This window comes from Cervus elaphus, chromosome 11 (assembly GCF_910594005.1).
Source record: "Cervus elaphus chromosome 11, mCerEla1.1, whole genome shotgun sequence".
Classification (NCBI taxonomy): domain Eukaryota; kingdom Metazoa; phylum Chordata; class Mammalia; order Artiodactyla; family Cervidae; genus Cervus; species Cervus elaphus.
Genome location: NC_057825.1, coordinates 37,127,479 through 37,183,822, shown reverse-complemented (window position 1 = coordinate 37,183,822; position 56,344 = coordinate 37,127,479). Strand labels below are relative to the sequence as shown.

The window sequence follows — 56,344 nt, the reverse complement described above, 5'->3', positions numbered from 1 at the left end:
AGGTTCAATCCCTGGGCGAGAAGATCCCCTGGAGAAGGGAATGGCAACCCACTCCAGTACCCTTGCCTGGAGAATTCCATGGATAGAGGAGCCAGGCAGGCTACAGTCCGTGGGGTCCCAAATAGTCGGACACGACTGAGCGATTCACTTTCACTTTTAATGAGGTGCTGCTCTGGAGCCTGCTGGGGTCATTACAGGGTATACTGTATAGGCACCACATCACCTTCCTGAAATCTGAATAATTCTGAATTCTAAAACACACCTGGTTCCGAGAGTTTAGGATAAGGGGTTGTGAACCTCCATTGCTTTTAAAAGCAGAGTCAGTATGTCCCCTAAATGAATTTCATTAGTGGTGACTGTCAACTCTGGAATTTTGAGAGTCAAAACCCTGTAAAGAATAACTCTCTTTTCTCCTAGAAGAAATGATAGATTGCTACCTAAGGGCAAAAGGCACTAGAGGTAGTGAAGTCAGTTGAAACAATATATTTCATTCTTCATTTGCTCATGTGGTCACTGAGGAGTTTCTAGAGTGGTCTGGTCCTGGGTAAGAACAATCTTTAAGGACCATTTAAATTTTCCAATCCCAGGGCAGAGTGATCATTTCCTACTTATTTAGTATTTTTCTAGGCAGGGCTGGGCAGGGGGGAGCAGAGCAGTTGTCCTCTCAAGGAATCTGTGCTTTTATCAAGGATATAGATACACGTGCTTGAAATAAATACAAAATATAACGTTGTAGGACTACACGGGGTTTGAGAGGCATTGGGTGAGTCCCTGGGATCCAGCTGTCAAGTGGGGGTCCTTAACTTCCTGCAGGAAAGAATTCAAGAAATAGCCAGAGTAAAGTGAAAGCAGGTTTATTGAGGGCAAGATGCAGTCCATAGACAGAGAGTATGGTCTGTCTCAGAAAAAGCAGCCATGAAATACGGGGTGGTTGGTTTCTACGGGCTGGGTAGTTTCAGGGGCTAATGAGTGGAAGGATTATTCCAACAGTTTTGGGGAAGGGGCAGGGATTTACAGGAATTGCATCATGTCTCACTTCTTGGCGTTTTACTTCAGAACTGTCGCAGCACCTGTAGGTATATCATTTAGATGCTAATATATTACAGTGAGCATATACTGAGGTTCAAGATCTACCAGAATTCAAATCTTCTGCCAGCTTGAGGCTGGTTGGTTCTAACCAGTTTCTGTCCTGTCTTCAATGTCTGTGTCATTCTTTTAAAGGTTGTGCCCTGCCCTCTTCCTTTCTGACTCATTAGGAGACTCAGGTGAGAATAGATTAGAAGATTAGAAAATAAATATTCAAGTAAGTAACACAATTCACTTGTACTGTATGTACTCTAGGAGTCCTGAAAAGAGATCCTATGTGTGGGGCAGCTAATCTAAGGCCAGATCATTTTCAGAAGAGCTCCAAGGAATGAATAAGAAAATAAAGAAGTGGGGAACTGATATTAGAGTGGAGGGGAGAGCAGAGACCTCGGGATTCAGTTCATCTTCCACAGGCCCTAGGTATGTGGCTTGGCTAAAATTCTGAGTCTGTTTCCACACCTCTAACGTGGAGAGTTTTATCTCTCTCTAGCTGCACTTATTATCAATACTATACAAGATAGAGAATAGGAAGTGTTCCTGGAATACCCTTTCTTCTTTTGATGGTTGTGTCCCTGAAATTCAGCTCTCAGAATCTTAGTGCTCCTTGATTCCAAGATGCCTGTTGACCCGGGGCTGGGCAGCTCACAGCCTTGTGCAAAGGTGTACATTTGACAGAGGCTATCAATCAGGAGGAAACAGACACACAGATAGCCATTCAACCAGCTAACACCTCAAACAAATAATTACATACCCCCACTGGTGATGCCCACATTGCAACATTTGGGGCTTCCCAGGTGGTGCAGTGGTAAAGAATACACCTGCAAACGCAGGAGATGCAAGAGATGTGGGTTTGATCCCAAGGTTAGGAATATCCCCTGGAATGGCAACCCACTCTAGCATTCTTGCATGAAAAATCCCATGGACAGAGAAGCGTGGTGGGCTACAAGTCCATGGGGTCTCAAAGAGTCGAACATAACTAAGCACCACCACCACCACTGGCTCCATCCAGCCCCTCCCATGATCTAATTCAGCTACATCCTCCAAGCAACAACAGAGAGGGGAAGCCAGCCCATCCATGGCACTTTGCCCACAAATCAAAGATGTTTGTTCTCAGAGATCTTGTTTTATTGTCTTCTTAGGGCCTCTTGGCCTGTTAACACGCTGCACCACCACATAGGAAGATTCTTGATAGATGGTGATTGTCCTGGTATCTTGGCTCCAGTGCCCCATTGTCCAGGCTCAATAAGTCATACAAATACCGAATTTTACATATCAACCAGGGGAGAGGTTAAGGGGAAATGTAAAACAAAAGGGAGTAGAGGTTATCGTGGTAGAAATGCAGAGTGAGAGAAAGCTGCACTATATCTAATGGAGAAGGAAAAAGGCAAGAAATAGTCACCAGAACACTTAACACTAGAGCCCACCCCACACAAAAGCAGCTCAGGAGAAGTGTCTCAATTTGATGGGAAGCATCTTCACCCTGGGCTTCCCTGGTGGCTCAGTAGTAAAGAATCCTTCTGGATGTGGTTTTGACCCCTGGTCCTGGAAGATCCCCTGGAGAAGGAAATGGCAACCCACTCCAGTATTCTTGTCTGGGAATTCCCATGGACAGAGGAGCCTCGCAGGCTGCAGTCTGTGGGGTCATGAAGAGCAGACTTGAGCTACTAAACAACAACAACAACAAATCCAGACTCCACTCTAAAATACCTAGGAGAGCTGGGGCAGATGAGAAGCTATTGTTGATAGCAGCAGCAGTGGTTTAATTACATCATCTTCATTGTCATCATCAAATCATCATCATCACTCACTTTTATAGTGGATGAAGGTTCATAGACATCATCTCTCTTAGGGGAGCTGGGCTCAGGAAGAGCACAGATAACATCAGTGACCAGTGACAGAGGGGAGAACAGTCTGGCTAAAGCCGAGGGGATGCTGGAAGTTTAGATGTCGAGGTTGGAAGACTTTGAACACCCAGCTGAGTTTTCATCTCTAGTCACTGGAGTGTCACTGGGCATTGTTGAGAGAGCAAATGTTGTGAGTAAAACATGGTGTGAGGAATTCCTGTGGTGACAAATGACAGTGAACGCTTGACTGAGGAAGAGAAAGGAGTCAGGGAGATTAATAGGAATTAAAAGGAAAGGATGGCTTCCAATGATATTCTTGTTTTGCTCAAATCTGTTTTATTGTCATTTTATCCACTAAAGTATTTATACGATTTATTGAGGTAAAATTCACATAACATAAACTAACCATTTTAGAGTGAGTAATCCAGGGCATTTAGAACATTCATAATGTTGTGCAACCACAACCTTTATCTATTCCAAAACTTTTCTATCATTTAAGTTAAAACCCTGTACTCATTAAGCAGTTTCTTCCCATCCTTCCCCCTCCTCCAGCACTTGGCAACCATCTTCTCTCTCTATGACTTTGTCTCTTCTGAGTATTACATATATGTGGAATCATATAACACGTGACCATTTGTGCCTGGTTTCTTTCACTTAGTATATTTTCATGGTTCATCCACTAGAGTACATTAGTACTTTATTTTTTTAATGGTAAAATAATGTTCCATTGTATGGATATACCAAAGTGTGTGTATACGTTCATCCATTAATGGGCTTTCCTTGTGGCTCAGCTGATAAAGAATCCACCCGCAACATGGGAGACCTGGGTTCGATCCCTGGGTTTGGAAGATCCCCTGGAGAAGGGAATGGCTACCCACTCCAGTATTTTAGAGTGGAGAATTCCATGGACTGTATAGCTCATGGGGTTGCAAAGAGTCAAACACGACTGAGCAATTTTCACTTTCATCCATTAATGGAAATTTGGACTGTTCCACATTTTGGCTATTGTGAAGAGTCAATAGGAACATGCACATGTGATCCCAATGATGTTTTAAAGATGACTTTGATGATGTGTTTTTATGGGTTCTCTGCTTGGATGCCCATCAGACTTTGGGAAATATATCTCAGGGGTTAGTTTCCCAGTTTTAGTTACAGGTAAGCCAGGACGTTGGCATCAATAGGCAGAAGAGGTTAAAGAGCAGACAGCCCCCAACCTGGGGAAATGGCTCCACTTCATCTCAAGAGGCTGGGGGAGAGTGTGGTCTGGCAGAGAACATCCTAAGTTGGGGGCAGGAGACAGACGAGCGTTTACGTGATGGCTCTGCCATCCCCAGGCTGTGTACCTGCTGGGTGGGTCCCTGAAAACCCGCCTCCTCATTTCTCAAAAGGTGCTGTGATGGCTGCTTGCCTTCGTCGAGGAGTTGTTAAATGGCTGAGGAGCTGTCTGGTGTGGGGGTGCTTCTACGTCAGTCCAGGATCACATACCTGTGCTGTGACTAGTACTTCCCTGTTAGGAGACATGCAAGGTGATAACTCTGACTCACCGTCAGTACACTGGTGTGTTCGTCGCAGCGCTTTACTTATAAGTATCAGAAAATGGGGTCTTCAGAAGGCACCTGGGAAGCCCATAGAATTGTAGGAATGAATGTGTGTGTGCTGTGCTTAGCCACTCAGTTGTGTCCGATTCTTTGTGACCCCGTGAACTGTAGTTCGCCAGGCTCCTCTGTCCATGAAATTCTCCAGGCAAGAATACTGGAGTGTGTTGTCATGCCCTCCTCCAGGGTATCTTCCTGACTCATGGATCAAACCTGCATCACCTTTTACCTCTGTGCCACCTGGGAATCCCAGGAGGAATGAACAATCAGGCTCTAAAGGGCAGGTGCCAGACAGGGGTCCAGGGGTCAGAGGCTGACTGCTGGGGTAAATGGGTAATGGACATTCTTCTGTCTTTGCATCACTCTACTCAAGGTTCCAAACCCCAGGAGAGGGTCTGATTGATGGGCCACTTGTGCAGGGGAGGGCAAGAATCCTTGACTGACAGTTCCATCAAGGCTGCACATTGGGGAGAAGAGGTGATTTTCCAAGTGGAAATGGGTGAGCCATTAACAGAAGGAATGGGAAGTGGATGCTAGAAGACCCCAGAGCCTCAAATGTCCAATAGAGACAAACTCTTTGAACTGTTTATGCAGAAGCAAGTGCAGCGGTGAGATCTGAGTCGTAGGCTCTGGGCTCCCCTAGGAGTAGAGCACAAGTTGGGATGGCTACAGGCTTGGGGCAAAGGCTGGGGCCTGGTACCCGCATCCCCTATGCAGGTTGCCACCCTGATACTCCACATTCCATGTGTGAGATTCAGCATCTCAGCCTGAGAATCTGGACCAAATTACATCTGGCAACTAAAAATACCCAGGCTCCAGGGAACCAGCAGAAAGAACTTTTCCAAAGCCAGCCAAGGTCTTCAATGTATGTAGGAACTCATTAATCATACCCTGTGATTCTTCTTGGTATGAGCTGTCTTTACACTTTAAAAATAAATGTGAACCAGGGCCCACTGGGCCCCTCCTTTCTGTAGTCATCCATCTCGGAAGTAGTTGGTAAACCTTGCTGTCCATGCCCCCGATGTAGTCTGCCCTGCTCCTTGGGAAAACAGGAATTTCTTATCAGATCAACAGGAAATTCTATTTTTACTTGATGTTAGAATTACAAATATAGCAGGGAGAGACAGAGGCACTTCCATATCCAAACTGGGCACGAACTGATGCCCCTACTGAGGTGCTCCTCTCCCAAACATTGGTCCTGGGGTTCCCTCCTGGGGTTGGCTTCCTCTGAAACTGGCCCCCCAGAAGTCACAGATAACAAAGGGCTGTGTCATCCCAGCTTGATTTTCTCTCTAACCCAAGGTGACAATGTTGCCAGGAGGACCACCTGTGACTCTAGGAGGGCAACGCTCCATGCACGTCATGGTTGGACCTAGGATGATGCTCCAGAGACATCTGTTAAGACACAGAGATAGGTCCAGTTAGAAGTACTTTATAGCTGGCTAAGTGACCCCAACCAAGAGGGGCCCTTAAACCAGAGAACCCCTTTCCCAAAAGCAGTTAGCTGAATGGCATTGACTTGCAGTAAGGAACCAGCCTCTGGGCCACCAGGGAAGGAAAGCTAAAGGGTATTGAGGCCTGACTGTGGGCCCAGGGCCTACTAGTGGGGCCAGGCTGTTCAGTTTCCCTAGCAGCCACCCTTTTAAACTATCATCAGTGTTTTCCCCATTATACAGAGAAAAATGCAGAAGCTTGTAGAGGTGGTCAGAGACTGGAATTGGAGTCAACTTGATTCCAGAACAAGTTCTTTTCTCTTTACCACCAATATTTTGTTTAACATCTTGCTGCAGGTGAATGGATTCAGTGGCCACTAGTGTGGGCGCAGCCAGCTGGCTGAGTGGCAGCTCTCCAGGTTTCCTTTTGCCTGAAGCTGTCTGTTTTGCGGGGCAGCTGCCTTCACTTGGCTTTTAATGGTAGCACAAATGTCTACCCCACTCAGAGAGCAGGAAGAAATTCCCTCAATGCCCAGCTTGCTTGAACTTAAAAGCCACATGACTTCTTCTTGTAATCTGCCCGTGTACCCTTAGCCTTTTGTCTGGGGACTGTATAAACCAACCCCTCATTTGCCGCTGAGGGGTATATTTGTTTTATTCTGGTTTGGGATGTTTCCCTGGTGGCTCAGATGGTAAAGCGTCTGTCTACAATGCGGGAGACCCGGGTTCGATCCCTGGGTGGGGAAGATCTCCTGGAGAAGGAAATGGCAACCCACTCCAGTATTCTTGCCTGGAAAATCCCATGGACGGAGGAGCCTGGTGGGCTACAGTCCGTGGGGTCGCAAAGAGTCGGACACGACTGAGCAACTTCACTTCACTTCACTTCAAAAGGGTGTTGCAAACACCAGGGCTTTAATCTGCCTGTTGAGGTCATTCTCTTCTCATCTCAGAGCCTCAGGTTCCTCATCTCTAGTGATAAGAGGGCTTACCTAGACCTGTGCTCTCAATCAGAGGCCACTAGACACAAACAGCTACTAGCACTTAAACTGTGACTGGTCACAAATAGGGTAGACTGTAAGTGTAAAACACACTTGGATTTTGAAGACAGTTCCAAAGAATGTAAACTATCATTAATAATAATTATATTGACTACATGTTGAAATGATAATTTTTGGATACATTGGGATAAATAAAAATGTATTATTAAAATTAGTTTTACCTATCTGTTGCTTTCTACTAATGTGGCTATTAGAATATTTAAAATACAGGTGCAAAAAAAAATAAAACATAGGTGCGATTTGTAGTATGCTTCTCATGGACAGGTTGAACGAGACTTTCTGGGTTCCTTCCCATTTTGGGTCTTGTTTGTTAACTAGCCTGGGGTTAGGTGAAAGGAAGTTTTACTGGAAGACTCCAGGTGGCTGCAGGGTCCCCGCGTCTGGCTGCTCCTTGATCATTTGCCCTAATGTACCTCACAGAGGTGGCCAAGGCAGAAAGAGGAGGCCCAAGACTGCCTGTGTCCTTGTGAACAAATTAACTTCTGTGGTAAAATGTTTGCTCTGGAAGGACTGCACCAGGGCATGTCCTGCCCTTTCTGCCACCAGTATGAGGAAGAGGTCACCCTGCTCTGAGACCCTTCCTGCTCTGGGTTGACCAATCCCATAAGAATGTCAGGCATGTGGCTGATAGCTGCCAGGTTCCCTCAACTTTTGACACCATGTCGAAGAGTACGAGATGGTCTGCCATGTTTGCAAACGTTTGTAACTGTCTTAACTTCCAAAGAATTGGTCGTTTTCATGTTGAGGCAGCTTAAGGAAAGATCAAAAGACAAAAGGAATTAAGAACATGTCCTAGACAGAAACTGATGACCTAGTTAAAAGGCTGACAGTACTCAGTATACACAAGAACTGGGCTGTGCTGAGAAAAAGCAAAAGGAGCAAATAGACATGACTAAACAAGCGCATCTCTTTCATCAACTGTATTGTCAAAGGCCAAGTGCTTAAGTGGGGTTACTTAAGAACAGTGAGGATTATTTGAATGACTTCCAGCTAAAGGCAGGGCCTGGTAGGTGAGAGCCAAGCATAAACTCATACCTGAGGGCAGCTGGATGAGGAACTATGGCAAGCGTAATTCAAGAATGAGTCAGTGCACATAGTCTGCCCTTTGCCCCACCTGGGGAAGGCCTGGTTACTCCCCAGGAGAGGGGATAAGCCCATGACGTGGTTGGGTGATCCTCCACAGATGCAGGGTACCATTGTGAACACAGAGGGGTACATAACAAGACTTCTAGAAGGGACTTCTGGCCCATATTCTCATTCTAGAAGTGGGGAAACAGGTCTGTGACAAGGAGGACTTACCCAGGATTACACAGCTAAGTAGAGGAGGGCAGGGGCTGAGATCCCAAGACTCCTGCTATCAGGTCCTCCGTCTCAAGGATCCTACAGGCTGGGGTCACGGAAACAGCACTGGACTGGATGCTAGGGGAACTTGGCGCTAGACTTGAGTCACTACTTGATGATGTGACCTTGGGCAAGTCCTTCCACTTCCTCAAAGCCTTAGTTTCCTTGTCTATAAAGCAGTCCTTGGACTAGATGGTCTCTTAGACTTCATGTAACAGCAGTCAGGATAAGCCAGATTTTGCTTTGATAACAAACAATCTCCCAATCTCAGTGGCTTAAGAAGCAAGGAACTTTCTCACTCCCACTGCATGATCACAGCAGGTCAGCAAGGCCTCCGGCTGATGGAAGCCTCACCTTGACACTTGTTTCATGGGGAAGAAAATGTGGCAGGTACATACCCGCTTTTCAAGATTTGACCCAAAAGATCATGGATCACTTTCATCTACATTTGTTGGCCAAAGCAAGTCACAAGGTCACCCACCAAATGCCCAGGAAGGGGGAATGGGGATACTTGGCAACAGTCCTACCAGCCATAGAGTCCTTCAGTTCAGTCAGTTCAGTTCAGTTGCTCAGTCGTGTCCGACTCTTTGCGACCCCATGAATCACAGCACACCAGGCCTCCCTGTCCATCACCAATTCCCGGAGTTTACTCAAACTCATGCCCATCGAGTCGGTGATGCCATCTAGCCATCTCATCCTCTGTCGTCCCCTCCTCCTCCTGCCCCCAACCCCTCCCAGCATCAGGGTCTTTTCCAATGAGTCAACTCTTCGCATGAGGTGGCCAAAGTACTGGAGTTTCAGTTTCAGCATCAGTCCTTCCAATGAACACCCAGGACTGATCTTCTTTAGGATGGACTGGTTGGATCTCCTTGCAGTCCAAGGGACTCTCAAGAGCCTTCTCCAATACCACAGTTCAGAAGCATCAATTTTTTGGCGCTCAGCTTTCTTCACAGTCCAACTCTCACATCCATATATGACCACTGGAAAAACCATAGCCTTGACCAGACGGACCTTTGTTGGCAAAGTAATGTCTCTGCTTTTGAATATGCTATCTAGGTCGGTCATAACTTTCCTTCCAAGGAGTAAGCATCTTTTAATTTCATGGCTGCAGTCACCATCCGCAGTGATTTTGGAGCCCCCAAAAATAAAGTCTGACACTGTTTCCACTGTCTCCCCATCTATTTCCCATGTGGTGATGGGACCAGATGCCATGATCTTAGTTTTCTGAATGTTAAGCTTTAAGCCAACTTTTTCACTCTCCTCTTTCACTTTATCAAGAGGCTTTTTAGTTCCTCTTCACTTTCTGCCATAAGGGTGGTGTCATCTGTATATCTGAGGCTATTGATATTTCTCCCGGCAGTCTTGATTCCAGCTTGTGTTTCTTCCAGCCCAGCGTTTCTCATGATGTACTCTGCATAGAAGTTAAAGAAGCAGGGTGACGATATACAGCCTTGACGTACTCCTTTTCCTATTTGGAACCAGTCTGTTGTTCCATGTCCAGTTCTAACTGTTGCTTCCTGACCTGCATACAGGTTTCTCAAGAGGCAGGTCAGGTGGTCTGGTATTCCCATCTTTTTCAGAATTTTCCACAGTTTATTGTGATCCACACAGTTGAAGGCTTGGGCGTAGTCAATAAAGCAGAAATAGATGTTTTTCTGGAACTCTCTTGCTTTTTCGATGATCCAGCGGATATTGGCAATTTGATCTCTGGCTCCTCGGCCTTTTCTAAAACCAGTTTGAACATCTGGAAGTTCTCAGTTCACGTATTGCTGAAGTCTGGCTTGGAGAATTTTGAGCATTACTTTACTAGCGTGTGAGATAAGTGCAATTGTGTGGTAGTTTGAGCATTCTTTGGCATTGCCTTTCTTAGGGATTGGAATGAAAACTGACCTTTTCCAGTCCTATGGCCACTGCTGAGTTTTCCAAACTTGCTGGCATATTGAGTGCAGCACTTTCACAGCATCATCTTTTAGGATTTGAAATAGCTCAACTGGAATTCCATCACATCCACTAGCTTTGTTCGTACTGATGCTTTCTAAGGCCCACTTGACTTCACATTCCAGGATGTCTGGCTCTAGGTGAATGATCACACCATTGTGATTATCTGGCTCATGAAGATCTTTTTTGTACAGTTCTTCTGTGTATTCTTGCCACCTCTTCTTAATATCTTCTGCTTCTGTTAGGTCCCTACCATTTCTGTCCTTTATTGAGCCCATCTTTGCATGAAATGTTCCCTTGGTATCTCTAATTTTCTTGGAGAGATCTCTAGTCTTTCCCATTCTTTTCTTCTATTTCCCATTCTTTTTCTTCTATTTCTTTGCATTGTGACAAAACAATACAGAGAGCTGTGTGGGGCAGAGGGGAGGGAGCACTGGCCCGAGGCGGCCTGGTGGGGAGACCGGTGGAAGAGGCTGCCCTCTGAGAGGAAGGGGTTGGAGCATGCTGGACCTAGAAGGGGTGGTGGGGTCAGAAGCAGGGGTGCAGCAAAGGACAAGAAATGTGAACTTCATGGGGAACTGCCTAGTTTGGCTGAAGTGTAGGTGCATGAAGGGAGGAATAATAAGAGAGAAACCTGAGACCCGATCACGCAGGACTTTGAGTGCCAGGAGAAGGGCCGTGTACCTTGTTTGCTTGGCCTTGACATTTCTGAGCGGGTTTGTGAATGTACTGAGTGTTGCATGGTTGGTACCAGCGGCTCCAGAGAAGCAGAGAAAGGAATAGCATGGGGTGTGGTGGGGGGCCAGGTCAGAGGCCGCTGCTGTCCTTGGGGCTGGAGATGATGAGGCCCTAAGGCCCTGAGGCTTTACTGTAGGGTGGGCACAGCAAGGGGAATGGGACAAATGCAAGCAAGACTACCCGGGAAGGAACCTAGCACAGGTCTCAGCTCCCTAGACCTGGGGCTGTGCAGCCTGTGTTTTCTGGGCCAGGTGTGATAAGTTTTTGAGTTGCCTGGAGGTTTCCCCAGAGGTTCATGCTTTTAAGGACACCTGGGGCCTTCTTGGTAAGGAAAGGTGGTAAATGTGAGGGCTTGTAGGGGCTCCCCCTGAACTTTAAGGGGAGAATCAGGGTGGACCCTCCTGACTGGTCTGCAGTCATGGTCAAAGGCACAAGGAATGACCAGAGCCAAACAAAGGGGACCCCGTGCATCAGCTGTCCTCTCTTATTCAGATTCGTTCATTTTCTCCCGATCTCAGCTTGACATTTCTCAAGTGGCTGCATCCATCCAGAGTTAATCCAGAAAAGATGTTGATGAGGCCCTTCCAGCCCCTGCTGCTTGCAGTCCTCCAAGACTCTGAATATGATTATTTAAAGTAATAATGAAAAGCAAAACAGGAAATTCTTATCCGTTTTGGCAGGAAATTCTTTAGCTGCGTGGAAGGTAGAGCTCTGGGGGTCTGTGCCTTCCAGGAACCATTTGGAAGTGATTTATGGTCCAAGATGGCGCCAGTCCCTCCTCAACACTCCCCCACCTCCCCACCCACTCTGTGTTGGAAGAGGGAGGGATGAGCTGGACCCTGGGAAGCAGAACCTTCATTATCTCGGAATGTGCCTTTCTATTGATAACATGTTCATTGTCTCCACTAATAAGTTATGGTCCTGTTTTCATCTTGCCCTGGGATGGGAAGTACCAAACTTAGGCAAAAACAAAGATGTTCCTTTTCAAGTTTGAAAAATTTAATTCCTCAGTGTGGATTATTTTGTGTAGAAGGCTAAGTAATAGGACTTGAAGTAGAAGGCTTACGTTGATTGAGGACACATGAATTTCACACGTTGCCATAGACCCTCTTTATACCTCATTATCTTCTCTAACTATGGGTATTATTTTCTTTATCTCCCAGATGAGGTAAGTAACTTACCCTCAGTAAGGCTCACTGAGGGTAAGTAACCTGGTCTGAGTAGTAAAGGGTGGAACCAGAGAATTGTTTTCAATAGACTGAGTTATGTGAGAGCCCAGGCCAGGTTGACTTTGCCCATCAAATGTGCCTGAAATACAGTAGGTTCAATTAAAAACAATAATTCTAGAATGAAAAAATTGTGTCTGGGAGTGGGGAGGTTGATTATCAGACCTTTGCAGCAATGTTATATGTCGAGCCCCCTTGTTCGGTTCCCGGAAGCTCTTTTGATTATTTCTAGTGTACACAATGCCAGAGAGGACTGATCTCATTCAAATGTTGAAGGATTATTGATTTCTACCAAAGCCAGTGTTATGGGTTGAACTGCGTCCCCTACCCCCAAATTCAGATGAAGTCCTAACGTCCAGGACCTCAGAGTGTGACTGTACTTGGAGATATGGTTTCAAGGAGGTAATTACCATTAAATAATATCATTAGGATGGGCCCTGATCCAATATGACCAATGTCCTTATAAAAAGAGACAATCAGGACATGGGCACACACTGAGGAAAGACCATGTGAAGACACATGGCGAAGACAAGGGAAGGAGAGGAGCCTCAGAGGAGATGAACATGCCCTTGACCTTAGACTTGTAGCCTCCAGGAGTGTGAGGAGATACATTTCTGTTGGTTAGACCACGCAGTCTGCAGCACTCTATTCTGGCCACCCAAGTGGACTAAGGCAGCTAGTCTCTCCGTGTGTCATTTTCAGTGGACATCACAGCCTCATGTTGGCTCCTGGCATGTTCCTGATTGCACTTTGATCTGGGAATCTGCATCAGGACAAGGCCAGTGCTGGAAGGGATCTGAAGCTCAGCTCAAGCTGAGGGTCACAGGCAGAAGATTTGTGCTTGAACTGGCCTCATCCACAGACCCTCTCCTCCCTCTGTGGTCTGGACGATGTAATGCTTGCATCTGGAAGATCTAGGTCCCAGTTGTTGGGCTATCACAAATAGGCAGACTTTTCCCCTCTCTGAGCTGGTTTCTTTATCTGTATTTGTCAGGCTGGTGAAGGTTTTGTTTTTAACTGATTTTTAAATGGCCTCCAGTGAAAGTGGTGTATTTACCAGTTCACCATCAACCGGCACTCTGTCGTCGTGCACCTGTATGCTTTACTGGTGTACATTTGGGATAAAACCTCTTCTGTCTCCAGCAGCCTCTGTGTATGTGATGCTGGGATAGTGGATCATGCAGCTGAGCCTGTGCTGGGCCCCAAATTAAGGAGGCTTCTCACAGCAAAAGCAGTTCCCTCTGCTGCAAGGCCTCCTCTGTGGCTTGTATTTGCATCTGGTGTCTGGCCAGCTTGTCTGTCTTCATGTCTCTTCAAATTCCACCCCCATGAACTTGGGACTGCCCTCTCCAGTTTCATACTTGGTTAGCACTGACAAATTTTTAGGTTCTCCCCAGGTCTGACCACATCAAAATCCCGTATTCACCCATTCATTTATTTATTCACTCAACAGTTATTTATTGCTGGCTTTCCAGATGTCTTTCCAGCTCATTGTTACCTCTGGAGCTGCTAGCTTATTTACAGTGTGGCTAAGAATTGGCAAACTGTTTTTGTTTATCCCTTCTAAGTGAACTGAGAGTCCCTTAGATTGCAAGGAGATCAAACCAGTTAGTCCTGAAGGAAATCAGTCCTGGATGTTCATTGGAAGGTCTGATGCTGAAGCTGAAACTCCAATACTTTGGCTACCTGAGGCAAAGGACTGACTCATTGGAAAAGACCCTGATGCTAGGAAAGATTGAAGGCAGGAGGAGAAGGGGATGACAGAGGAAGAGATGGTTGGATGGCAGCACTGATTCAATGGACATGAGTTTGAGTAAGCTCTGGGTGTTGGTGATAGACAGGAAAGCCTGGTGTGCTGCAGTCCATGTGATCACAAAGAGTCAGACACAACTGAGCGATTGAACTGAATTGAAGTGAATTAGGCTTCTAAGTTATAGGCATTATAGACCCATTTTACAGATGAAGAAATAGAGGCTTGGAGAGCTGAAATTCCTTACCCAGAATCTTGTGGGTAATAGCAGAGTCAGAAGCTATTCTAGTTCTGGTTTTCTTCAGGATACCCTGTTTGTGTCTACCTCCTGACAAATATAAAGCGGAGAGATTTGTCAGCCTTGGAGAATTCCCTAAATTCTAAGAAAAGATGCACTAATAAGGAATTGTGTGCCTAAATCCTGCTCCTGTGAAACCACTGTTAAAAGAATTGGACCCAGGCTGGGGGAGGCTGGGGGAGGTGAGAATGTGGGCTCTGCAGGATGTGGCCAGATGGGAGTGAGAGAAGGTCGGTGGAAGTTCTAGCAAGTCCACCCCTACCACACGGTACAGGTCTGAGATCTTGCTGCCCAGGCAGCACTTTGTAAAAATGTGATCCAAAGCAGAGGCTGGGCCTGGGACCTCGGCTGTAAGGAGCTTTATGTGTCAGGGGCTGAAGACTAACAGTGAAAGCTTGACCTTGTGTTGAAGGGCAGAAAGCTAAAAGGTCAGTGACCGGAAGGTTCAAGATAGCTGGAACAAGTTAACCGAGAGCTTCAATGGGAATAGCAGAAAACACTAAGCCTTCAGCCCTGAGCCAGGCTAACTGAGAAATTGAGAATGTATGTCTCTAGTTCATGAACCCAAGTGTTCTTTGTGTACCAAGATACTTCCCAGTGGAATAAACATTGATGTAGAGAAAGCCTTCCTCTCCAGGTCAGTCTTTCTACCTCTCCCAGGATCCTGTAATTCTCTCTGTGTCCTCATACTGACCCATTTGAATTATGTAGGATAACCATCTCTTTCCGGTTTGCTTGGGACTTTGCTAGTTTTAATGCTGAAAGTCTCATATCCCAGGAAATTGTCAAGTTAAGGGCAAATCAGGATGGTAGGTCACCCTAAAGATTCCCCCCCCCCCCATTGACTCCTTCCTAACCTGTGCACATGCATCCTCTTTGTGAAACAATTCAACTTCCTTTATATATATATATATATATTTTTTAAGCTTTTATTTTTAAATTTTTGGTTGTACTGGGTCTTCTTTGCTGCATGAGGGCTTTTTCTAGTTGCTGCAAGTGGGGGCTGTTCTTCATTGAGGTGTGCAGGCTTCTCACTACAGTGGCTTCTCTTGTTGCAGAGCACAGGCTCTAGGGCACACGGGCTTCAGTAGTTGTGGTACATGGGCTTAGCTGACCTGCACATGTGGCTAGAACCCCTGTCCCCTGCTTTAGCAGGTAGATCCCTATCCATTGTACCACCAGGGAAGTCCTCTGCCTCCTTTTGAGCTCCTGTTCCACTCTTCTTTGTTTATAGATTGCTAAACCTCCCCAACATGTAGTCCCTCATCTCCCTATGTCCCCGTCCCCTTCTGGGTGACTCCTGAACCTCCCCTATCAAACTTCACCAGCCTTTGTTTTTGGTAGCTTTTCTGTTGCGTTTAGTACCACTGGGTTCTGAGATCCTGCCTTCTCCTTCCAGTTCTGAAGCTGCCTGCTGCCCTGTCTTAGGTCTAGGGAGCAACTGTACCCTCTGCTCCCTCTGCCTGTCCGGGATGCCCCTCCAGGCTCAGGTCTTGGTCCTCTGCTCTCACTGATCTGCAAGATGCCTAAAAGAGTCAGGCAGGTGGCATGATCTATTCGGCTAACTGAGTAGGGATGGTGTGAACCAGACAGTCTGTGCTCCAGATAGAGAGGTATTCTCTTTAGTAGATTTTCATAAGAGCTGGCTACCCTTGGTTTGAGTGTTTTTGGAGTTAGCTGTTATCTGAAGTCCAACGTGGGAATGGGATATTTCTACCCAAAGGCATGGAAGTAAATCTGGATATGCCTTAGGCAAGAATTCAAGCATTTCAGGGAAACATCCCACCCTTGTCTTGGGAGAAGAGTTCTTGTCCTTACATTGGGGGTGAAAAGGCTCTCTCCTCACCTGACTTTGTGCCCTTCTTCCTCTCAAGCAGGGAATCAAGTTCCTCCTAGTCACTAGTCAGGACCGTGATGGGGACATACAAGGACTAGCTTGTCAAGTCCTAGGAGCATTGTTAATGTGGAAAAAAATGCTACTATCTGATGAAAGGCTTTTCACTCATCAGAGACTTATTATTCTTTCCACTGCAATTAAGGTATAGGATGAAGCAATATCATGACAGTACAATGTCAGCAACTATGGATCAGATGGGTCACGAGACATTTCGGACATGAACAAGGTCAACAGCCTGACTAAGCTGTTTTAATGACCAGTGTCACAAGTCCCGAAAGGATTTTGGAAAATAATTTGTCTATTCTTCTGGTCCCTAGTGAGTTGTATGTAAATAATCTCAGATTTTCTATATTCTAAATGTTTCCCTAAGGAGTTTGAGCCCTTGGCTCCTTTCATGAAAAATATTCCTTCATTTCTTTAGAAAGCATTTTATTGGGGATATAAAAAGTAGACAAAGTTGTATCTCTCTTCTTGAAAATTCTCCAGTTAGAGAGGGGAAGAAAACAAGAATATACATAAGAATAGCCACCTTTTCCATGGCTAATCCCAGCCCTGACACTTCATGGATATCAACCTGGGGCAAGTAACAGTCAAGTCTCATCCAAGTCCATGCAAGGCTGGAGGCTTCTCGGATGGCAGCCCTCAAGGGACCCACTCACTGGGCCTGTGCCACTCTGTCCAGCTCCAAATACCACCTTGTTGTCCCTGACTCATCTAGGCAGTTTGGGAGAAAGCAACAAGAATAGGAAATGCAAGCCTGCTCGTGGTAGATTAGAGTCTGCTCAACAGACAAAATAAAGACACCTGAGACCCATAACAAATAGCCAGACTTATGTTATTAGGTGCTGAATTTGTGGGTGCATCAAGTGCAAGAAAGTGTTGACCAAGATGGTCGAGGACTTGTGACCAGGGCTGAAAAGAGAGGAAGGCAGTAACAAACCAGAGTGGACATATTCCCGAGTTGCCTTCTGTGGGAGGGTGTTGGCGGGCGGCACACGGAGGAAAGGGTGCAGAGTTTTACATCTGACGGATGTGGTTCAAAGAAAGGTTCAATGGCCTGCCCAGGTGATGGGCTGCAGAGTTGCTGGTAATGGCCTTGGTGGCTGGGTGAGCTGACTGGTTCGTGATAGGTTCACATTGTCCTGCGTCTTCAAATGGCTCAGCTGGAAGCACTTTTCAGTGGTGCCTTTCCAAAACTGGAATTTCTTAAAAGAAACAGGATAGGAAGGTTCTGTTTTGCAAAGTTGTTCTCAGGTACCCTCCAAAACTGTTGTACAATTGGAGAAACAGGACAAACACAAGCATCAACACACACACACATGCACACACACACACACACACACAAAGGTTCTCAGCTGCTCTCTCTCTCTCTCTCTCTCTCTCACACACACACACACACACACACACACAAATGCTGAAGCCCTGTAGACCCAGTAATACTCCTAACTTTTGGCAAAATTGTTGAATTAGGGCCAAAAGCTACAACAACTGAAATAAGTTTGTATGAAATCTTTTCGGGCAGAGGGAAGAAGTCAGGGGAAGAGCATTGGAAGGATTGCCTTACTCTTCATCCTTGTTTGATTAATGCTCACAGAGAGAGGGCGTGGGTTGAAATCGATCATATTTCCCACCCACCTCAATCTGCCTTTTTTATTTAAAAAAATGACTCTGGTTTGAGATACATGAATGATACATTTAGTTTTCAAGGGACATTTTGCTTTTGTATTAGAAGAAAATGAAAGAGTGCATTTTTAGAAACTTATCTAGAGAGTTGCATTTCCTGAGCTGTAAGGGAAAAAAAAATTCTTTCCCTTCTCGTGACTTATCTCCTTTTCTCTCAACAGTAAGTCAGCTTGGGTCTTTTTTTTCCATGCCTGGATCAAATGAGACCAACACGGAGAGAAATGATGGGACATGATGGTTTCAAAACTTGGTCATGTTGGAAGAGCAGGCCCTGAATTGTAGAACTGAAATGGGAGGGGCTGAGAAGGAGGTATGAAGACCAGGGGACCAAGTGCTCTCAAGATAAGCTGCAGCTTTGCAGACAGCTAACTAAATGAGCACCTATTTTTTTCTTTCTTTTTTTTTAAAACTTCTTATTTTGTATTGGAGTACAGCGGATTAAAAATGTTGTAATAGTTTTAGGTGCACAGCAAAGGTACTCAGCCATACATATACATGTACCCATTCTCCCCTAAACTCCCCTCCTGTCCAGGATTCCACATAACATTAAGCAGAATTCCAAGTGCTTTACAGTAGTTCTTTGATGGTTATCCATTTAAAATATAGCAGTGTGTACATAAAATAAGCATCTATTTAAATCTTTCTTCTCTAGACTCTGGATCCCTCAACTCAAAACTCAGCCCCTCTTAATAGCTAGCAGTCATTGACTGTATTGTCTCAGTGAGATGGGAAGGGAGCCAGAAAAACCAGACCCCAGAGTTCATGCCAGGCAACACTTCCTTCACTGTGACATACAGCTACTGAGTGTCATGTGGGCAGAGAGGGATCTGATTTCTTTCTTTCTTTTTCATTAATAGTCTTTATTTTTAGAGCAGTTTTAGGTTTATGGCAAAACTGAGCAGAAGATATAGAGAGTTTCTGTACACCCCCTGGCCCCACACATGCACAACCTCCCCAACTCTCAACACCCCCACCAGAGTGGTATGCTTGTGACAATGGATGAATATACACTGACGCATCATATCACTCAAAGCCCAGAGTTAACCTTAGTGCTCTTGGTGTTGAGCCTTCTATGGGTTCTGACAAGCATATTTTGCTCCCACATATCCCATAAGCATATTTTGCTCCCACATTATCCCACAGATGCAGTTCCAGGTATCTGTCGATTGGGCAAAGTGTTAAGAAAATGAGATCATGCAAAAGATATCACATCCAGAAAAGATTGGTCCAGACATGCAGGTGTTGATGGACAGTTGTAAAGATCCAGAGCTCCATAGGTGCCTGTCTGAGACTGGTTGGACATGATGATTTCCAAGGTCCCATTCAGCTCCAGGACCCATGCTTTTGTGGCCTAGGCCAGACACAGTCAGGAACTGGCTTTATGAAGGTATGTCCTACAAGGTGTGCTGCTTATCCAACCTGTCCTCTCTGACCAACATGGTCTTCACACAGCAATTCACTGGAGGTCACCCTGTTGCTTGAAAGTACCTGAAGAGGTTCCTTTTTTCTCAAGACTATAAAATGATTGAGACTATGGAATAAGATCAACACAACTCATTAAACTATTAACTATGTCTAGCATATGCATGTGTGCTAAGTTGCTTTGGTCGTGTCTGACTCTGTGTGACTCTATGGACTGTAGCCCACCAGGCTTCTCTGTCCATGGGATTCTCCAGGCAAGAATACTGGAGTGGGTTGCCATGCCCTCCTCCAGGGGAATCTTCCCGACCCAGGGATTGAAGCTGCATCTTTCACATCTCCTACATTGGCAGGCAGGTTCTTTACCACTAGTGCTGCCTGGGAATGTTATTTATTTAAAAAACTACACATAATATATAGTGTGGCTCTGGTGCTAAATTTGATGCCTCTTCATTGAGGCACTGGTGACATTTTAGTTTAGGAGGGATGTCCTACTGTTCTCCCTTTCTGTGACCACAAAGCCGTAGTAGACTGGTCACAGAAGGTACCTTGGGTCCTCCCATCATTGTTCCAGGCAGCTGCTACTTGTCCATGGCTGCTGGGATGTGGAAACCAGTTCTGCAGATGCTGATCCCCATCAGATATTCTTTTTTTGCCCCAGTTCTTTTTCCTCCACTGATCTTCTATGATACCCTACAAGTCTGCAATTAAAAATTGCAATCTCATCCTTATCACTAGGGCTTTCACAGCTAATGCAGAAAAGTTTCTATGCAGTGGTTCTAGACTTCTGCTTAAGGACAGCATCTTCACCAATTCAGCTCCTAAGGAAGTGTCTTTCCCTCTAACGCTTCCTTTTGGAAAGTATGCTCTCTCCATCATCTATGGACCCCCATCTCCCTCTGAGCTGAAGCACATCCAAGAACAGGAGAGACATGCTTTTAGTAAGAAAAGAAGAAATTACAGATTGAGAGTGATTTGGAGAAAATGATTTCATTCTACAAAGGAGAGTCCTATGGCCCTTCTCCTCATCACTAATAAACAACCCTTTGGCTGGAGCTGCCTGAGGTGTAACTCTGGAACCATTTCACTTTTTCCCCTGCATTCCATGGTGCCAGCTTCTCCCAGTAATTCACTGCAGTGTGCCAAGTAGGTCTGGTGCCACATGGCGCTTATTTTCTGGGAAGGCTGCCTCTTCTATTTGCACGGTCAACTCACTAGTCCCCCTGAGACCAAATCTCTGGTTGGATTTATCACTGAACAATTGACTGTTCAATTGTGCCAACCAGTATTTATCGAGCAACTTCTCTCTGCCAGACCCTTTCTTTTATTGCAGGTTGGCTTCCCTGGGAAGCATCCATCCCTGGGATGGAGTTGAGCATTGTTGTTATTGGTTAGTTGCTAAGTTGTGTCTGACTCTGCAACCCCATGGACTGTAGCCCATCAGGCTTCAGATCAGCCCATCAGCCCATCAGAGAAACCCCAGGCTTCTCTGTCCATGAGATTTCCCAGGCAAGAATACTGGAGTGGATTGCCATTTCTTTCTCCAAGGGATCTTCCTGATGCGGGGATCAAACCCCCATCTCCTGCATTGGCAGGCAGATTCTTTACCACTGAGCCACCACGGAAGCTCAAGTTTAGTATGCAGCAGGTTTATTGGAGGATGCTCTTGGAAAGGGGAAGGGAAAGATACAGGAGGAGACTGAGGGAGGTGTTGGGCTGGAATGTAGTCACGAGGGGCGGGCTGAGCCCGTGTGGAGTTCCAAAGCGAGAGGGCCCTTCAGGACTGTTCCAGGTGGGGCCAGGCTGTTATAGTCCCTCACTGACCTTCACTGGTGGAGCTGTCCATGGGAAGAGGGGATGGCATCGTGGGAGGCAGATCACTGCCACCAAGGACAATTTCTGGAGATGTCTTGAAGTTAAGGGCTGGCAGCTGGCAGCTCTGCAGCTGGGGACATAAGCACTTGAGGCAATCCAGGTGACACAGCAAGGCAACCCCTGCCCTGTGCTTAGCTTAAGCCTTCCAGGCCCTGGGGAGGAGTTCATTACCTGGATGGTGAGAATCAACAAGGATGCAAATGACAGTGCTGTGAGGGGGCAGCTGCAGACAGAGAGGCCAAAGCCCTAGGGATCTGCAGGTGGTGGGGCTGCTGGTGGAGGTAGAAGAGTCACTTGCTTGGGGGGAGTGTTTGAACTGGGTCTTAGAAAAGCCTGGCTTGCAGATTTTTGTCCTTATCCAGTCGAGGCAGCCTGATTGAAATCCTTGGTGCATGAAGCGGGCTTGCTTGTATACAGACCATGAGACCTGGATTCCAAACCAGACATTCAGTCAATCCCCAGGGCTGGGGAGTGACGTCTGACCAAGTGCGGCAGCTTGGAGTCAGTTTGCTTGTTTTCTCTTCATCTCAAGAAGTTCCAGGAAATGTCGCTGCAGAGGTCAGGGCTGCTATTATCTCAGGCCTCACTTCCCGCGGCCCCTGGATGTACCAGGAGATCAAGAGGACAAGCTACATCTGCTCTGGGGCCTGGACAGTTATTCTGCTTGGGGCAAGAAGCACCCTCTGACTTCTTTGGAGTTTTGTATTTTCATGCCAGGGCCTATTCCTGAGGGGTAGAATTTTCTGGAATGAGGGGAATTACTGTGCGCTGTTGAGAAAGCTGTAGAGGCATTTAGCAAGCAGAAAAGATCCAGAGGGGAAGCCTCCATAGGAGCAGGTGCCTGTATGGTGGTGTGTCCCAATACCCACCCAACCCTGAATCTTCTGCCCTCTTCTCTGGATTGACAGGACCTCTCCCACTGGGCCATGCTGCTAGATTCGTGCCTGTGACCAGAGTCACAGCCACAGCACCTGGCCCCATGGTCACAGGTGCAGACTCTTGGTTCCTCCAATCAGCCAGTGGTCCCCATGGACTCAGCCCTGGGAGAGGGAACAGACATGGCTGTTGGGAGTGAGGGTGTGTGTGTGTTGGAGAAGGCAGAATGCCCAGCTGGGAAGCAGTGGTCCTCTGGCAACCTGGATGGGGTCGGAAGGAGAGCAGGAGAAAGAGAAGAGAGGAAGTGGGCTGTGAAAAAGGAGCCCTGGACTAAAGTCAGATTTCACCAGCAGCATCATTACACCAGTATGTCTGAGATTCTTTCGAAGGTGAACCAAATCCTGGGCCCATCCCACAGTGGGGTTGGGGAAAAATGAGGGTCATCTCCTCTCTACTCTAACCTGGTATTTCCTTCTCTCTTACCTCCTTGTCTCAAACCAACATTAAGAGATGATATTTAAAAAAACACTGGCTGGCAGGAAAGGAGACTTCACCTTACCCAGTGCTGTGATTCTGGGACTTTGTGAATGAGGATAAACATTTGACATTTGGGTGGTGTGTGCAATACCCTGGAGGATCTGCTCTGAGCTCTCTGACCTATGACATCCATAGGTGGTCTGTGTTGGAGCCAGGCTGTCAGCCTGCCCCTTCAGCCCACCAGTGAGTGCACCTTGGCTGTTCACAGCCCTCTGTTAGCACCAGGTTGTGGTGGCCAGGAGGTCAGGCAGAGATGCAGGGCTCTGCAGGGCCAGTGGCAGGGGCCAGGGTCTAGGGCCTATGGGTCCCTACAGGTAGTCTCCGGGCCCAGGGCACCTTTCAGGTATTCAAGCACTGCAAGCCTTGCACTTGCCAGCTCCTCCACACTTCCTTGTCCATTCTCCTTTCTCTCTGTGCCTTTTGGGCTTGGTTGCTCTTCTTCCCCCTTGTACATAGGAGTCTCGCCTCTTCTGTGAGTCATGAACTGTGCCTCTTCTAGCACATGCCAACAAAGCTTACATATACAGTGTTCATGTTACTGGTGAACTTTCTTTGTATTCTCATGATATCTACAAATAATTAAAATGATCCCTACTTAGCGGGGAAGTGAATGGGGGCACAGAGAGGCTGTATGGTTAATTTTGATGCTGGACTTCAGGTGGCCCCAGGCCCTGCACTTCCTGTGTCTTCTTTGGGTAATGATGTGCGTACATGCTGACATGCATGTACACTTCCCTGGGGAGGGGAAACTCTACCCATGAAATTCTACGGGAGGAGCTAGAACTGCTATTTTTTTTTTTTGACATTTCCTTATTTAATAGTCTTAAGTGTTCTGAGTGCATACATTCATACCCCCTAAATTCTTTTTTTTTTTTTTTCCCCTAGATTCTTAGAAAAGGATTATTACCTTGAAAATTCCCCAGTCATTATTCTTTCTAGAAAGCCCTATCATCCCCTCTCTTGCTCACTTATCCAGCAAGAACCACTTCAAGGTGTCCTCCCAACACACACACACACTGTGGTTCTTGGGTACTCTAGGCACAGGAAGGACTGAAATTTCTAACCCTTTAAGGTTGGGTAACACACACACCCACCTCCAGGAAGCCTCCCCTGCTGCAGCCTGGTCCTCTCTGCACGTCTCAGCAGTGCTCAGGCATCCTAGTTAGGTGGCATATGATCATTTACATCCCTGTCACTATTGCAGGCCACTGTTTCATCACAAGCAAGTCTTCTAGCTTCTTGAGCATGAAAAGGAAGCTGTAAAGTCAGGAAGCTTCTGTGTTAGCTGCTGGGTCCACCTCTGGCATAATTCACTTCAGCAAACTCTCCCTTGAGTATATGTGGTTGGCAGGACTTAAAATCACAAGGATATGATTTTAAGGATGTGAACCTGGTTGCAAGGGAGTCTGGGAATTGTAGTTCTTCTCTTTCCAAGCTGTGCATTCTCTGTCTAGCTCAAGGTAGACAAACACCCAGTCAATCCTCAGTGTCTATATAATCACAGAAAGAAGACAGGTCCTATGAGTATTTGCCTCCATTAGTGCAAAGTTCTTCAGCTTAAAAAGTGACAATGAAGGACTTGGTCTGGGACATTATAGCAAATGGCTCAGACACTAAAGGACTTTGTGCCAATCACCTTTGCCTTCAGCTTCAGGTGACCTTGGTTTTTGAGAGAGCAGAAGCTCAATCTCCTAGAAGACTTGCCTTTACACTTACTCAATGGACTGAACTATGGAAAGAACTTAGCAGGTATTTTGGTTGTGATAGTTAGGTGATGCTGGGTGAGAAATAGCCCATGACTGTCAGTGGCTTAAAATTAAAATGACTAGAGTTTGTATCTTGCTCATGCCACCTGTCCAGTGCAGACTGGTAAGGGATTTTGGAGAGACCCAGGGACCTGGGCTCACCAAGGCTCCCACATGCATTCCTGGCCAGGCAAGAGAAGCAGAATGTGGCAAATTGCATGCTTGTTTCTGCCCAGAAGGGTCATGTTGCTAACCACCATAAAGCGCCAGCCAAAGCCTAACTTCAAAGGGGTAGAACGTTTGGTTCTTCCTGTGCCTAGAGGACCCAAGAACCACAGTGTGGGGAACACTAATTACCTCCACAGGGAGGTGGTGGGGAGAGCTGCATCCTTACTTCCTCCTGTTTCCCTCATGGCTCCAACTAGGATTACTGACATTCCCTATTACCATTTTTCTGTCCCTCCAAGCACTGAAAATTTCAACTTAAAAGATACTGATAAAATTTTTACTTGAAATGGCCTGTGGAAAACCAGCACAGTCCCCAGAGACAAAATTCTCATCATGCTTTTCCTCAAATACATCAATTTTTCTGAGTCTGTCATGATTTTTGTGGGCTGGGAATGCTATGTGCTTATTTTTATACAAAAACCCTGTCTTCCTTGCATTAGAGAAGGGAGACGATGGGCCCGAGAGGCAGACCCCAGGAGGTTTTGGGTTCAGTTCAAGAGCCCCACCCTCACCCTCAGCTTTCTCTGACCGCCTTCCACCCCACCCCCCCGCGTTGGAAGCCATTTTTGACTCTCATGATTCCCCACTTTGACTGCCACCCCCATCTCAGCTCCTGTCATAGTCCCTCATTGTATGTATAATGTTTGTATAAATGTCTCACTTCCCCAACTAGGCTGTGAGCTCTTTGAGAGCTGGAACTTGACTTGATTTGATCCACCTAGAACTGTCCCCACCTGCACACATGGCATGTATCAGTATTTTTGAATAGCTCAATGGATGTCTGAATCTTATCTTAAGGTCTTTGCTGCAGGAGATTCTCAGGGTCTTCTGAATGGAAAAATGGATGGATAGAGGCATGGATGGATGGACAAATTAGAGAATAATTTGTAGAGAATCTGTACAGAGGCTAGTTAGCATCTCACAGGGAAAATAAGTCTGTTCCCCCAACATGGCTGTGCTAATCAGCTAACACGTAAACAAACGTCTGCTCCTGGAACAGAGGAGACCAATGGGAATGGGGTGACACAGGGCAACCTCTCACCACTCTTCACACTGGGGCCAGGCCCTGCCATGGCAGTAGTGTTCCCCATACAAGACTGAACCCTCAGGTGCCAGGGGCAGGTTTTCTGGGCATGGGGCATAGGGCGTGGCTTTTCCTGTCTGAGCATTTCTGTGGTCCAGACTGAGTGTGGGGAAAGGCAGGACAGGCCAGTGGGGCCTCTAGGGCTTCTTGCCGGTGAGATGGCCATGACAAGGCTCTGCTCTCCACTTTAAATGTTCTCCAGGCTGAGGCAGGAGAGTTCTCCAAGCCCCCAGAGACTGTGAGCGGTCAATAGGTCCAGGCAGCAGGGGCAAAAGCCCCAGAGAAAGCGTTCCCCATCTGTCCCGTCATCTGTGGGGAGAAGGCTCAAACACAATTTCCTCTTTCTCAGGAGATGGGAGAAGTGTCAACATGGAATTCCCATGCCTCCCAGATCTCTCCAGGGTGGAGCCTTGAAGAAGGGAGGGGAGAGACACTGGGAAAGGAAGGGCAGGAAAGTGGCACATGTGTGTGTCCAAAGCGGGGTGGGGTGAGGGGACTGACAGATACTCCTCTCCATCTAAAATAAAGACAGAAACCTCCCCTCACTCTGCTGTCCTTCCCATTCCCCTTCAGTTGAAATAAAGGCATAGAGCTGAGAAACGGTCCTCTGCTGAGCTTGGCACCTGAATTAGAGGAGGTTGGACCTCTGTGCCTTGGTTTTCCTTTGGTCTTCGTTTCATGAGAAAGAGAAATGTGTGGATGCAGAAGGAAGCCCAGGAGTTGGGGACCATCTCCCCTCAAGAGTGGCAGGGTGGTTCCACCAGGGCAGCCTGGGTAGTCAGTGGGCCTGGAGAAGCACCAGGCCAACGGGACGCTACCTGTGGATGCTGGCTATAGGTGGCCCCGATCCTCTGCCAGAGATGCCCAAGTTAAGAGCCCAACTCCTCTCCGTCAGCCTCCCACAGAATCATGCTCTATGGCCAAGCAGATACCAAAGGATAAATGTGCTATATTAACATGAATACTAATGACAAATGCACTGCAGTAGTAAGCACATTGTAGATACATAGAATATTCTCTATATAGTCTGAACATAGATACAAAATAACTTATACTTGTTTTTCTTTTCCATCACAGTAGAAGCATAGCATACAAAGTGACTGGTTCCATGGCCACAAAGCAAGCCAAGGGAGAGACCATAAGGGTGGCTGTCGGGCATCAAGGATGGTGGGCATTTGCCAGACACTGCAGTCGTGGGTCCTGCAGGGAACACAGCCTCAGACCTCTCGAACTGGCCTTCAGGACAGTCAGCAGGAGGTCCCACTGGAGAAGAGTTGGAGGCTGCATTTGAGCAGGGATGATTCAGGCTGCGGGGTGGGAGGCGGAGCAGAGTCAGAGGGAAACAGCACCCAACAGGCCAGTTCACATTCCCGCTGCTGCTGTTGGGCTTCTGCGAGGTTGGGAACATGGGGCACATCGCCAGAAGGCACGGTTTGCTTCTGTGCTGTGACAGATGGCCAGACTGATGGCCCACCAAATGCTGGCTGGCCCTTCTCCCTTGCTAGCCTTCTCTGGGAGCCCGTGAGGGGCCTGTGTGCTCAGCTAACTCTTCACAGCTTGTCACTAGCCAGAAACACAGGGATCCTGTACATCATCACAGCAGAGGGCAGAGTGTGTGGCCCTAGCTCCATCACATGTGAGCTGTGTGACCTGGGAGGGTCACCTGAACTCTACTGAGTCTCCAGCTCAAAAGGTAGGGGCTAACACAGACTTCCTTGGAGAGTGGTTAAGGACAACTTGGAATAAGGTATATGAAGCGCCTGATGCAGCTCCTGGCACTCAGAAGGGGTGGATAAATGTGTCAAGTACGAGCATCCACACAGAGGCCAGGTGGGAAAAACAGGAATCTCACAAAATCTGTGGAATAAAAGCACCGTTGACTGGCTACAAGAGCAACGGATGACAGGACAGTTTCTTTGCTTTCTTTGCTGCCAAGTTTTCCCCTTCTCTCTCTGGTTCCGGGATTCTTTGAAAGGAAGTGCAAGCAAGTTTAAAGCCAGGTCTGCTGAGGCAGTCAGAGCCTCAGCATGGGAAAGAAAAGGGCTCATGGCTGCAGCTACGTCTCTTCAAGTCTGGGGCCTGGTTCCCTGAGGACGCTTCCCCCCTTCACGCCCCTCCCTGCGGAAGCCCCGCTCCCCTCCCATCTCCTGGCCCCAGAGCAGATTTCATGTTAGCAAGTCAAAGAGGTGGGGATAAAGCATAGAAAAAAATGGATTGTCTATTAAGTGAAAAGCCTTTTCCATCTGCTCTGGGTTGGGGGAATCTGGAGGTGGGTGGGCCATCTGTGGCCAAGTAAACTGCCTCCACAGGAGAAGGTATATCTCCAGGCAGTGGGACCAAGGAGGGAAAGAGGGATGGAGACTAAGGCGTGACTCCTGGGACTCTGGGTGCTTCTGTGCTTCAGCCAATTCTGAGCACTTGGAGATGTATCCTGGAAACCTGGGGATCCTTGTTCCCTCCTATCTGCAGTGCCGGTCTCAGCGTGTGTGTGTGTGTGTGTGTGTGTGTGTGTGTGTGTGTGAACGCCTCTCCCATCTCCTCTAACACCTGCCTGCTCTGGACCTCCCCGCCTCCCATCACTCGGCGGCCTTCCTTTTGGAGGGGGGTACAAGGTGGGCGGGCAGCTCATTGGGCAGCTCATGCCCCTCCAGCTTGACCTTGATGAGGTGGTTGGCCAGTGCGAACTCCTCATCATCCAGCATGCCATCCTTGTCGATGTCGGCCAGCTTCCAGATCTTGCCCAGCACACTGTTGGGCAGCTTGGAGCGCACCATCTCCTTCTTGGCATTGGCGCCCGTGATCTTGCCATCCACCGGTGACAGGGTGTAGAAGATCTCATCGTACATGGGCTTGTCCCTGGCCACCACCCACTCAGCATCATCGATGCCCTCCCCGGCCCCCTCCCCATAGCCGTGCCCGAAGGGGCCGTGGAGGGTGCCCTCGAACGCTCCGCCCTTCACTATCTGGGCAGGCTGCTGGGATTCCTCCTGGCGCACCAGCACCATGAGCTGGGCAATGTCATGAGCCAGCATGTCATCCACCACCTCCAGCAGCTTGCTTTTCAGGGGCTGGAATTTGCTAAAATCCTGGGCTTGTAGCTGGTCCTGGGAAGAGAGAGAGAAAAAAGGTGAGGACAGAAGACAGTGGGCCCAGAAAAGATACGAGAGAAAGAGACAAAAGGCATATTGGTTCTTGGTGGATTTTTCAGGAGAGAGGCTAATTGCAGGGATTGGAGAAGAAAGAGATTTAACAACTGGTTTGATCTGTTTGGGGTTTCCCTGATAGCTCAGTTGGTAAAGAATCTGCCTACAATGCAGGAGACCCCAGTTTGATTCCTGGGTTGGGAAGATCTGCTGGAGAAGGGATAGGCTACCCACTCCAGTATTCTTGGGCTTCCCTGGTGGCTCAGTTGGTAAAGAATCTATCTGCAATGGAAGACCTGGGTTCGATCCCTGGGTTGGGAAGATCCCCTGGAGTAGGGAAAGGCTACCAACTCCAGTATTCTGGCCTGGAGAATTCCATGGACTGTATAGTCCACAGGGTTGCAAAGAGTTGGACATGACTGAGTGACTTTCACTTTCACTTAACTTTGATCTGTTTGGATTCCTTTAGTGTTCTAGGAAGCAAATACAGTCAGATCTCCATATCTGAGGGCTCTGCTTTTGTGGATACTACATCATTTTATATCATGGTGAACTTGAGCATCCATGGATTTTGGGATCTGTGGAGGGTCCTGGAACCAATCCCATGTGCATATCAAGGGACAATAGTCATTGAATTTCTAAGTTCCTTTTGGCTATTGATTGAACAGTGAGTGGTTCTTGAATGCTCCACCCCTCTGAGACTGAGTCATGTGGGTCTCTACTTCAAGAAGGGTTACACTTGAAAACACACTCCACTACATGCTCATTCTCTTCCTTGTGACCTTCTGAGAGTGGGAAATCACATTCTATCACCATTCAGGAAGGAAAAAGGGAGGTACAGGCAATGAGAAATAAATCACAGTAGAAGCCAAAGGTCATTCCCAAGCCAGTGGTTCTTAATCAGGATGCTTGAGGGATCATCTGGAGAGATTTTTCAATGATCAGCTTCTCCCTGAGGGTTCTGACTCAGGAGGCAGGAGCAGGTAGGCAGGTTTTATAAAAGCTCCCCTCCTTGCCTTCCCATGACCGCCACACTACATGGTAAAAGAAATGTGTTCTGCATTGCATGTCTTTGCCATTTTTAAAGGTCCCAGGTCTCAAACATCCCCAGATTCTCTTTGGCCGCTATAATGACAAGATGAGAGCTTTCGGCTCCCACCCTGGCTCTGGCCACAGCAATCTCAGGACACTGGGAGGAGGCCAGTTTACAGGGGACAGCCTCAGGACAAGCACGCCTCACAAAAATTTAGAAAACACCCATGGCTATATTTCAAGACCAAGTGTGAGCCTGGGCATCCTCACCTCCCTTCCAGGGTAGGGCTGGGAGGGGTGTGGAGGGTGGAACAGACAAGCCCTTTCTCCTGACCTTAGGCTCCCTGTCTCTCCCAGCCTGTCCATGTTGAGGTGTGTTTTGTGGGCTCCCAACTAGGGGTCCCAGTGTCTTTCAGGGGTCACAATGAGTACTCCCATCAGCCCACACATATGTCCCCACAGTACAGTCATTTACATATTGAACCAGCATCCTTAACAGAACCTGACATCAGGTGGGCAAACAAGCGAGAAGGTGAAACCATCTGTGCTGCAAAAGAATTCCTCACATTAAAAAGTCATATGATCCCTTTCAAATGTCATCTTCCCCAAAGTTTGCTTACAGATCATTAAATTCTTAACAGAAAGAGAAACTGAAAGTTGAAACCCAAATCATGTGAAAACAATTCTGAAACAAGTGACTGGCTCGATGTGGATAGTTATAGGAACGAATGGATACATGAACAAATGCATACTCTGGACATCTATGTTTTTCTTTCTTTTTCTTTTACTAGATAGGAAAGCAAAAATGCATATATTTGGGACTACACTGATGTTCTGATACCCTCTGAGCAACAAGAGCAAAAACAATATTACTGCTACATCTGCTATTTTTCCTAATCCCCTGATTCTTGAAAACTTTTCCTTTTAAAATAATTACAGAATCATGGGAAGTTGCAAAAATCATGCAGAGGTAGATTCCTTGTGGTCATCTCCCTGCCTCCTCTACTGGTGAAATCTCACCTAACTTGCTACTGCATTTAAACAGCATAGTCTGTGCCAGGCCATGCTAACTGCCTTACAAACATTAATCTGATTTATGCTCACAGTATCCAGATAAGGTGGTGCTTTTGTAGCCTCAACATGTAGACAAGAGTCAGAGAGGATCCAGTTAGCAGGGTGTGGTAGGTTTTTGCTTAGACCTTGGACAGCTCCTGGGGTTTCTATTTGCAGCTTATGTAAACATTACTAAAACCACAGACATGTTAATTACACTTGTAAGCCTCAGTTTGCTCACCTGTGAAAGGGGGATGAAGTGCCTCCCCCAGAGGGTTGTTTTGGGGGACATAAGAAACTATGTGTGACCGACCCTGGCCCAAGAGAGGCGCCCATGGTGCATCCCAAAGATGACAAACTCCTGTACAGACTTCTGCTTCTCGGGGGCGTATGTTCAAATCACTGCCAAGGCAGATCTCAGCAGTAAACTTAAGCAACGAAGGGCCAAGAGAATGTTTGTCAGGTGACTTGTCCTGTTTCACATGATGTAGTGGGGATTCCAAACCAGTGGTGACCGGGACAGGGGAAGGTATCAGAGCCCCCTCTAACACCGCTGCCCACTGGGAGCACCAGGGCTCCATGTTTCTCCCAGGACCCAGGTCTGGCACCTATTGGGCCAGTGTCAGCCCAGCAGGAAGGGCAGATCCAGGACCACCTGCCTGCCTATTGATTCTGGGCTGAGAAGAGTTTCCCCAGAAGATCCAAGGGTGGCCTACTCCAAGCCTGAGCTGCTCAGCCAACTCGTTCCTTTCCTGGAGCCCCCAGACCCTGGTTACCTGCATCCTCTTCAGGTTGGGGAAGTCCCCAGGTGAGATCTGGTGCTCCCGCTCAATCTGGCCATAAATCTCGGCCAGATTGTTCACCAGCTCCTTCTTCTTGTTGTCCTTTCCGAACATGGAGGGCATCTCCTTCTTCAGAGAGCTGATGATGTAGGCGTGAACCTGAATAACAGGGGCAGAGAGAAGCCTTCAGATCAAGACCTCTAGTTCTTTCCTTGACCATCAAGATCAAGTTCTTTCCTTCCCTCCAGGGCACCTCTCACTCCATCTTTTCCCACAAATCCCTCCTCCTGCTCCTACTTCTGAAATAATTTGTTTCCATCCTTTTTCTCTTCCATTGCTTATAGCACTGAGCTGTTTCACTAAATCGTGGGGAAAGGGGAGCTTGTGAGGAGGTTAAGGTCAAGGCAGTAACAGGGATGGTAATTCTGGTGATGATGTTGTTGAGGAAGACAGTAACAACAGCTGACATGAACAAAGCACTTGTGAGGACGCCAGGCACTGTGATGAGAGCTTTTCCGTTTTATTCTATGTTGTCTTCTAACCCTTTCATTTCACAGATGTGGAAGCAGGCACAGAGCAACTAAGAGCCTTGCTGAGGTTGGGATCACACTGTAAACTATGGAGTTGACTCTGATCTGGCCATCTGATGCCAGGGCATGTCATTGTAACCACCACGCTACCCTGCCCCACCCCTCCGAGTGGGCATGGCTGACGCTCACAAGGCAGTGACTACCGGACATCCTCACGTGGGCAGATAATAGCTCAGGGTTGCAGGCAGTAGCCCTCTCTCCTTGCAGCTGACCCCATCCCCAAACCACTGGCCTCGCCAATGCTGTCCCTCTCCCGGAGGCAGCCTCACCTTGGCCAGCCTGGCTCTCTTGATGAGGTCATTCAGCTTGCGCAGGGCAGCGTTTCGGGGCAGACTCTGGATGTCTCGGAACAGGTCCTGCTCCTCAGCCTCAAAGAGCTTCCGGTTGTCTGGGATGAGAAGCGGGTGGGACCAGAAGGAGCCGATGTAGACCCGGATCACTTCCGGCGTGTTGACGATCTTGCCCAGGGACCACATGAGGGCCCCATACACCCGCATCAGCTGCTGCGTCTCGATCTGGTCGGCCTTGTTCAGCACCACTCGCATCTTGTCCTCGTGGTTCTTAAGGGCTTTGATGACTTCCGAGAACTCATCGGAGATGTCCAGCTTGTGGGCGTCAAAGAGCAGGATGATGCGGTCCACCCGCTCGGCGAACCACTCGAGGACGGCAGCGAAGTCGTACCCTGTGGCAGAGCAGAGTCAGGGGGTGAGGCCTTTGGGGTGAAGGGTAGGGATTTGGGGTGAGGCGGCGGTGCAGTGGAAATAACATGGTCTCAGGAGTCAGATCTGGGTTCAACTCTGGCTCCTCCATCTTTTCACTATTTGGCCTTGAGCCAGTTACCAACTGTCTCCGAGTCAGTTTCTCCATCTATAAATGGGCATACAAATAGTTAATACATTTTTAAGGACCAGAGATGCTCAGCTCACCTAGCAGCTAGAGAGGAAGCAGCTTCACCTCTCAGTCTCCTCTTCCATATAAAGGGCAATAGATGGGGATGTGAGGCTCAGAGAGGTCAAGTGACTTGCTCGAGGGCACACAGCCCAGCAGCAGCAGCACCGGGATAAGGATGGAGGTGTTGGGCCTTCTGTCGCTCCCCACTGCCCCCGCTGGCAGGGCAGTAGGAGCCCTTCCTTAGGTTCTGGGTGGGCTCAAAGACCCTGGCTCCCAACACCACAGGGTTTTACAGGCAGAGACCTTGGGGTCCCAGAGTTCTTTGCCACCATTGAGTGGGAGACTGAGCCAAAAGGAAAAAGCCAGCCGTTCCCACCCTGCCTCACAGAGGAAGATTAGAGACCAGGGAGGGTCATCCGGCAGCTGCCTTGCCACTGAGAGGCAAGCAGCTCTGCTCGCCTGTAACCAGGTCCTCAGTGCGAGTGCAGCAGAATCCCCTGGAGGGACTGTGAGAGCCTCAGACTTCGATTCAGTTCTCATCACGACCTCAATTCACCCCCACACCACCCTCTGAGGCAGGCACAGTCCCACTTTCCAGAGGAGAGACTCAGAGATGAGGGGAGAGTCAATCGCTGGTGTGTGTATATGTGTGTGTGTGTTGGGGGAGGGGGTGTTCAGGACTAGACCCGGCTACAGGGCCCTGGGCACCCTCCACAGGTCCTGTGGGTGGTGGTCCTGCACCTGTGAGCCCCCTGCCTCCCACTCCCCTCCTTGTGCCCAGGCCGGACTTGCAGCTCCGCTGAGCCCCATCGTCCCTGCCCACCTGCTCCAGGGGGACCTGCAGCCAACACCCACTCCCTCCCCCATTCCTTCCAAGGGCTGGCTCTGGCTATTTTTAATCTTCCTCAGCACAGCCAGGTGGAGGGTGGCTCTCACCTCACCTCCAGAAGGCAGCCCCTCAGAGTCATAGGCAGGAGGGGGGCAGAGGGCTCAGAAAATCAAGGCAAATTGACTTCCGAGCCCCAGTGCCCCAACAACCTGGAAAACAGGTCGCGACCTTGCTGCTGCGGTGCCTGGAACCAGCAAGCTTGCCCTCCGCTGTGGCTGGGGAGGGCAGTGGGGCTCAGAGGCCTCTGTCCTTCTGCTGAGGCCCGCTCCCAAATCTAGCTGGACAAGGTTTTGGCTGTGGTGGTGCCGGCTATGGGGAGGGTGGCTGCGAAGAGCAGGCTGCCCCTTCCCTATGTACCCCCCTCCTGTGTGGCAGATTTCAGCCCTCATTACTCAGCACACCTCATGTGGCTGCTGGAGGCAACTGCTCACCGTCAGCTGGGCAGCCAGAGCAGCTAGTCCTGGACACTTGATGACACGACTCAAAGCAAGCTGTTGAGACTGCCCAGGGCCCAGGACCAGAGCGCAGGTCTTCTGGCTCTAAGCCCAGCTTTCCAGACACCCCTCCACGGGCTAGGGAGATCGAAGGGGCCAGCGAAGCTACAGAGAAGAGGCTCCCGGCCTCTGAGCCCTCGCCAGTCCACAAGGATGGTAGCCTTGCCCAAGGAGGCTCAGCTACAAAGACCTGGAGTGGGTGGGGCAAATCCCAGAAGCCTGACTGGACCCCGAAGGGGGAGGGGCAGGAGAGGGAGACACTGGGCCAGTGCTGCCAGAACAGGGCTGTGCCTGTCCCCACCGCTGGGTCAGGTGCCCTCAGGCAGGCACTGGCCTCTCGGCTGACCCAGGAAACCTCAGGATGCATCGTCCCCCCACTGCACCAGGAGCTGGCGGGGCAGGGCCCACTCATCCTCCTTTGCTTTCCTGCGCTCAGCACGGTCCCCTGCACACAGTAGGCGCTTTATTAGCATGTGCTGCTCAGAACCGAAATGTGAGGCCTGGTCTGCCTTTTATATCCCAGGGACAGTGACCAAGCCATCCCTGGGCCTCAGTTTCCTGGTCTCTGAATTGGAACCCACCTGACCCTGCCAGAGGCTGGTTGTGAGGATCCAATCAACGACGAGGATGCAGGTGAGACTGCCTGTGACCCGGGCTGCTCCTATGGCTCTGCCCCTCTATGAGGAGCTTCTTCCAAGCCTGAGATTCCATGACTTGGGTGTGCTCTGAAGGGGTCACCTGAGGAGCACTGGTCTGGACAAGCCCACCTCTAGTTTCTGCTCAGCTATCAACTTGCTGTGTGTCTTGGGGCAAGAAGCCTTCCTTCTCTGGTCCTTGGTCTCTTTGCTTGTTAATCGGGGGAAGGAAGGCTGGGGGCTGCTGTCTAGGATGTCCTGGGTACCCATATGAAGCCTGCTCCTGCCTGAGGGCAGGCAGATGGCTTCTGGAAACCCTTTCTAGAATTTCAGAAGCACCGAGGCCTCCTCTTCATCCTTCCACTTTTGCAAATTCTGCTCGCTCTGGCAGGGCTGGCTATCAAATTACCAGCGGGGGAATGAGGAGAAAGCTTCCTACCCAGGTGTGGCTGCGAGGAAATGAGAGTCAAACAATGACTCTGCGGGCTCTCTCTGGAGCTCAGCCTCCCTGCTCCTGACTATAGAGCCTCGCAGGCTCCAGGCTGGGTATCTAAGTAGTTTTGTAGACTGAGATCACACAGATCCAGGAATGGGAGCATCAGAAAAGCACGGAGTAGACCTGCTCAGGAAAGGGGAATGGGCTGCTCTCCCAGTTAGTTTCTGTGTGGATTTAGGCAAGTCTGAACCTCAATTTTTCAGCTGTAAAACAGGGATAAAAATGACTGACTGGTGAGGGATCAATGGTAGAACCATGATTACAAGAGAGCCATGGGGAGGGCCCAGAACTCATTCTGGAGGCTCTGCCGTGACATCTGGGGTGACAAGCCCTCTTTCCCTCGCTGGTCCTGGGAATGGCTCAGAGCCCCACAATAGAGCTCTCAAGTCCCAGCAGTAGCCCAGGGGCTCATGAAATGTGGACTAGTGGTTGGTGGGAGATTCAAGCCCTGGCAGACTGATGGTGAAGCTGGCCGTCCTGGAATTACAGGTAGCAAATCTGCCTCCTCTGGGAGAGTGGGTGAGCAGGCCCCCGGAGCAGAGCCTGGGCAGCCTGCAGGCCCACGCCCCACCCCAGGCTCCAGAGCACTGGAAAGAAAGCATTTCTAAGTAATTCTAGGCAGGAGGAAATCAATGAGACAAACAACAATAAGTGCAGCAACTCCTTAGTCATCAACCAGCTTCCTTCACAGCCTGAGAGGCAGTGCAAGGGTGCTGACAAGGCAGCATATTTCTTGGTATTTTCAGCCACAGTCTCATTTGACTCTCATAACTCTCCATGGGCCAGGAGGTAGACAGGCAGACACATCTAACAGGGAAGGGAGAGAGAGAACACAGAGGTGAAGGGGCTCGTCCGAGCTCACACAGCCAAGTGGTGGTAAACTTGGGGCTAGGACCCAGATCCTTACTCCCCTCTGTGTTCCCTTCTCGGCTCAGAGCCCCGCAAGGCTGGAGCTCCGGGCGCTGAGCCCTGCAACCAGGCACTTATTTGAGGTGGGTCCATAAAAGGTCCTGTTCCAGAATCTGTCAAGATTTAAAGACATCTTAGAGAAAGAGAAATGAGAAGGTATCAGTTTGCAAAGTGTGGGACCAGTTCAGATGACAAAGGCCACACTGCATGCCTCCCAGAAGTTACCTTGAAAAGCAGCCCAACAGCATTGTCCCAGGCCTCCCAGGTGGCCACGAGGTGTCCGTGTACCCTTTTGAAGGGACTCGGGACTCTGCTACTCCACCCTGGTATGTGACAACCCTACAGGTGTGTATGTACGGTGTGTGGTCGGGGACCCGGAGGCCCCTAAGTGAGGGTGCCAGGAACAGGCCAGGGACGGGAGACTGTGAGGATTGGCCCTGACCCTCCGGGGTCCCCAGGGGAAAACTGCAGAGGAGAGCGTGCCCCATTGCTCTTCTCTGAGCTCCTCCTGGGCAGGCAGGCCATGCTAATGTGCTAAAAAGCCACTGGACAGGGAAGCAGGAGACCAGAGTTCCCATCCCGGCTGTGTGACCTGAGCAAGTATATTCCCGCTCCGGCCCTGCTGAGCTCAGCTGCACAGGATGGGGTCCGCTGGGAGTGATGTGTGCGGTGCAGCGTGGGGTTGCTTTTCTAAGGTGGGGCCTGTGGGGGTTTCTAGCTGGGAGGTGGACAGGAAATGTGGTTCCCAAGTGTGAGGACACTCAGGCTTCTGGAGCCTTCCTCTTCCGCTGCATCCTCGCTTCTTCCCAGTAATGAGTCCCGGGCTGGACACATCCTGTCACTTCCAGCAACTGCCTCCCTGCCCCTCTCCAGCCCACCCCAAAGCATCTGCATCCAGAGACAAGTGTGGGCCGGGACTTCCCGGGTTCAGGTTCCCGGATGTCCCTGCTTCTGCTCTCCCACAAGACACCCAAGGCACCTCCAGATCCGGGCAGAGGGGGCACACCCTCACCGAGGACCACACTTGGCCCAGCTCGGGCCTGGCGCCTGAGTGCTCCACCTGTGAAGTCTGAGGCCTGGGAGGGGCCTCTGGCAGAAGTGGCACACCAGGCCTCGGCCCAGAAGAGGCTCAGTGTAAATGTGATGACGATGCCCTGTTTTCCTGGTGAGACACAGCCTTGAACCTGGCATGAGGCTCAGTGAGTGGAATGTGGCTGGATTTCAGGCTTGACTCACCACCTCAGTCATGTGCACACCTGCTGGGCTATCCATGGACTATCCTGGCCCTGGGATGCAGGGAGGCAAGAAGCACTGAATCTGTGCTGTGGCCAAACCCAGAGTTCTGAGAGCCCAGGCAAAAGGCCACAGAAGAGTGTTTGGTTCTGTGCACACACCTGTGTGAGTGCATGGAGGGGTGTGTGGAGGAGGGGTGTGATGAATATAGATAGTGGGGTTATATGTATATAGGTATACACTGAACTACTGAATTCTATGGCTGATTGTGAAGGATGGGGGCGGGTCTTCATGCTAGAAACTTTCCTTATTTGGGGTGCCCCTGATATCTGAGGGTATCCAATCCCCACCCCCTATTTTCCTGGTCTCTGTGCAGTGCTGAGGTCAGCCCTGCCCCAGGCTGATGATGAAGGACTGGCAGCTCAGCTCTCAGCTCTTGTTTTTATCCCAGGCTACTTTGCTAGCAGCTGCATTTATAATCTAGGCTCAGGAGGGCAGAGATCAAACTGGTCTGCAGAGACACACACTGGGCTATCACTTCTCCCAGAAGTGGGGTAAGACCTGGTGGTAGTCAGCATGGGGTGGGAAGGGGATAGGAAGGGCAGGCAGGAAAACTGAGCCCCCAGTTTACTGTAGAGCAGCCACTGAGGTCCAAAGGTGAAGTCAAGAGAAAAGGTAGAGGAATATGAAAAGAACAGAATGGAACAGAAGCTGAGGAAGGCAGGCATCTCTAGAAGCAGGGCTGCCATGTACAGTTGCACAGGCAGTGCACTGCACAACTGCAAGGAAGGCCATTGTATTGATAGATTGCCCTGGTGCTGTTTAATAGGGCGGCCCTGGGTGTCAGATAAAGTTGAAAGAAGGGAGCTCACTGCGATCCAGTTCCAGAGCTGATGTTCAAGTTTCCATTACTGCCTGTGGACATCATGAGGTCAAGTGATGGGTATCGTTACCCTTTGTTACTCACAGGGACATGATGACTCAGGGGAAAATGTGACCTACTGAGACCCATAGGTTCTAAAACCCAGTGCTCTAAACTCCCAGTCCAGTGCCCTTGGAAACCCAAAGGCAGGAATCCTCTCTGGACCCACGATCAGACTGCACTTACAGGAACATAGCCACCCAACCCTTGGGGAGTTCAGGGGGAGAACTTTGTCTGCTCTCTTCCTGGAGAAGACACAGGCTGTCTGTGTAAATCCCCTTTAGATCTAAACTCAGGATGAGCCTAGAGGAAGCCTTAATGATGTAGGGACTGGTCAGGAGGGAGGGAATAATTAGGGAAACAAATAGAAGCAAGGCAGCTGCCCAAGCTGCTCCCTGCACCCCACTATGGGGCCCTGAACAGAGTGCTTTGAAAAGGCGGGTAGACCAGAGGGAGGGTGTGACACGCCCCTCTCTCCGCACCCCCTCCCCATCCCTGGGGCTGTGGGTTCTATGCCTGCCTCACCCCTGCACCACTATACATGCACCTCAGCCCAGTCACATGTGGTAGGAGGGCGGGCCGTCACTGAAGGTCAGTTCTCTATCACCCAGAGAACTCTTGCCTGTGCAAAGCCTTCCCTTCCCAGAAGCTGCCTTCCGAGTGCTGGTTTGGCTCCTGCCCAGCTCCCAGCTCCAGGACTGGGGTGGGCATGGCTTCATCAGCTTTTTTTACCAGAAATACAGCATCAGCACAGAAGGGGTCGGGGCCGCCTGGGGCACACAGCCTGGTGTGGCTGGAGAGGCCGGGAGCACAGTCAGGAGCTTTAAGACTTTTGTACTATCCATCTAGTGTTTTAGTTAGGAAAAACCCGATGATGCTGGTGGTGGTGATGATTGGTAAGAAATCATGTTTACCGTGCATTTGCTACGTGCCAGACGGGAGGTTTTTTACTTGTGTTATCTCTTTTAATCCTCAAACAACCCTAGAAAGTAGATAGAATTATGTCCCCTACTCTACAGATGAGGCAGCTGAAGGAAAGAAACCCGGCAGGTCACCCTGCTAGGAAGTGTTAGAGGCAGGCTCAGAACACTGGTGGTCTGGCTCCTGAGTTCAGGTTCCTGACCCCCCATGCCAGCGACCTCCCTCAATGAGCAGTCACCCACATCTGCTGGAACGAGCAGTTTTCAAGTGCTCTCATGTACCCAGCTCCCTGCTCTCACACCTCAAAGCACGCTGTCATCCTCACGCTATTAGCTGAAGTCCTCAGCCTGCACTTGCCTCCCCTGCAGAGCTGCCAGCTCCCGGGGCAGGGACAGCAGGACCTTCAGAACAAGCCAAGGTCTGGCCCAGGAAGAAACGCAATGAGGTGAGTAAGGCTAATGCTGATATGTCCATTTCACAGATGAGAAGCCTGAGGCCAGTTGCTCCTGAGTGACAATGGATCTGAACTCTGGTGGTAGCCTAGGACCACCCCACATAGCACATGAGGCAGCACTGATTCATCAGGAGACAGCAAGGCCCCAGGAACCTCTATCCTGGTATAGAAGCCAGAGAACATTCTGGAAAGAACACAACACAGAGCCAGGGCCACGCCTACCAGGTACCTCACTTACCTCTGCTGATCCTCTGCTTCTCCCCGGAGAGGATGCCTGGTGTGTCAATGACGCTGATGCTCTCTAGCACAGGGTTGGGCAGCTGGGCACACACAAACCTGCATGGGTGGGAAGAGACCCGTGGTGAGCTGCTATTCTGCCCTTGCCTCTCAGGCACACTCGTTTTGGTCCCATACCAACCTCTCCTGCCCTGGGCAGAGGTTCCGATGCTCAGCCACCTTTCCATGCAGACTCCCAGCCCCAAGTTAGAGCAGCCCCCACAGTGGACCCAGGATCTGTACTTGGAGGAAGCTCCTGGGGGCATTCTAAGGGGCCTATGTCTGTGGCCCCTGCAGGCAGGGACACCAGGATGTCCAGCCCTTGATCCCTGTCCCCCTCCAGGAGCACAGTCTGGTAGAATAGTGGAGGTGTGCACAAGGACAACCATGATATGGGTGCCATGGGACCAGCACCCCCAAGAGGTCACGTGAAGGACTCAGGAGATCCAAGGTGGAAGGAAGACTTCCTGGAGGAGGAGACACTACAACTGGACTTGAAGAATGGGCCATACCACGCAGGAATGCTTAGGTGGGCTTTTAAGAGGCTGTCTAAATACCAAACATTGCTATTAGGATAGTGTACATGCATGCTAAGTCGCTTCAGTCGTGTCTGACTCTGTGTGGCCCTATGGACTGTAGTCCGCCAGGTTCCTCTATCCATGGGATTTCCCAGGCAAGAATACTGGAGTAGGTTGCCATTTCCTTCTCAAGCCTTAATCAAGAAAACATCTCCAGCATTACATCCCAAAGTCTCCAAATACAAACTGGTAAACCTAAGCCAGATCCTTCTCACTTCAAGCCTTCTCTCTTAAATGCCATTTTTGGTCGAAGTCAACAAGGTGTCTGACCATCAGTTCCAGTTCATGGTCCCACAGTCTTGGGAACAGACAGGTAAAGGAGCCTCTGCTCTCCAGTGAGGTGGCTGCAGAGATGCAGGTCAGGTGAGGAGGGGGATGCATGGGAAAGAGAGTCCGGGAAGCCTCACAGGGGAGACAAAACCTGAAGTGAGGCCTCAAAAGGTGACCAGCTTTGCTGGGAGGACAGGGGTGTAGGCAGGAAGCCAGGGTGTGTGTGTGTGTGTGTGTGTGTGTGTGTGTGTGTGTATGTGTGTAGCTAGGTGAAGATACAGACATGCACAGAGTGGAGATGGCCATGTAAAGATGGACTCAGAGATTGGAATTATTCTGATACAAACAAAATACCTGGAGTAACCAGAAGCTGGAAGAAGCAAGGAAAGACTCTCCTTTCTGGGCTTCAGAGGGGGCATGACCCTGCCAACACCTTGATTTTGAACTTCTAGCCTCCAGAACTATGAGTCAATATTTATTTTAAAGCCACCTAGTTCATGGTAATTTGTCCTGGCAGTCCTAGGAAACTAATAGAAGTGTGTGGAGATGCCACATGGAAATTAGAGGGGGGAGGGGAGCATGTGTGTGTGTGTGCGTACATGTGTGTGTGTGTCTGTGTGTGTGTGTAGGCACCAGGCCAGGGGACACTATCACTGAGATGAGAACCAGAGGCTGGAGCAGCTAGAGACGTGGCAGGACAGGGAGGTAGGGGCCAGATTACGAGGGCCTTGAAAGCCACATTAAGAAATGTGGATTTTACACTAAGGGTGGCAAAAATCCATTGGAACGTTTTAAGCAAAAGAGTGATACCATCTGATATGGTGGTTGTCAGCTTTTCCAGATCAGTTTGGTAAATACTTACAAAGCATGTGCTGTGTTTCTGGCACTGTGCTAGATAGTCCATGGCGCGGCTCCTGTCCCATTAGAGCCCATGGTTTCCTCTCTGCCTTGGGCCCAGCCAGATTCTTGTCCATAGGTTCTAAGGCACACTCCAGCATTCCTCAATAAATTCCACATTTTGCTGAAACCAGGTTGAGCAGGGCTGCTGTCCCTTGGTGACCAGCAGGTCATGCACATGGGGCTGGTGTTTGGGGCCAGGGCTCCGGTTGAGCATCACCCAGGCCAGGAGCATGGAGTGAGATGGGCAGGGGGCTGAGGGGGACACCAGGTCATAGGGGCCAGAGCAAAAGGGGGCAGAGGAGACTGCAGAGGGTCTGCCAGGGAGACAGGAGGAGGCCAAGGAGCTGAGAGGGGATGGTGGTTGAGAGATGGGGTGGGGTGAAGACCGAAAGTGCTCATGGCTTATCACACAGAGGTCATGGACAATGTTCACATGGGCAGCTGTGTTCCACAGGGTGGGGGACAGGGAGGAGTGAGGAGGTGAAGCCCAGAAACTTGGCTGTGGAAGGAAAGCGAGGGGGTAAGAGCTAGTAGGGCCTGCTGCAGGGTTCTCAAGAAGATAGTTACCTGTGGTAAAGGAGCCAAGGAAAGGTGGAGCTGTCAGGAAGAGGAGTAACTGACAGAGCTGTCCCTGGGAAGATGGCTGGATGTGGGGGGTTCTTGGCTGGGGGGTGGGAAAGCGGCAGACCTGAGGGTAAAAGAGGCTGCAGTTCTCTGGGCTGCATGGAGGGGGAGGACCGATGCAAACAGGCTCCACTTATGGACAGATTGGAACCAAACAACTGCAGGGAACCCATGGATACGGGCTTCCATCTTCTCTAGAATGGGAAGCAAGGTCATCCACTGCAAGAGGAGGCTGAGGTGCCTGGAAAAGGCTTGGGACACCCCCAGAAAAGGGGAAGGGAGATGTCACGGGAGAAATAGGACCCCTGGGCAGTACGAGGATGAGAAGCAGGCACCTGGGGTGTAGCCATCCTGTACATGGCTGCAGTGAAGCTGGTGGTACATGGAAGGGCCTCCCCAACTCCCTGCCCTGCCCTGCTCCTTGTTTTTCCTCCCAGGGGATGTGCCTGGCCGGTCCCCAGCCAACAGTTCTTGTATATATCTGTCACTCAGCTGTGGCGGCTCCAGAAGAGAAGTCACAGTGTTCTTGCATTAAGCCACATTCTTTGAATCCTCTCTGCTTATATATACACACACACACATATATATACACATTTTTTTTTCAGTTTTCTCTGCCTGAAATGTCCTTTTTTTAACCCTTTGCATGTGACTTCACTCATCATTGAATATCTGTGTCAAATGCCAACTTTCTCACAAAGTCCTCTTGCCTTGGAGGAGGACATTTACTCTTATCCTATTTTACAGATGGGAAAAGTGAGACACAGACCAGTTAGGTTATCTAAGCGCATGGTGCTATTAGATTGGTTCTTAACCCAAAGCCCATAGTCTTTACCTTTACTCTAAATGCCTTCAATCATAGAAAATAGCTTAAAAATTTTTTAAATGCGATATGCATGCAAAATTGTGGTGTGGATCTACATTATCTGTCTGATCAGGGGATCAGCCTGCACCCTAGGTAAGCAGAGTAATGGGCAGGCCCGGGTCAGCTTCAGATCAGCCACTAGAGCTTCTTCCACTCAAATTGACCCAGTGACCCTGGTGTTTACAGGCTGACTTGTCTCAGGGGAGGGAACTTGTCCAAGGTCACACAGTGAGTTTAGTAGTAGGGACAGTGATCAAAGCCAGGGCTTCTACCTTAAGTCCAGGGTCCCGGCCACCAAGTAAAAACAATGTCCAAAACAGGAGGAGCCATCCTCTGCCTCCTTCTAGCTGGCTGAAAAGCCCTTCCATAGGATAGGCAAAAGCTGGGAACTACAGAGGGCAGCCCTCTCTGCTTTTCCTGGAGGGAGGTGTGGATTAGAGATGGGATTTAACTAGTTGGATCCCTCCCCCAACTTGATCAGGAGAAATCATGCCAGTGTTAGCTGCTTCCATATCCCTAATCAGTGGTGGTTTCATTCCCACTAAGAAAGGGACAATCAAGAGAGATTCCAGGTCTGGAAAAGATACAGGGTCTCCCAAGACCTTGCCCTGCCCTTTCAGACTCCAAGGAGAAAAGAGAGCACCCAGGATGCGTGCGTTCCCTCTGTACCCACCTGTTCAAGAAGGCATTGCCAAAGGCGTTCAGTTTCCTGAAAGGTTTCTTAGGATCCACCACCAGGGCGTTCCCGGGGATGATGCCCTCCACCTCGCCGCGCATCACCGAAATGAAGGAGTCGGTGGTTGGCTCCGGCCCAATCCTCATGCCCGGGAAATCCTGTTCCAGGAGATACCTGGTGGAAGCGAGAACAGTCATAATGCAGGGATGCTGTGGGCAGATCAACACCGCCCGCCCACAGCAAGGCAGATGCTGGGGTGAGTCACGGTGGAGGGGCAATCAAGGAAATTTCATGGCAGGGAGAGATTTTCATGGATGCAGAATCTGAAGACCTTTGGGAGGAAGTGGGATTTCAGTTGAACTTAAAATATCAAATTTGTCCTTGGTCATTTTCTTTTCACCTCCGTGACTCGGAGGGGTGGGTGGGACAAGCAAGTCTGAGCATTGAGAGACTGAGGCTAACTCCCCTCTCCACAGCCCCCTCTGGAGCCCACAGTGAGCCAGAGAATGAAGAGAATAAGCTGGAAGGAAAACCAGACTCGCTGGCAGGAGCTCAGAACAGCTTTGAGCCCAAATTGCTTAAGGCTGGACTGCAGGCAGGGGAGCCCAGTGCTGCCCTGGGTTGGTACTGGCCAGAGGAGAGTACCAGGGGCCATGACGGACAAGAAGCTAAGGGGTGGGTTGTCCAACAAACAGAGACCCTAAAATGAGCCCTCAGCGTGTGCCAAGACCCTCCCCCTAGACCTTAAGGGGCCATGTTCACGCCCAGAGGGAAATGTCAAGAAGCCCTTAGGAGAAGAGATGGCAAGTCAGAGACTGCTGGCCGGGAAGGGAGCCTGGGAACTCCTGGGCCCGCGGGCCTCAGCCACTGCACGTGGAGCCCGTGGAGCTCCAGCTAACAGTGCTGGGTCCGGCCCAGGGGTTCTGACCCACTGGTCCAGGATGGGGCCCTGACCACTGGTCTCTTTCAGGAACTCCCTAGTTGATTCTAGTTGTAGCCAGGGTTGACAACCTGCTCTGGACACTGTCATTCTGCTGATAGCACCACTGACAATAGCATGTCCATGGCAGACATCACCCTCATCACTTCAAGAATGTAGCTCCTTCTGGCAGCCCTAGTAGGTGCAGTTGGGGGTCTCTGTATCCGAGCCTTCCACATCTGAGAACACAACCAACCATGGAGAACCCGGGTTGAATTCCGTGGTTGGTCAGAGTCATTGAATGTGGAGCCCATGGATCCGGAGGGTCTATTGTACTGTGCCATTTTATACTTGAAGGGGCTTCAGCATCTGCAAGGGAGGTGGGGTCCCGAAACCAGCGCTCCATGGACACCAAGGAATGAGGGACAACTGTATTGAGGAACCCAAGGCTTTGAAGGGTTATGGTGCTTCCTCCATGTTAAATAGTTAACAGTGGAGCAGGAACCCAAACCCTTATCAGTCTAACACCAAATCCTTTGCTCCTCAACTGTCTCTACCCTAAGGAAATGCTCTTTGCCACCCCGCCCCACCCCGTGCCCACCCTCTGCCCAGCAGGTGGCAGCCTGGGAAACTGGCTGGGGTTTCTTCCAGCTCATGGGCATCTCATTGTGTTCTCAGCTGTTTACTCCATGCTTCCAGGGCAGTTCAGTTGCCACAGGGCTCGCTCCCCAAGGAGCTAGCAGGCGAGCTGCCACGGAGGAGATGCTGCCCGGGGGGCCACCCACCTACACCGGCAGTTTTAGGTTGGTGAAGCCCCTCATCTCCCTCCAACATCTGGGTGTGAAGACAGGACTTCCTTCCATCAGAGGCCCATTCTGAAAGCTGGGTTGTGATGAGAATGTATCACCCCAGTGGCCCGTGGACAGGGTTTCCTCTTTCTCAAGCATACCTTCTCCTTCAGAGCCTCAGGGGAGAGGCAGGGAGCCTCAGGGCCTGGGACCAGCAGACCTGGATTCTCTAACCTTCAGAAGGTTCTCGACCTCTGCAAACCTTGGCACTTTCCTCTATAAAATGGGAGGTCATTGTTCTGATTTATTAAGCACTTGTGCCAGACAGCGTTCCAGACTGTCTATGGATTATCTCGTTTCATCTCACATTTCCTCTGATGTGAGCACTATAATCTTTACCATCAAATGGGCCTCATAGGTAAATCCATCTCACTGGGTGTTCTGAGGGTTAAATTAGTTATAGGCCGTAAGTGCGTAAACCAGTACCTAGTACCTAGATCACCATCCCAAAGATCAAACTATTTGTTGCAGGATCAGACGGTAAACAATCTGCAATGCAGTAGAACCCAGGTTTGATCTCTGGGTCAGGAAGATCCCCTAGAGAAGGGAATGGCAACCCACTCCAGTATACTTGCCTAGAGAATCCCATGGACAGAGGAGCCTGGTGGGCTCCATGGGGTGGAACAAAGGGTGATGCTCCCCAGCATTGCCAGGGCCACTTCCTGGGATGTTTCCAGAGCCTCAAGTGGCCCAGCAAGAGCCCTTCGGCTAAAACCACATGACCCTGGATTTGCTGACCACACATGAGTCTGGAGAAACACAGAGTTCAGTGAATCCCAAAGCAAATCCAGGGATGCAGTCAAGCCAAGCAGAGAACCCAGGGCTGGGTAAATTCTCAGGGACATTTGGGTATGACCTGCAGCCCCGAGGGCCCCCTTAACAAAGCCAGCATTATGTCCAGAAAGGAAAACCTATTGAGGGCTCTCATGACTGCTTTCTCTATGGGGAGAGATACAGATCGCCTCTGTTGCCAGGCAAAGACATTCCCACAGCAGGGTAAAAAAAGAAAAGTTAATTCAGGCCCGGGAGGGAGCAGCAGAGACGGGGAAGCAGGAGAACAAGGAGGGGCTGGCGGGCAGAGCACCCACTGTGAGCCAGGTGCTCTTCTGTGCCCCTTCCCTGAATGATTCCACTTAGTTGGTCCTAGAAGTGCTGTAGGATGGCTGAATTATTTCAGTTTTGCAGGTGAGCAAATGGAGATGGAGACTGCCCCCATTCAGGGCCAAATATAAATATTTAGAGGCCCAAAGAGCAGAGGTTTTCCAATGTAAAAGAAATAAAATGGATATAAGGAAGGCAAATGCAATTCTGGTTTTTCCCATGAGGACTATTTTTCCTAAGCAAACTGTTTCCTAACATCATCTCCCTCATTTTTCAGTGTCCTGCTTGGCTGGCAATCTAAGCATGCGGCTTGTTTTACTGGCACCTGAGCACTCAGGGTGAGGCATAGCCAAGAATCCACCTAGTCTGCTTCTGGGGTCCCTGCCTCTGCAACAGTGGGGCCAACCCTCCTGCTGCTGGGACAGCACCAAGGGTGGGGAACAGAGGGACGGGGACCACCAGCCATGTTGCCCAAGGACATGGCTGGGCTGGACCCGATGCCTCAGCTCAGTTAGGGAATGCGCCTTGATGTATGGCTGCTTCACTGCAGATGTGACCTTGGACAAGTCCCTCCAGAGCCCACTGCCTCAGTTTCCCCAGTTTTTATAAAGTGGGGCTAATCCTGGGTTTCTTACTAGCTCAGGGGGGCAGAGTGAAGGTTTTGCAAAGACACACATGAGTTTTGGAAAAGCAGCGGCTACACCAGACATGGGCTCACATCAGCACAGATAATAATTAGAGAAAACACATGTCTGTAAGTACCCAGTGCATTTCTACCTGGACGGACTCCAAACCCAGGGTCCTCGCACCTCCGTGAAAATACACATAGCTCTTAATTTGCATATCTTGAGGTTGACACTAAAGGCACACATCACTTTCTGCCTTGTGTTACAGGTATTTGTGTTAGGTTAGTTAGTGTTAGTTGCTCAGTTGTGTCCAACTCTTTTTGACTCCATGGAGGTCCACCAGTCTCCTCTGTCTATGGAATTCTCCAGGCAAGAATATCGGAGTGGGTTGCCATTCCCTTCTCCAGGGGATCTTCCTGACCCAGGGATCAAGCCTAGATCTCCTGCATTACAGGCAGATTCTTTATTGTCTGAGCCACCAGGGAACCCTATTTGCATTATATATCTGTATCTTTGGTCTCTCTAAACCTTTTGTACTTCAGCTTTAAAATGGGGTTAAGACAATACTACTTGTCTGGTTGGCCTCACAAGGTTTCAGGGAGACTGTAAATCACCCCAAAGACACAAAGTGAAGTAAGAGATGGGGGACTCAATGGCCGAGTTGAGGTTTGAGTCAGCTCTTTGCTTCATGGAGCAGTCACCATTGTCCCTGGCGCACAGCAACCTCTACAAGGGGACAAAGTGACCCAAGCACAAAGGAGACTAGTAGGCAGACCAGCAGCCAGACCTCCTACTAGCCTTGGCTTGCCTAACTGCCCCTGATACAGGCTGGCCTAAATAACTCTATGAGGTGGTTGCCATTATTCACATGTTAGTGATAAGGACACTGAGGTTCAGAAAGCTTAGACCCTTCCTAACAAGGTCTCCTGGCTGGAACAGGTGGAGCTTGGGTTCTGCTGAGCTTCCCATGTTCTTCCTGTGGCTGCATTCTCCTGTCAGTGGGAGTGGGATGAGCCCTTCCCCAGAGGTCCTTCTCCCAGTCCTGTTTCTCCTGATGGCCTCCACACCTAACTCTCAGTTCAGTTCCATTCAGTCACGCAGTCGTGTCTGACTCTTTGTGACCCCATGGACTGCAGCATACCAGGTTTCCCTGTCCTTCACAACTCCCGGAGCTCACTCGAACTCACGTCCATCGAGTTGGTGATGACATCCAACCATCTCATCCTCTGTCATCCCCTTCTCCTCCTGCCTTCAATCTTTCCCAGTATCAGGGTCTTTTCCAATGAGTCAGTTCTTCACATCAGGTGGCCAAAGTATTGGAGCTTCAGCTTCAGCATCAGTCCTTCCAATGAATATTCAGGACTGATTTCCTTTAGGATTGACTGGTTTGACCTCCATGCAGTCCAAGGGATTCTCAAGAGTCTTTTCCAACACCACAGTTCAAAAGCATCAATTCTTCGGCACTCAGCTTTCTTTATATTCCAACTCTCACATCCATACATGACTACTGGAAAAACCATTGCTTTGACTAGATGGATTTTTGTTGGCAAAGTGATGTCTCTGCTTTTTAATATGCTGTCTAGGTTGGTCGTAGCTTTCTTCCAAGGAGCAAGCATCTTTTAATTTCATGCCTGCAGTCACCACCTGCAGTGATTTTGGAGCCCAAGAAAATAAAGCCTGTCACTATTTCCATTGTTTCCCCATCTATTTGCCATGAAGTGATGGGACCGGATGCCATGATCTTTGTTTTTTGAATGTTGAGTTTTAAGCCAACTTTTTCACTCTCCTCTATCACTTCCATCAAGAGGCTCTTTAGTTCCTCTTCACTTTCTGCCATAGGGGTGGTGTCATCTGCATATCTGAGGTTATTGATATTTCTCCTGGCAATCTTGGTTCCAGCTTGTGCCTGACTCTCAAGACAGATCTTAAGCCAGACATCAGGAGGTAGACCAATGCTCTGCCCTCTGCTCCTCTGAGTAACACTCAGGCCTTGTAAGAGGTAGGCAGATGTCGACCTAGTCCCACTTAGGGACTAGGAGATCAGAGCCCTGACAGGAAAAGGATGTCCATGGACCTCAGATGGGTGACAGGAGTGAGGAGCTGCTGGGGCTGTGGCTAGCAGGATAGCCTGGCAAAAGACAGTGGGTCTACTGGAATGGAAAGGGGCCCCTTCACTAGCCCTTCAGCTTATTAGAGAATCATCCTTTCTGGGGATGATGCTGCTATGAGGCCTGGGCAGCAGAGACGCCAGAGAGGTGATGAGAGAGGGTACAACCACAGGCAAATGCTGAGTCACCTTTACAGGAGGATGCAAAGAGCCCCCTGAAAAAGGGGGAGGCTGAAAGGACCAGCTGAGTAGCCACCCGGCCCCCTCCCCACCATGTGCCCGTTGGTACTGTAGAGGCTCAGTCATGCTATAGAAGGGCTGGGAGATGCTCAAGACCAGCTGAGCTCTCCCTATGGACACACAGGCCACTCAGCTCCAGCAGCCGCAAGCCCCACACCCAAAGCCCCAGGCCCTCTACTACAGCGTGGCCACAGGCCAGCGAGGCCCTGTTTGAGGCCTTGGGATCCTGAGTCTTATAGCCCCTGGGGCAGCCAGCCATTCATCTCTGTGACCAGGGGGCCAAACGGTGCAAAGGAGGAGGGACTTGAGATTGCAGGCCAGAGTGAGGAAGAATGAAGAGAGAAAAACAGCAGAGGTGGGAGGAGAGGCTGCCAGGCCAGAAGGACACAGAGCTACTGTACTAGGAAGAGGCAGCCTGTGTTGGAGGAAGCAGCCACCCGGCCAATTTATTGTTTATTTTATTACCCTGGGTTGCTGGGCCTGAGGCCAGTGAAGTTATTTCAGGCAGAGATCATAGCACATTAATTAGTTATTAGAAGAATGTCCTTTTCTGCATGTTCTTCCTGAGACAAGAAATAGACCCCAAGGCAAGGAAATGTAACTGAAAGGAGATGGACACTAGGAGACAGAAGGCCAAGGGCCAGGGGATGAAGAGGCAAGTCTTTATTTCCAAGGGAAGGGTCCCTCTCAGGTTCAGGCTGGAATACAAGATGTGAATGGCCATACCCAAGGCAAGAAGCGGGGATGGGAGAGGGTGCAGCTGTGAAGGCAGGCTGGATTCCGCACCCAGGCGCTCCTAGTCACCCCAAGTGGAATCTTCTCTGTTTTGGGGAAGGGGTGTGGTATCAACTGACTCTTTTGAAAAGCAACTCAAAAATGTGACTCTTACTATCAAGATTAAAAAGTCAGAAAAAGTTAAAAAAAAAAACAACACAAACTAAAACTCTGTACAACCTTTGACCTAGTGATTTCACTTCTGGGAATCTCTGAGAAAACAGCCTAATCCGTGGAAAAGTATTATGCACAGAGATAGTCAGATTGGTCCTACAATAATAGCACAAAATAAAATTAGAAACAACTTCAAATATTCAAAAGAAGTAGATTGGTTAAATGAATAACTGCATATACATACAGTAAAATATCATGCAGCTTTAAAACTAATGCTTACAGAGATTTAAAAATTTACTCGGGAAATGTTCATGCTATAAGTGAAATAAATCCACATGCAAAATTACATTATGGCATGACCTCAACTGTGTTATAAAATAGCTAAAAATACTGGAAAGACATAATATGTATTATAGACACATATACATATATGATATACATACATTATATATTTGTGCTGCTGCTGCTAAGTCCCTTCAATTGTATCTGACTCTGCGACCCCATGGACTGTAGCCCACCAGGCTCCTCTGTCCATGGGGATATCCCAGGCAAGAATACTGGAGTGGGTTGCTAGGTCCTCCTCCAGGGGATCTTCCCACCCAGGGATCGAACCCAAGTCTCTTATGTCTCCTGCACTGGCAGGGCAATGGACATGAGTTTGAGTAAGCTCTGGGAGTTGGTGATGGACAGGGAAGCCAGGCGTGCTGCAGTCCATGGGGTCGCAAAGAGTTGGACACAACTGAGTGACTGAACTGAACTGAACTATATATAAAATATTTAAGATGGTTTCCCCTGAGTTGTAGGATGATGATGGGGCATTTTTTCATCTTCCTCAAATTTACTCTTGTCTGCATTTTCCAATTTTTTAAAATAATTACTGTTCAGTGGATTTAATGAGAAGAAAGGAAAATATGTAATTTGGTTTTGGAGGCCTTCCCTGTCCTGCCAACCCCTCCTCCCCTGCTGGGATCCTCTCTCTCAAAGGGAGACAGCTTTTGATGCACGAGCTAAATTCGGTTACTGACATGAGTGGGGAGGGAGAATGCTTGTACTCAGAGGATAAGAAACAGGAGGGCTCTGCCTCTCTCAGCCTTCCTGTCTCCCTCAGATAAGCAGTAATCTATAGCAATTCGGCTTTGCCACTTTCTTAGACCCAGTTAACAGCCAGCATGACTCAGGCAAAGCCAGGAGAGTATCTCAGACAAGAGGCACTTAAACGCGTCTGCTGTTCCGGGATCCCGCCCTCGGGGTTGTTGGCTTCTCCCCACCTCCCCTCCCATTCTGCAAATGTCTACTGGGAGCTCCTGTAGCAGAGACCCCCGCGCAAGGCCCCAGGGAGCTAGGCAGTAATTGCTGGTGCCGCAGGAAGGAGAAGTTCTAAACAACCTACTAAGAATTATAACCAAGGTGTGTCCAGAGGGTTGGGGAAGGCCACGCGATGGGCAGGAGCCATCTGTAAACGGCCTGTGCCTCCCATGGGGCCAGGTGGAAGATGCATGTTACAAAGGAGACCTTGCAGAGAACCAGGAGGCTCTGAAGTGTCTTTGGCAGCAACAGGCGTTTAACAAAAAAAGGGAGATGCATTAGATCGGGGGTTCTTGCCCTAACGTCCAAGGCTTGGACTCCCAAAATTATATGTAAATTTGGGATGTAGGTGCATTTTTGTAAAGATTGGGTCCATAGACCTTTTGAAAAGTTAAGAAGCAATGAATTAGATTCTTTGCAAGGGTCCTTGCAGTTCTAACAATATAAGACCTCCAAAAGCCAACAATCCCCCTGGGTACCTAACTTCAGAAATCACTCAGCCTCTCAAGCTGAGTGAGTCCAAGGCTGTCCACCCCACAAGGAAAAACTCAGCTGATGTCCCGTTTAGACATGCCATGTTAATATGGTGTGTGTCCTGCTCCCAGAAGGCTTGTGTCAAAAGCTTAGCACTAGGGAAAATTTGAATCTAGAAAATCAGGAACTAGACTGTGAAATTTTCTGCTCTCCACCAAACAAAGCACGGTGCTTTGCATGTTGCAGGTCAATGAATGGAAACAAGAGCATCCCCGCTTTGAAACCTTCCATAGGAGATGAGCACCATTGACTCTGCGGGGGCAGGGGGGAGCTGAACCCATCACCACTTTCTATGAGCCTGACTCTCAACACAGAGGGCCACTCAACACAGAGCACCCTCAACAGCTTTCAGGCCTGTGAATGTGTGAATGAGGCCAAGGAAGATGGCCTGGCCTTGAAGGCTATGTGGCCTGAGGGCTGGAGAGAAGCCTGTCTTCTAAAGATATGAAAGGTCCTTATCGTTCTGGTGGACAATAAGTGGATTTCTTTTGAAGGCCAGGTGGACAGCTGACTTCCTGAGGATCCCCACAGCCCGAGGATTCTGTAATTCAAGGGGATGGATGACTCACCCTCAAAGTTACAGGCATTGAGCCAACCATCTCCTCCCATGCATCTAGGACCGCATCCCAGGTCAACCTCCCATCCTGTTATATGGCTTTGGACAATTCATTTAACCTCTCTACGCCTCAGTTATCTTGCCTGCCAAGTCAAGGAGTTGGATGAGACAGTGGCCAATATTCTGTCCACCTCCAAAAGACTTTAATATGATTACTGAGCCATGAAGATCAACAGGAAACAAAATAGCATTCTGCCTCTAGATACTGCTTGTCTCCAGTCTCCAAGAGATATTTGTAAGGAGCTCTGATTGGAAAAGGAAACTGATGAAAGAAGGACAAGCGGGCTCCCTGGCCCACCCCCTCAGCTGCCACTGTAAAGCCCCCATGTGAGTGACTGAAGCTTTCAGAAGGCAAGGAAAGTGGTCCTGACCATCGAGTGCATGTCCCTACAAGGAAAGGGTGTCAGACACCCCCACCAGCCTAACGTATTCTTGTGACCAGGATACCTCTCACTTGTGCCTCCTGGGTTTCAGTTTCACCATCCATAAAATGGGTAGCATAGGGATGGCTCTGAACTTCACACTTCATGGGCAGAGTGCAGTGGAGAGGTGCTAGGTAGGATGGAGCAAGGGACCATCCAATGAAATTATAGGGTAAGCTTTGGACAACCCCCATACAAGGATTTCTTCAGAGATTTCAAGGGAAGACTTATCTCTTTTCCCCAGGCAGGCGGGGCATCGGGAGTGAGCAGAGGGTCTAACGCTGGGCAACTGGGTGGGCTGCTGGGGGACCCTGGCTGGCTTACCTGATGAAGGTGGTCTTCCCGGTGGAGTACTGGCCCACCAGCAGCACCATGGGCTTGTTGTCGAAATCGGCATCCTCCAGGGCGGGAGAGTGAAACTCGTGGAAGCGATAGTGCTCTTCCAGGGGCAGCAGCTTGGTCCTGTAGAGTTTCTTGAGCCCATCGCTCACGGTCTGGAAGACCTCGGGGTCCTTCCTCCGGCGGTCGTCGGAGCGCAGCCAGCTGAACATCGCGGCCACCGGTCGCCTGCTCGCCCCCGGTGCACAGTCCCAGCAGGAGGGCGTGGAGTCGGCGATCCCGGGTTCTCGGGGAAGGTGTCCCGCTGGGCCGGCCCGCGGTGCTCCCAACCGCGCCGCCGCCTCACCGGAGCGCCGGGCTCAGCCGCACCATGGCCAGGACGCAGGGCTCGGGGGTCCCCGGGGCGACGGCGTGGGGCCGCGAACGCGCTCTTCCCCTGCTCCTGGGACCAAGCCCAGCCCCGGCTTCATTCAGCAATCAAGGCCGGAGAGAGGAAAAATATCTGGGTTGGGCGGGAGAGCTGCGATCTTGGGGAAAAAGTCAAACCTGCAATTAAAATGTCAGATACTGGGTCCCCCGGTCTCCCCCAGCTCTCTCCCACTTTGGCTCCGGTGCAGTAAAAGGATGCTTCAGAATCTGCTCCCGCCCGCCCCGGAGGCTCAGAGGAGGCGGCGGCGCTGCCCAGCCCGCGGACAGCTCAGCATCTGCAGCCGCAGCCTGCAGCTCCAGGCGCGGGTTTAAATGCCAGCCGTGCAGGAAGCCGGCTCGCGGAGGAAGTCCCCGAGTACTGGCAAAGCTGGCGCGGCCCTGCGGCCCCGGCGGAGAGAAGCTGAGAAGGGCGCCGCCATGTTTGCGGGCAGTGGCCCCACTGGGGACCCACGACCTCTCGCTGCATGGGAAGGGAGGGATGCATGCTCAGTGGGAACGCTCTGGTATTTCATTCCCGGCCTCTGGAGGTTTGATTTGGGAACAGCGCCCTCTCAGGGACAGCTGCGAAGACAGAGTTGACCTGCTTCACACTCTCTGCTTTCCTTCAGTTACTGAGTTCAGTTTCTTAGGATGACAGGTTCTCTATTGTTAGGTAATATTTTTCTTGGCGCATGGAAAGAAGAGTCCAATATTAGCTTACCCCAAATGACCAATACTATCACTACCCAAACTTTTTGCTAGGTCTAGGTGAAGTCAAACTATTCTCCTTTATTCATTTGTTCATTCCTTTCAATAAAATCAAACAAAATAAGCAAAACGTCCATAAGTATTAAGCCAGTGTTACGGCACAATTTTGGTGACTGTGGTTACAAATTTGATCACCAAAATAAGCACTAGGGTCTCTCTCTTCCAGGAACTCCAGCCAGGCTGGGTTTAAAGAGAAGATAGGAACAGAAGGCCTGGGTGCATAGCAGGAGGAGGCATCCTTTTTGTCTGGATAATTTGAGGAAGGTGTCATAGAAAGCCTGACTGTGAGCTGGATCTTAAATGATGAACCCATGGAGAAGAAGGGGGACATTTCAGGCTGAGTAAAGTGCACTTGCAAAGGTAGGGGAACATGGAAGAACTTGGTGGGGTGAAGGCAGAGTCAATAGTTTGCTGCCAAGAGTATGGACTTCAGGAGGATGGGAGGGAGTGACTGAGGCCAGGCAGAAAAGGTTTTACAGAAACAGGAATCACAGAGGTGATAAGGAATCAATAATAACGTTATTATTAATCATGGTTAACATGGACCAAATGCTCACCATGTGCAGGGGCCTGGGCTAAGTTCGCAGCAAGTATTGTTTCATTTAACCTTCTAGTTTCCTGGGTGGCTCAGACGGTAAAGAATCCGCCTGCAATGCGGGAGGCCTGGGTTCGATCCCTGGGTTGGGAAGATCCCCTGGAGGAGGGCATGGCAACCCACTCCAGTACTCTTGCCTGGAGAATCCCCATGGACAAAGGAGCTGACATGACTGAATGACTAAGCATAGCATACAGCAGCTCTATAGGGCAGATCACGTCTCCAGTTTCACACCAAGGAGAAGCGGATGAGAACAGCTGGCCAGGCAGGTGTAGGCAAAAAGGGGTGCATTGTCTGCAAGGAATTTAAACACAATAATAAAACCAACTCAAAGACGATCTGCTTTA

The 56,344-nt window shown here is 49.5% G+C and overlaps 1 protein-coding gene across 1 annotated transcript; it reads right to left on the bottom strand.

Moving 5' to 3' along the window:
• Positions 1–26,580: 26,580 nt before the first annotated feature.
• Positions 26,581–55,070, bottom strand: EHD3 (EH domain containing 3). The gene is made up of 6 exons (XM_043917512.1): positions 54,212–55,070; positions 44,279–44,455; positions 40,334–40,431; positions 32,521–32,933; positions 31,656–31,820; positions 26,581–28,755 (listed from the first exon to the last, which is right to left on the bottom strand). The coding sequence occupies exons 1-6, from the start codon at positions 54,436–54,438 to the stop codon at positions 28,228–28,230; spliced, it is 1,608 nt and encodes a 535-aa protein (XP_043773447.1). The 5' UTR covers positions 54,439–55,070; the 3' UTR covers positions 26,581–28,227.
• Between the last annotated feature and the right edge of the window lie 1,274 nt (positions 55,071–56,344).

Coding starts and splice junctions, on each gene's coding strand:
- EHD3 (XM_043917512.1), bottom strand. CDS start 54,438: ATGTTCAGCTGGCTGCGCTCCGACGACCGCCGGAGGAAGGACCCCGAG. Junction 40,432..44,278: donor GGCAATGCCTTCTTGAACAG/GTGGGTACAGAG, acceptor CCACCCATGCAG/GTTTGTGTGTGCCCAGCTGC. Junction 31,821..32,520: donor AGAGAGCCAGGCTGGCCAAG/GTGAGGCTGCCT, acceptor CCTGTTATTCAG/GTTCACGCCTACATCATCAG.